General features: G+C 35.7%; 2 protein-coding genes across 6 annotated transcripts; both read right to left on the bottom strand.

Annotated features, from left to right (window-relative positions):
- Positions 1–23,209: 23,209 nt before the first annotated feature.
- On the bottom strand, positions 23,210–45,921 carry tnk2a (tyrosine kinase, non-receptor, 2a). 4 transcript variants are annotated; one of them, XM_009297483.5, is made up of 18 exons: positions 45,836–45,921; positions 42,779–42,929; positions 39,450–39,873; positions 39,144–39,312; positions 38,353–38,423; positions 37,702–37,929; positions 36,832–36,984; positions 35,810–36,087; positions 35,602–35,728; positions 35,368–35,514; positions 35,138–35,232; positions 32,691–32,885; positions 32,343–32,434; positions 32,164–32,208; positions 30,711–32,080; positions 28,950–29,045; positions 28,722–28,849; positions 23,210–26,519 (listed from the first exon to the last, which is right to left on the bottom strand). In XM_009297483.5, exons 3-18 carry the CDS (start codon positions 39,495–39,497, stop codon positions 26,513–26,515), a joined length of 3,249 nt encoding a protein of 1,082 aa, XP_009295758.2. In that variant the 5' UTR covers positions 39,498–39,873; positions 42,779–42,929; positions 45,836–45,921; the 3' UTR covers positions 23,210–26,512. The 4 variants fall into 4 exon arrangements, with proteins under 4 accessions (XP_009295758.2, XP_009295759.2, XP_009295760.2 ...); XM_009297484.5 differs by having other exon boundaries at positions 37,702–37,908; XM_009297485.5 differs by lacking the exon at positions 39,450–39,873.
- Positions 45,922–47,044: 1,123 nt separating this feature from the next.
- tfr1b (transferrin receptor 1b) lies at positions 47,045–63,740 on the bottom strand. Of its 2 annotated transcripts, NM_001009918.2 has the most exon segments (18): positions 48,064–48,982; positions 50,097–50,246; positions 50,347–50,583; positions 50,721–50,811; positions 50,897–51,008; positions 52,664–52,727; positions 52,811–52,896; positions 52,975–53,091; positions 53,666–53,826; positions 53,919–54,058; positions 54,607–54,699; positions 54,790–54,912; positions 55,006–55,093; positions 58,412–58,549; positions 58,668–58,866; positions 60,043–60,271; positions 60,353–60,402; positions 63,589–63,740. In NM_001009918.2, coding segments are annotated over 17 exon segments (2,316 nt in total). In that variant the 5' UTR covers positions 60,398–60,402; positions 63,589–63,740; the 3' UTR covers positions 48,064–48,739.
- Positions 63,741–72,089: the final 8,349 nt, after the last annotated feature.

The raw sequence follows: 72,089 nt of genomic DNA, 5'->3' as shown, positions 1-72,089 counted from the left end.
TGGACAGGCATAAGACTAAAAGTAAGACTAGAGCGACTAGACTAGAGACTACAGATTTCATCACAATGCCAAAAGATAAAGCCTTCCCGTATCTAATAAATAACTCAACCCTAGTCTTCAGTGCGCCCACATGCAGCTCAGCGGCTATTCCGCCTACCCGCGTCCGACACACCAAAAACAACAAACCAAAATAACAAACTAAAATAATAAACAGCATTAAGCGCTCTACAACCTAACACAGGAGTTCACATGGCTTTGACGATCAAATCCGCCTTAAACAACACTTTATTGGCATTATAATGAAATCATTCACTCACCTCTAGTCTTTTGCAGAAACATCCTTTCCTCTTCAGTTCAAAAAAAACTTCTCAATGCACGAGAAATATCACCAAGCCTCTCTCAGTGACATCTCGGCCGAGCCCCCATTTTTTACAACCTCCTGGCTCAAGAAAGTAGCAACAAAACCAAATAAAGATCCAAACCAGAAAATCAAATCAACTTAAATATATTTAATCAAAAATTAAGTGAAATGATACATGAATTTAAAGAAAAGAAAACAAAAAAAAAACTCCAAAACTGAAGAGGGAAGGATGAACACCCGCAGTCCTGTTCTCTTGGTTTTTATCCAAACGCACATCACAGGTAACACTTCACACCTGGTTCAAACGTCAATCACGGCAAAACACCGCACCTGTTCAAAACTCCAGAAGAATACCAGATCATGGAACACCTCCATCTAGTGGAAACTGGTTAACAAAACCTTACGACCGTCACAACATTAAAAATAATTCTTAAAGTTTACTATTCAGTCAAATTTACAAAAATCTAACTTGCACTGCTTTTAGAAAATACAGATCAATCATCATAACACTTGAAAAAACCACAAATCTTTGATAAAATTACTTTTTAAAGTGGATGCATGCATGGAAATTATATTCTATGACTAAAATTAACACATTTACCAAGCAATTATTATATAATTTGAGTCAAATGTACAACAATCTCAATTTAGCTTGTATTAATATGCTCATATCAATCATTATATAACTATGAGATAAAACGGAAGAAGAATCTTAGACTTTATTCACATTAACACACTCATAATAACATGACTTGGAATAGTAATGAGCCTGGTCCCCTCTCTTCGCAAGGGTGTCAGTCTTGAGTCTGTTTTTTTTAAAGGTAAATGAAGATTCTACAGTGAGTCTTTAAATGCAAAGCTCCTCTATTACAAAAAAAGGAAAAATATAAAGTTCTGAAAGAGATCAAGCCTCAGGCAGATGTAAAAAGTGTGTAGTGCCTGCTGGGTCAGTTGGCATTTCTGTGTGAAATTTGCATGTTCTCGTGTGTTGACGTGGGTTTCCTCCGGGTGCTCAGGTTTCCCCCCACAGCCCAAAGACATGCAATATAGGTGAATTTAATAAGCTTAATTGGCCATAGTGTATGTGTGTGAATGCAGGAGTGTATGGGTGTTTCCTAAGAAGGGCATCCACTGTGTAAAACATATGCTGGATAAGTTGGCGGTTAATTTTCTGTGGCGACCCCTGATTAATGAAGCGACTAAGCCGAAGGAAAATTAATGAATAAATAACTAATATACACAGTACAAACATACAATGTTAATACCAACTTTCATTTTGGTTGTGATTAATGATTACTCTGCATATTGTTGAAAAAATGACTAATATATGAAAATTGTTTTTGAAGATTGTGTTGGATTAAATCCCAAAACGTGCTTGCAGCCAATCAGTGGTGAGAGGCATGTCTAGTAATGATAGCAGAGACCTCAAAACAGGGTGTGGTCTTTTTGGATAATGGGAGTGTTTGTTTTCCTGCTTTCCAATATCAAAACTGTTTGGCTCAAAAACGAAAGTAATGTATTTAATTTAAAATATTTAAGTCAGTTTCAGAAAGCTATTTTGCTAACACTATACATTTTATAAGTCTATCATATGTCAGTTTTTCACTAATAAAGACTAAACTCATTTCAACATTCTCCTTAGTTTTAATTAGGCTTTGTGATGTAAATCATGGGTTTATGCGCGGTGCACTCCGGCAGAGTCATTCAACTAGATTAAAGTTGCGTACCTTTCATATCATATGTGACTCACTAAGGAGAAATCTGCCATGCTGTCAGCTGGTGATTGCCCATTCCACACCGCCATCTGCAAATGAATGCAAATCTCACTTTTTAAAGGACACCGGAGTCTGTTTCCTAGTCAAGAAGAACAAACTACCGTTCTGCTGGAGCGCCTTGCCTTCTTTTCCAAAGCCATTCATCACATTGTCAATTACTGTAGGAGAAAAGAGAAAGTGCATACATAAATCACCATTATGAGTAGGGTCGGCAAAGAGGCGGGCAAGGTGAGGTGACACAGACTCACAAAAGTGTGAGTCACAAAATGTCTAAGTCTGATCTACTTCAAATTCCTCTCTCGCTGCTGATAATGTGGCGGAAATCCTTCCCAGTCTGCTGACTTGAACTTTTATAATAAAAAAAAGTGATAAAAAAGGAGATTGAGATCTTCAACTCTTACAGTGGCACACAGAATGAAATATTTTGAATATGTACTTACTGTTCTATGCAATGATTACAGGCTGTCAAACCATACCTAAAACGTTTTTTCAGTATTTAAAACATCAACATTTGAAACATTTTTTATATTTTATTTTATTATATTCTGGGTCAGTTTGACCTGTAAAAGAATGAGTTACTGAAAAGGTTAACCTTGACAATTTTTTAAATATTCATATTTTCTGGACTTCTATACACTCTCAGAAATAAAGGTACAGAAGCTATCATTGGGGCTGTACCTCTTGTACCTGTAGGGCAGGGATGTCCAGACTTGGTCCTGGAGGGCCGGTGTCCTGCAAAGTTTAGTTCCAACTCCAATCAGATACACCTGGGCTAATCAAGATCTTAGGCATTCTAGAAACATCCTTACAGGTGTGTTGAAGCAAGTTGGAGCTAAAATCTGCAGGATGCCGGCCCTCCAGGACAGAGTTTGGACAACCCTGCTGTAGGGTATACTTTGGTACTTTTAAGGTACCATGAAATACACAATTGTACTTTTTAGATATACTTATGTACCTTTATGGTACAAAAGTAGACCTGTAAGGTATAAAAGTGCACCTTTAGAAAAGGCCCCAGTGACAGCTTTTGTAAGTTTTATTTGTGAGAAGTTGAAATCATTTTTAGTATTTTACCAGTTCTTCTTTTTCAAAAAGCATGTCTAGCTAATATGAAATGACAAAATGTTAAATTCAAAAGTAATTAGATTAAAAGTTTACCAAAATTTTAATATCCCTATGAAATAAGCTTTACTTTTCTCAATTTTAGTTTTATTCCTGTTAAACTTAAAACATGGAAGAATAATTGTGTAATTATTATTCCTTAAATATAAGGTCTTCCTAATACTGATATGTTAAATTAATACTTCTCTCTGCACAGTATAATAATAATAATAATAATAATAATAATAATAATAATAATAATAATTCTAAGCATATAATTCTCTCCTAGTGGTGTCACATTATACTGGTATTGGTGATAATCATGATATTCAAAGTATGAGTTATTTTTGGTAAAATTGTTAATTTTGGGTGTGACAATATTCTGTTATTGATAATAATCACAATATTCAAAATGAATAGGACTCTGAGTGACAGTCCTACCCCAATCACATATTCATTTTTGTTGGAATATATAAAAAATGATTGGTCTGGGGAAAGGACTAAGGACTCAAATGCAAACTAAGAAATGGGTTCATTACTTATAAAACAAAACAAACAGCAGCAAAAACTACCCCAAGGGGGAAAAACATAACTAAAACACAAATAAACAAACAACTGGCAGGCATAAAGGCTGGAACAAGACTAGACAGGATAAACGGTCAATAGACAATAGATAGGAGAGCACATGACACAAAGAAAGCAACACAGGCCATGTGCTCACATAAAATGGGGCTAGAACGTGCAGCCAATGAGAAAACTCATTAACCGTGTGTTCATATGAAACAACACTAAAGCACGCAGCCACAATGTAAACACAGAGCCACAGTACGCAAGACAAGAGCACATGATGAATGAAGAAACTTCAATGCATGTTTCAATCTCACTGCCAACTGAAACCAACTAGACTGGAGCACTGAAAATGAAAACACCATGCCACGAACAAAACAGCAAACAACAAACACACCATTCCTCCTCCGGTAACATGTTGGATCCGATTAATTTAATTTAATTTTATTTTATTTTATTTTATTTTATTTTATTTTATTTTATTTATTTAATAAAATTCACCTTTATTTCTATAGCACTTTTACAATGTAGATTGTGTCAAGCTTCACATAGAAGATTATAGTAAATGGAAGAGTGTCAGTTCAGTTTTCAGTGTTGAAGATCAGGTTAGTTCAGTTAAGGGTGGCTTAATATTCACTGCTCAGAGTTTAAACACTAAAGAGCAAATCCATTGATACGCAGCTCTATAGGTCCCAAACCATGCAAGCCAGTGGCGACATCGGAGAGGAAAATTTTTCACCAATTGGCGCAAGAGAATAATAAAAAACCTTAAGAGAAATATGTTACCTCAATCATTTCTGGGACCTCGCAATTTACAAAGTAAGCACTGGCACTCATACAATGACGAGAAATATGAATGCTTAACTGGACTATAAGTGCTGGAGCAGAGCACAACATACAAGACAAGACAGGACTAGTGTGTGCCACCAAAACAAATATTAACAAAACAGAAGTAGCAGAATCCTGACAGAATGTCTCAAATAAAAGTGAGCAATACACATTCCTTTTGAACTCGTTGTAAAATTTCACATATGATTTAATCTATTTTTTCCTGATTTATTATTTATTTATTTATTTTGTTGATATTTATTTAGTTAGTATTTTTCAGTTAAGGCTGTATTAGTTGATGTTAGTCCATGCACAGTATGTACGAACACAAACAATGAACAAAACATTTAGTACAGTATTTACTTATCTTTGAGAACATTCATGTTCATAATACATGTTAAATCACAGTGCATTAACTAATGTTAACAAAGCATGAACTTGGATTTTAATTATATATTAGTAAAATGTTGAACCATAATAAATAAATGCTGAATAAATATTAGTTATTAGTTTATGATAACAAACACATTTACAAATTGTTGTAAAGTGTGAACAGCACTCAGTGTACTTGAATTTAGGCTGCAGGACTTACATTTCATCCAAAAATTGTTAAGATAAGTTGAATTATTCCTGTGTAATGTCTCACATGGTAACCGCCTCTCAAAGGGCAATAAAATCAATGTAGAAAAATGCATTTTATAGCTAAAATTCAAGTGACAGAAAATCAATATGTATATAGTGCCTATCACTGTTACTTCCTTGATGGGACATAAAGAGCTTTTGAGGAGTCGCTCTCATTGTACAGCTGAGCAAAGTGAAAATGGAGCTGGTGTGTGTGGCAAAACGGTAAAGTCAACGACAAAGCGTTTCACCCTGGCAAGGTCTGTCTAAGTCTCTGAATCATGAATCATCAGTTCACCCTGAGCCCGGAGGCCCCCCGCAACGAACACACATCCCACCCTTGCCTAGTCACCTTCTCAAGAACTCTAATGCCTAATAATGACTAAGTGGGGAGTCAGGGAACAAGGTGGACACACTGTATTTGCAACGTGTCCTCAGTGGAATTACGGAAACCGGAGGTCAGAAAAAGAGAAAGGGAGATTGGACGTGCTCAGGAGTCATTATTCACATTTAAAAGAAGTCCCTCTGTGCTTTGTTTCATGACCATACCAGTCGCTGATGTGCAACTTTTTGTTTAGTGATGCATCTGTGTCCATTTCCACAGCCCATTACAGGCATCTGTCTCCATTAAAGAGCAGGGTAAGATAGAATCCCCATAGTGAGAAAATAATACTCTGAGTTATCCATCACTGAGGCGAACTTTTCTATTGTTTCATAGTCAGCTAATTATATTATATATCTGTCTGTCAGCATTTCATTGGCGTTTAAATGGAAGGACGTACTTTATATTTAAAATGAAATGAAAAGGCAAAGAAATTGAGATGAATACATTTTAAACACAAAGCTTAGTTTGCATTGAAATATAAAAAGCATGTTCTTTGGGCAAGATGTTAGAAAGAATGTATGGGTTAATGGGCAGGACATTAAAAATAGAGAGAACATGACTGAACATTACAAAGAGAATGAATTAATACAAGAATGGCCAGAGAAACGAGTACGATGTGAGAAAGAAAGAAAAAAAACAAGCATTAGGGAGGAGGTATACGGATGGACGAATAATCAGTCAACGAATTACATAAACAAATTAAATAAGTATAAACGTTCCACCAAAGAAGGATGGATAGATGGATGGATGACAATTTAAAAATGAAAACGACACTTTAAAAAGGAATGTGGCTGCATAGATGGATGGTCAGATAACGGACAAGATATTTGAAAAAAGAAAAATAAATGTTAAAATAAACACATGGATGGATGAATGTTTAACAGAAAAAAATGAATGAACATTACACACAACATAGATGGATGGATGGGTGACAGATAAATGGAACGGCAGACTTTTAAAAGAAGAAAGATGAATAAAAACCATGGATGGAAAGTGGATATATGCAAAAAAGTTACTAAAGAAGACAAAAAAGTTACAAAGGTTAAATATACTGATGAATGATCAGCCAACTTAGAACATAAACAAATAAAATACAAATAAACAATACAATAAAGATGGATGGATAAATAACATGACAGGGCACTTAAAAAAAGAAAAAAAAATGTTAAAGGAAACATGGCTGGGTCGATAAATGGACAGATAACTAAGACATTTGAAAAAATAAATCCAAAATAAATGTCAAAATTATCATCGATGGATGGATGGATGTAAAAAAGAAAAAAAAAAACAACATGGTTGGATTGCTGACAGATTTATGGAAGGGCCAAATTTTAGAAGAAAAAAAAAGAGTAAATAAAAAGCATGGATGGATGGATGGATGGATGGATGGATGGAAAAGTGGAGAAATGCTAAGAAATTAGAATAGAAAGCAAAAATATTTGAATACATAAATGGCCAGACAAATGAGCAAGATATCAGAAAGGAAGAGGAAAAAATCAAGCATTATAAAGACATGAACATTACAAACAACATAGATGGATGGATGAATGGATGGATGGCAGGGCAGGATGTTAGAAAAAAGAATGAACAAAAAGCTTGGATGGATGGAAAAGTGGATAGATGCAAAGAAAGGAAAAAAGAAAAAAATGTTACAAAGAGGGTGCTTGAATCTAGGGATGGCCGGACAAATTAGCAGGACGTCAGAAAAACAAACAAGCATTGAGGCAAAGAAAGCATGGATGGATGTGCAAGACATAAAATAATTATATGAAAATTAACATTACAATGCAGATGGATGGACAGATAGATAACATGACAGGACACTTACAAAAACTTTCAAAGAAACATGGTGAGGTGGATGGATGGGCGGATAACAAGACATTTAAAAAAAAAAGTCAAATAAATGTTAAAATAAACACCTGGATGGATGGATGGATGGATGGATGGATGGATGGATGGATGGATGGATGGATGGATGGATGGATGGATGGATGGATGGATGGATGGAAAAAATTAATGAAAAATTACAAACAGAATGGATGGCTAGATGGGCAAGATGTTAGAAAAAAAGAATATAGAAAAGCAAAAAAAAAAAAAAAGTTAGGATAGAAAGCAAAAAATGGTTGAATACAGTTGAAGTCAAAATTTTTTGACACCCTTTGATTATTTTTTTTTATATTTCCCAAATGATGTGTAAAAAGTGCAAGGAAATAAAACCATTTTAAGGTAAAAAAAATTTTAAGCCCCTTTAAGCCATATATTTTTTCAATAGTCTACAGAACAAACCATCATTTTACAATAACTTGCCTAATTACCCTAACTTGCCTAGTTAACCTAATTAACCTAGTTAAGCCTTAAATGTCACTTTAAGCTGTATAGAAATAAAAAAAATCTAGTAAAATATTATTTACTCTCATCATGGCAAAGATAAAATAAATCAGTTATTAGAAATGAGTTATAAAAACTATTATGTTTGGAAATGTGTTGAAAAAATCTTCTCTGTTAAACAGAAATTGGGGAAAAAATAAACAGAAGGCTAATGATTCAGGGGACTAATAATTCTATTACGGATGACCAGACAAATGAGCAGGAAGAAAAGAAAGAGACGAATCAGAAAGAAAGAAAAAACATGCGTTATAAAGAACATATATGGATTGATTAATAGATAACATGGCAGGACACAGAAAAAAGAAAAATAAACTGAAAGAAACAGGATGAATGAATGTTCAGATAACCAAGACATTAGAAAAATAAATGATAAATAAATTGATGGATTTTAAAAAGAAAAAAAAAGAATGAACATTACAAAAGACATGGAAGGTTGGATAGACGGATGGATGGACATGAAAAAAATGAACAAATAAAAAGCAAAGGTGGATGGAAGAGTGGATAGATGCAAAGAAGTTAGAAAAAAGTTACAAAGACCATGCTTGAATACATAAATGGTCAGACAAATGAGCAGCATCAGTCATGGATAAACGATCAGTCAACTATACAGGACATAAAAAAAAGAAAATAAATGTTAAAATAAAGATTAAAGGATGGATGGTTGGATAGATGGATAACATGGCAGAACACTTGAAAAAAGTCAATTAAACCTTAAATAGAATATGGATTGATGGATGGATGGATGGATGGATGGATGGATGGATGGATGGATGAATGGATGGATGGATGGATGGATGGATGAATGGTCAGATATCTGACAAGACATTTAAAATAGAAAAATAAACATTACAATGATCATGAATAAATGAATAGATAGAAAAAAATGTTGAAAGGGAAAAAATGAATGAACATTACAAAAAACATGGAGGATTGATTGGGGGATAGATAAAAGGAAGGGCAGGATGTTAGGAAGTAAGAAAAAGGACAAATATTACAAAGATAGTGGATGGATGGGAAGGATTTTAAAGATTATAAAAAGGGAAAGTGAATGGATGGCAGACAAATGGACTGGATGTTAGAAATAAGATTGAATGTTACAAAAAGCAATATGGACAGAGAGATGGATGGCTAGAGAGATGCACTCATGTACCGATACAGTGTATAAGAAAAAAAAAAAGTAGGTTATTTGGCAACATTGTATTAACCTAAGTGAAACGACGGGTGTGAACACACTGAACTGTCTTTGGCTCATAAATCAGCACAGCATAAAACCCTTTTCACACTTTGGCTACACAAAATCACACTTATAGGGAACAGAGCATAATTATTATGACATGAATTTTTGAAAAAGCCCAGTGGGTGAGGATTAGCAGAGGTGAAAAGAAAAAAGTACTTCAATTTTCACACCACGGAGGCAAGAAGGAAGAAAACAAACACGTTCGACCCCAAAGTCAGCGCTTGGGCCAAAGGCTTCCGCTTAATGAGAGGTGAAAGAGGACCAGAAAGACTGAGTAAGAGAGCGAGACTGAATGATAAGCATGCGTTACGCCACACGTTTCCAAGATAACCAAGAACTTTGATGGCTGCCTTTGTATCCATTAGTCATCGAGGTGTAAATTAATTTGCTGTTTGCTTTTCATCAGAGTGGGAAAAGGGTCACAGGTGTTTTATGATGGCAGGGAAGTGCATTTGGTGCCCATAGTTATCTGGCGCTGTGTAAATGAATTTTGGGGAATTGATAGGTGCAAAGCTGTTTGAACTATAGCCATGGTCTTATCTTAAGAAGAGCCACCTGCACCTTCACATTTGTCCCTGCCCCCCTTACATTACCGTCTGACCGTCAGACATTAAAGTTAAAAGCAAATGTCACTCAAGACCTTCTTTCTCTGTTTATTCCTCAGACCTTTCACAGTATAGACAGACAAAAATATTTTTGATCTTCAGAAGAAACGTTACGCCAAAAGCCCATAAAATGGTATGACTCATTCTGTTTATTCATACGCTGCATATTAGGATTAAAATACACCCTATCATCTAAGTTTAATATGCAAAGCCAGAAACAGTTCAGTTTATATTTGAACCAATCCTTCGCAATAAGATATTACAAAGAAATGAAAATGTTTCTATTTTCATTTTATGGCAACTCTCATGTATTAAGGGGAAAGTTTTCCCAAAAATGAAAATTCTACCATCATTTACTCAGTTTCTCTCTTCTGTTGAACACAAAATATTCAGAATAACGTGGGAAACTAGTAGCCATAAAAAGGCATCTGTGGTGAAAAATCTACTTTTTTCATCTGTTTGGACAGACATGCGTGTAAGTATAGTGTATACAGTAGACCATCATATTGGGGCGGTATAAACACACACAGTCCTTTTTTTTTCAATTTAACAACATAAAAATGGTGGACCAATTGGAGCGTTTTTTAGATCAACCTCAACTTGACGTAGGAGTGCAGTCCCACCGCCCAAGAAATATTGATTGACAGGCATGCGTCACCTAATCCTCAGTTTGTCGTTTCACGTCCGCCATTTTCAGCGTGTGACTCAAAGCGATGTCACTAAAGGAACACCATTGCTCTATTTTTAGATGCTTATAGGGCTCAACACAAGATCAGCATTCACCACATAATCGGTCTAATCGGAATTATTGTTTGTAACTTAGTTTGTTTGTAGGTAGGTTTGGAAACTAGTGTACTTTTCATTGCGTCTACCTTAAACTTCAGCTGTTTCCATTTCTCGAAGTCACAGAAGCTCCCTGTGAGTGTGATCTTTACTAGGTGCAGCTGAAAGTGCGAGCGCCTTTGCCTCACGTGAGTGTCGCTCCATTGGAAATAAAATAACAAACGTGCCTCTAGTTCGCACACCAGAAGTGCCGCTCGACGACGCGCAGCATCGCGCCACACAGCGCCATGCATTTTAGAATTCTAAACATAGGTTTCTATCAGGGCACACACAATGGCGCTTCAAGTCGGCAGCTTTCCGTGGCGCCCAGCCAGGATACGGGACACTTCATGTTTCAGCCGCGCCACAGAGCTCTATTCAAATAGCTTCATTTTAAATAACATGCCAATGTGCGTGTCTGGTGTGCCGTGTCGCAGCTCTAAGTGTAAGTCTACATGTACGGCTGAATGTTGATCCTCTCATTCATGCTGCTTGCTTCTCTCTGTCTGCCTTTCTGTTGCCAAACACTGAGCGAGGGAGCTCTTGGATCTGCCCCATTGTTACATTGGGCGGGAATTTAAACTAATTTGCATGTGAAGCAACACGCCAAATATCTTCTCTTGTGTTTAACGGAAAGAACTCAAAGTTTCAGAACAATTGTAGTAAGTGATTTTTTGGTGATCTATCCCTTTAAAATGTGTTTTTGTCAATCCAAATATAAGTGGACAAAAACAAAGTTTTTTTTTTATTATTGGTCTAGTTTATATCTGTTTGCTATCATCAACAGTAAATGTTTATATGGTCGAATGCTCTCAAACAGCCACAAAACACCAGCTACCCTCTGTCTATCAACCGAACGTGATTATTATGAGACATTTTGTGGGAAAGTGCACACAAAAAATACAATATTTGTTTATACCTAACTGCATTGTACCTAAAGATGATGAATGAAATTATAGTTCCAGCCACATTGATTTCATTCGCTTTAATGCTTGCTCATGAACCTCTTAGCATGGGTTCATTCATTCTTATGGATAAAGGGAAGGGTCTCGGATAAATCGGAACACATATGGTCAGAAGATGAGATATCACTCAGTGCATGTTAATAAAAGACTGAAAGAGTAATGCATCTCAGTTGTCCACTTATGACTGGATCACTGAAAGTGTACATTAAACCCAAGTGGAAACAGCTACAGTGCTCATTTTTAGCCATATTCATGTTATACAATACTCTTCTAATGACATTTACATATAAATAATGATTGCTTATAAATGACATTCAAGTTTATTTTTTTATTTGTTTTTGGCCTTATTTGTTTAGATTTTATTACAAAAAGAAGAATTACAAACAGACAAACAATGGGTCTGGTTGGGATGTTGAACAGTACTGGCTTGGGATGGCCATCATTATGCATCTCAACCAAAGAGAACATTTGTTAGGTTTATACAAAAACCTAGCTATAATAAATTTACTCATGCAATGTTTTCCACTTCAAGCTAATTTTCTGCTTGAAATGAATTGGTGCAGAAGATAAGAATAAGGAGTATTTTGTGCATTTAAGGCAAACTTCATGCATTCCGCATCAATCTGCCAGGCCGAAATTTGAATATCCGCCTGTTTGCATTGACTTTATATATATATTATATTTATATTTATATATATTCATTGAATGAATCATTCATTTTCTTGTCGGAAAACAGGAACTGAAAACCACTGATGTAATGATCACTTAATTATCACTCAATGCCCTGGCAGTGGCAAACAGCTTTGGTTTTGGATTTAAAAAATATTTTTTAAAGCCCCTATTTTGCATTATCAAAGGTCATATTTTGGTTTTGGGGGTCTCCAACAGCAGGCTGTTTACGTGCAAAGTCAAAAACACTTTCATTGTCTTATAATATGCATTTATTGTTACTTAATGATCCCAACGACTCCCATATGATTTGTTCAGCGATTCATTTGTTCTGTCATCGATGGCCAACAGACATCAATATGTTGAGCAGGCATCGCAATCCTCCGCAATCCCCATCGAAGCAGCAACTAGCTCATGAAAAATACTCAATTAGGCCCCGTTTACACTGATACAACTTAGCTTTAAAATGGCATTTTAGAACAAAAATTATTCTTGTTTCATCACATGACCACACAAACACACACACAAACACACACACACTTAGTCATGTGCTGCAGCGTACACGCACGTCTGAACTCCAGCCGTCAGCAGGTGCTTTGAGCAAAAAACCCAGAAAGCAGTGCATGTTGGACAGTTTATCAAGGATTTACCGCTGGATCATGTCTCTCTACAGTTGTTAAATGTGACATTTGATTAATCTTGTCTCTATCTAACAACTCTTCTGTCTTTTGAATCTATCAGGTAAAGTGTCACAGCATCAGTACACTGCTTTAATCTTTCGCTTTCACATTTGTACTTTTAGTACTTTTAGTACTTTTGTAATTTTAGTGGAAACCTTCAAAGCAATCTCACGACAATTCGTAACTTTTTGATTTAGTGGCTAATTCGTATTAATTTGTATGATCTAACTCGTACAATTTAGTACGATTTGCTCATCACCCAATCACGGTTGGGGTTAGGGGTGGGGTTGGGTGCCACGCCTCCTTTTTAAAATCGTACGACTAAACTCGTACAAATTCCTACAAATTAGCCACTAAACTGACAAAACGTAAAATACTTGCGTTTCCTCGTGAGATCAGGCTAAAACCTTAGATACTGTTGGTGGGTTCCTGTTGGTTGTGCACCTTTTTTACCAACCAAGTTTGTCAACGCCATTATAACGACACAAATCACTCTGCCTATTCATGCCAGAGCCCCGTGGAAAAAGTGACTGACAGGTGGTAACTTGTATGTAACTTATCTTTATTTATTTATAATATGGTTATGGGTAAAACAAAGACCACACAAGTCAGGTAATTAAAACAGTAGGCTAAAAATTATTAATTCTATGTAAATTAATTAATTAGTTATTCATAAATAATTAATTTACCGCCACCTACGACGACGATTCTATCGTCCATCATGATGTTTCACATTAGACATCGTACGATGCCAAATTGGTCAACATCGCCCAACCCTAGTCTAACTCTGAGTCGACTCAAAATAATCAATAGTTTTAAACACGGTGCACTGTCAGATTTAAACCTCAGCTGGATGTTTCTATTCACTTAGAGCTGTTTTACACACTGCATGGATGATAATTTTCAAAAAAAAACATAATAGGAGCTCTTTAATGTTCAGGTTAAGATTTATGTTTAAAATGAAAGAAAATACTGTAATTAAAACACCTCAGTTGTTTAAACTGTTATTGCAATTTTAATATAATAAAAAAATTTATTCATTGTTGGATTTTGCATATAAGAATGTAATAAACTGCAGGGCAATCATGCAATTAATTGTGATTTTAAAAAATATCTAATTTATTTTACTCAAGAACGTTTATTTCAATGCACTACTCAGTTGACGCAATTCACCTGGATTACTGCTTTGAACATCACATTTTGCATCTTGTTGCATCTGGTTTTAAAACCTTCGACAATTTTTTAGGACTTAAAAAGAGCCAGACATCATTGGAGGGTGAGGGGATCAATATACTCCAACTCAGCAATGAGTCACAGAACTTTCAGCCTTTAATGCTCCAGCAAACACAATAAGACTGGGAATACGCTATTCCTGTCTGAACAAACAACCACCGCAGACAGCACTTTCGTATCTCTTGGTAATAACGAACACACACTCTTTGCAGATGCACACCTTTTAGTTTATCCAACTGTGTCATCTTCCTCCTGAGGTTTCGAGGATGATGAAAAAGCCTGTATATATAAAGGTATGAAGTACCACTGGCTGCCTTGATATACCAGGGCAACTGACGGGCCATGGGAAGCGCAGCAGCTTTGTTTACAACAGGAGTGTTATCGATCTGAATCTCAGCTGTCTGAGATGTTTCTGTGATAGCGGTTTCGCAGAAGCCGGACTGCAGCAGACACAGATCTGACCTGTGGCATCACTTCTAATGTCCAATCTCAGCAGGAACAAGAGTCATCGGATATTACATGAACGCAGTGGGGCTTTTTCAATAGGAGTTTAGAGAAATGTCTTTGGTGTCCTGTAGCGCTAAAATTCCCATTTCTGAATTACTGCAGTAATATGCATCAGGGCCTGTTCTCATTCTTAGTTTTATGCGTCACAGGGTTTTAATAAATAGAGGGAAATTTTTTATTTAACGTTTTACTCTGGTGATTTGTAGAGTATTCTAGATCAGTGGTTCTCAATTGGTTTTGCCTTTTCAGTTCTTTACATTGGACATCAAGTATAGCATTTCAATACAGAAACTAAAACTTTGCTAATGTAAATATGTTTGAAAAGATGTTACAAATAACAAATAAAAACATTGATAAAAAAATTAAACATAAAAAAGTAAATTGATAAAATTACAAGTTAAAGTACTTGAAATGTAGCTATATTATCTTCAAAAAATGTAAGATGATTAAAAAGTGTTACAACATTAACATTATATAAAATTCCATCATATTTTCAGATATTTAAAAAAAAATAAAATAGACAGACATTTGTTGTGGGCTGCAGGCTTTACACTTTCATGTGTCAAGAGTAAGTAGCAATTTATTAAGTTTTACATTTAGAGTGGATTTTCTTTATTATAGTTTGCCTAAACTGTAAAAAAATAAATAAATAAATAAAATCTGTTATTTTATGGGTTTATTTCTGGTAGCTGTGTTGCCTGAAGAAAAAAAATAATAATATAATGGCCATTAAATTTAAGAAATTTACCATAAATTAATGATCGTTAAATTACAGAAATTTGATTAAATTTGAATTCCTGGTAAATTTCTGCAATTTAAAGTCTGTTATTTTATGGTAAATTTCTGCAATTTAACGGACGTTATTTTACGTTTTATTTTCAAGCACCACAGCTTTTTTTTTTACAGTATTCAAGTTTCTTAACTATGTGGCATAAGGCATAACTGACTGTTTAAAACAATTTCGCATCAAAAAAGCATTTTGATATTGGTAAAAGTGTGCGCAATTTGTGCAAAGCATCAAATGGGCTCTGTGCACAGCTAGAATTTGAAAGCCAACAATAAACTTCCAGCGAAAGCTTAATGTGACTATTTTCAATTTCACAAGGTTGTTTTTACAGCATCGATGTTGTAATGTGATACATTCAACTAAACAAACTTAAGCGTTATTTTAGTTGTTCAAGCATAAAACACGATGAAAGACCATTGTAACTACAAGCTCCATAAGTAGCAACAGGCTAGTGCAGAAATTCCATAAAAAATACTGGGGTAACATAAACTGTCATATTTTAAAGACATGGTGGGTGAAATGGAATTTAATGCAGTGCTTCTTGTCCAATCTGAGACCCACTTCATATCATATATCTAACAGGCAGTAAAGATCTCTGATTTGTAAAGAAATCAGATCTTAAACGTGACAATTTTGTATTGAAAAGACAGCCCTTGGGCTGTAAGATTTGGCTGAAAATTAAAAGTCTGTGTGCATATAGCTCATCACCGGCATATTAGCTGTCAAAATGTGTGCATGACTGCATAAAAAATTATTAATTTCCTTTAAAAAAACAAAAACGAGAACATTGGCCATATTTATCAGTATATTCCAATTGTACTAAAGCTGAATTAATACCTTAAAATAGTACGCATTTGTATCTAAAAAGTCCATTAATGTTCTTTTTGAACCTCTTGGGGAGAGAAATTTGTACCTCCAATTTTTTACTTTTATTTCAAAGTGTATTGCATAACAATTATATATAATTTTTAAAAACTATTTTACTGTTTCCCCAGTTTATATAATCTAGCTACTACTGTAAGAAAATAGCAGCATTTGGGATACTTTCAGTATTACCTTCACTTGGAATTACTCAATCTAATCCTGTTTATATGAAATAAGCCTGCTCCCGAGCAGGTTTAAGCTACCAGAACTGTTCCTATGACAACAACTCTTGGATGATTTTTGAAAAACAAATGATCCTGGATGAAGTCAAATCATCAATAATCAAATCCAGCTAATTGGGTAATCCACATACAACGAACAGACCCCAGGCATGCACAATTCAGCAGTTTTAGTGTTTTGTTTTCACAACAATCTCATCCACACGTAAAAACTTTTTAAAAAACACAAGGTGCTTCCCAAATCGCATACTTATGCACTATTCTATACCAATTTGGTGTTTTAACAGTGTAAGTAGTGCGTTTACACTGAAAACTCTAAAAATAATAAGTGCACTTCAATTATCCGGATGATGCACTTATTTAACTGTTAAAATGAAGTGTGGAATGTTGGACACTTCACTCACTCAACGGCCGCTGCTTTGCCCACGTGGAAACGGCGGAGCTATCGGCTGCTCATGTTGGATTACGGTATCTATTTTGGATTGTGAAAGCAAAATTCTCCTACAAGAGTGATTATAAGCCTTCTGATGGTGAATGCGGTTATACTAATGGCAGGCATTATTTGGTAGTTTTGTCATTTATTTCACTAATTTGGCAACCGTCAACATCATCAGGGAAACGGTTTACATTTCTGCTTAGTAAAAAAACTGTAGTGTTCCTTTTGGGACGACACAACATACATGTACTATGCTGGTGAATGTGTAAGTGCATAAGTAAATAGTGCATAAGTGCATATGCATAGTGTGCCATTTGGGACGCAGCTTTAGAAAAACTAGGTGCTTTTATCATATTAATTATAGAGTAAGCAGGCTTTTAATCAGTTTGACGCCATGCTGATTGTAACACACATGCACATTTTTCATAAAGGTTTTAAAAAGTTCATGTCTATTAAAGATATTGTTATTGTTTGTTAAACCCTTTTCTAATCAATCACCAGTCTGTAAAATTAGTTTTTTCATAATATCTTTTTGCAAAGTACAACAAAATAGAAAATGCTGAAAATAATAAGATCAGACATGTATTCATATTCAGCAGCACAGATGTCTTTGCCAAACTGTCCACCTCAACTAAACACACACACACACACCAGCACCTGCTGAGTCTCTGGCACCTTCTAATTAAGTGACTCTGTCGCATTACTGGCACCTGCATGACAAGTTTCTAAGCCTCTCTCTCTCTCACACTCTCTCTCTCACACACACACACACACACACTCACGCACGCACACAAGCACGCACACACACACACAAGGCCTTATTGCTATTAGCATATACATATCAAAATAAGACTGGGGAAGAGCCTTATCTAAAAGTGATCTATCTAAAGTAATAATAATAACACATTTGTTTGTTTAGCAAAATGAAATGGCAAGTCTAAATAATTCTAGGTCTAATTAGTGTTGTGCTTGCCTTGCAGCAGTATCTAAAATATTTAAATACCATATTTGATTAATCAATAGTCACTGAAACAGAAAAAAACAGCAAGAGAAAAAAGCTTTCAACACCAGTCTATGGGATTTTAAGACCTGTCTAATCAATTACTGATTAAGCTGAGAGCCAGCACAATTTGACAGTCACTATTGATTGAGTATTGATTTTGCTGACCAACATACAAGTGTAATCTATAATTTATTGCTTATTAGTTATTGGAATGAAATACATAACATGACTACATGTTTTAAATATGTTTTATGGCCACTTTTGTGTTGAAGGTTTCATGGCTAAGCTTGACCAGCCTGGTGGCCAATCTTTATTGATTGCACATTGCAGAAGCAGAGTATGAAGGTTTAATTACTAGAGTAATGCCGCGGTCACTCTAGAGTTTGAGCATGCGTACGGCGCTGTGAAAAGGTGCGGCATTAAACAAGATGATTTGACAATAAAAATAGCAAGCGATTGCTCCATATTTTTTAAATTTCTGTCCAAAGAGGTCATGTTTTGATCCTCAATTAGTCTCACACAGTCAGGTGACACAATTTCACAGGTCAGAATTCAGCAAGCTTGAACTTTGCAACACAGCAAGCTGCGAAACTTGACGCACAGATTTGCATTTCCGGTCTGACGCATTCACGTGCATATGAATGGAAGTCTAAGGGGAGAAAAGTCCAGTGTGACCGCAGCTTAATGTCGCAGTCACACTAAGGGTTTGAGCACGTGAAAATCTGTTGTACAGTACTGCAAAAAGGGAAGGGATTAAACAAGATGATTAGACATTAAAAAATGAGTAATTGTTCCATATTTCACCAAGCTTGAACTTTGCAATGCAGCGAACAGTGAAACGCAAGCTCGTGCAACAAGTTTCACAGTTGATTGCATTGGAAAGTTCAAGCTTGGTGATCTCTGACCTGCGAAATTGCATCAAGTGGCTTCGTGAGACCAATCAAAGTTCAAAACATGACCTCTCTGTACAGAAATTTCAAATATGGACCAATCGCTCGCTTTTTTAATGTCTTATCTTGTTAATTTACACTGCTTTTCGTAGCGTCGTATGACAGAATTTCGCATGCTGAAAGTGATGTCTGGGAGTTAACTCAGATTGGATGCAAATAACATAAAACCACAGCTGCCGAATTCACTACAGAATTAAATGTGCACCTCAAAGTCTCCTGCCCACAGGGTCAATATAGATGGCTGGGCTGCTGTGGCCAAACATTTGGTCTCTTGTGCCAATGACAAATGACAGTTTCGATTGTGCCAGCAGTGACAGTCTTGGGCTGTGGACAATTTAAAACATGTAATGCTCAAGATGAGCCCCCCTTCACTGTCTTTCCCACATCCAGGAGAGTTACGAGTTAAGCATGGGGGTGGATCAGTGATGGTTTGGGCTGCCATAACAATGCAATATCTATTCCCTAGGGCCAAATACTTGTGCTAGATGGGCGCATCACTGCCAAAGACAACCGAACCATTCTGGATGATCCCACTATCCTGAAGGCGGTGCCATGTATCAGTATTATAATGCAGCAATACAAGGCAAGACTGGTGGTGACAGAGTGGTTTGATGTACATGACAGTTCAAGAAAGAAAATTCTCTATTGCCTACTCAGTCACCAGATCTAAATATTATTGAGCCACTTTGGGGTGTTTTGGAGGAGCTAGTGAGAATTTTTTTTTTCTCCACCAGCATCACTTAGTGACCTGGCCAGTGGCCACTATTCTGCAAGAAGAATGGTTCAAAATCCCTCTGGCCACTGTGCAGGTATCTCTCATTCCCAAGACAAATCGATGCTGTATTATCCACAAAAAAGGAGGCCCTACATCATACTAATGATTTAGTGTGGTCTAAAACCAGGCGTTTCAGTTTTCAGTTTCATTGTCTAACCCCTGTCTATTTATAAAATACATAATCTCATACCATTGAACAGTTAAATATATATTACCTACAATAACCACAGCATACATTCCCAACTGAATAACATAAATACAATCAATGCTTTACAAGGTGAAAATATCAGGTTGATTTATTTGAACATTTAGGCTGAATGTCTTAAGGCTTTAAAGTAATAAGTGTATTGAAGTGTCCATTAATTTATGTACAACATAAATAAATGCTTACAGTGCAGGATTTGGACTTCATAAATTACTAAGAGTAAACTGATCTATACCTTGTTTCCCTAACCACAGCAGTTTAAAGGAACCCTTGCTTTTTTTTAAAAGAGGCTCATTTTGCAAGTCCCCTAGAGTTTAACAGTTTTACCATTTTTTAAATCTATACAGCTGATCTCTGGGCCTGGCAGGAGTACTTTTGAGCTAAGCTTAGCAAAAACTATTGAATCGGATTAGACCATTAGCATCTCACTCAAAAATTAGCAAACAATTTTGATATTTTTCCTATCTAAAACTAGACTTTCCGTAGTAACATTGAATACTAACACAGATGGAAAATTAAATGCTGTTATTTGCTTAGTCTATATGGCTAGGAACTAGGGGAGCACGGGGGCACAATGTAATGCAGGGTTGAATGTAACCGAGTTTTAAGGTATTTGCTCAGGGTTAACGATGGCCTGCTTCTGCGAATTTTGGATGAGAAACAGGAGAAAACATTTTTGCAGCATAAAAATATGTTTTAATATAGTCAATATTTTTTTATTTAAATTGGATTTTATTAAATTTTTGGATGTAAAAATTTGTATTGTTGTGATCACCGTCTTCTAGGCTAAAAGACTAAACCAAATTGACAGATGTAAAAAACACACAGTGACTGCTAGCCAGTTTAGAAGAAAACACGACACAGCGGGGTTGGTTGTAACAGGGTGTTACAATTAAGCCACACACTGTTGGACACCAATTAAACTAACAAAATATATATTTCTTAATTTTGAGTGTAATGTTGAGAACTTTTTAAATAAAAATATTTTTAACAAAAAATATTTTAATATAAAACAATTATTGCAAATAATTGCATTGTATAATAATGGATAAATGGATAACAATGCAAATAGATTCAAATGTGTTTATCCAATAAAATTAACTGTGTGAAATCTGCCTTTTTAGGCATGTGTTACAACTATCCCTCTGTCTGTTACATCTTGCCCCACAAGTGAGGTAAATAGTAAAATTTTTACTCCTGGCACTTTTGGCAATACTGCACAGAAACCATAGGTCTGGCGATAATAATTTTAGTGCTCATTTGTAGGAGAGGCTTGTGTGTTATTAATAAAAATTTTGGTTTGTCTAACTCTACTACTTTGTTCATTATTTGAACAAAACTAAAAAGTGTTACTTTGTTCCCCGCTCCCCCATATGCTCCCATTCCGTTGTAAAACTCAAGGAAATTTGCTGCAGTACCAAAGTTGCAACAGGCGTAATCCTATTACACAATGCTTGACAATATATTTGAATCCTCTTACAAATGTCTGAAAGATATTCCAGAGCTGTGTTTTATCTTTGGATTTAAAAATGGTAAAACTCTACTGTTTGACTCTAAGGGACTTACTGTATCTTCAAAAAAGTGAAGTGTTCCTTTAATTCTGCCTGGAAATATCCTTGCTTCCATTTTTGTTGCAATTATAAGTTTGCTAATCTGTTGTAAAGGTTCTTTTTTGTTCAACAGAGTAAAAAACTTACAAAAGCTTGAAAAAAAAACTTGAGGGTAGATAATTATAATTTCTGGGTGAACTATGCATAATGGAAAGAACTTTTAACACAATGTAATTTAAAAATGGAGATATAAAACTTGAAAAGGCCATAAAAGGTTGTTGGTTGTTGTATACACAGATTCCATGTTTATGGGACCAGGCAAAGCTAGCCTTTGAGCTTGCTGCTAATCTCTGGTGGAATTGTGTTTGGGGGACAAATTCTGCAATTTAGACATGTTTGTTTAATATGACAGACTTTCTTAAAGTCAAAAAATAACAAATGGGTTCAACATATGCATATTAAATCAATTAACTTTTCAGGTTTGGCTTAGAAAGTATATATTTTTAATTTTCATTTCATTTCAAATCTCAATTTCCCATAAGCATACAATGAAGCCTTTAACCCAACTAATGATTAATATTTGTAGCATACAAAATGTACTGAATGGTTATTCATTTAGGAAAAGCGAAGTAGATGGTGTGGTAAAAAACAATAAAAAAAAACTGATCAGATCACAACTGCAACTTCATTTGATACATGTTAATACATTTTACAGTCCATGGTAAAGACAGATAAAAAAGCTTCCGCTAAGAAAAATAGTCCTCGACAACCCTGAAGATATGTAGCTCATTGTAGGCATAAATAAGAAAACTCCTCTACATAAACAGTTCACATTCATAAAACACATTTTTCCTTCGGTTCATCGTCACCCTTATTGGCTGGTTTGTTCAAGCGATATTTTATTGTTAACTAGACTACTGTTATCTTTTAGAGATAAATAAAAGCTCACCTATAAAACGCTGATATCCGTTTGGCAACAAACAAGCCTGCCGACAACGCGGATTGATATATGAAATCAGTTAGACCTACTCAGAAAAACAAAGAGTCTGACCATTTCCGCCTTGCTTTTATGGTAAATTATTTAAAAAATAGTCAAATATAATAATAAGCACCCAGTTGTTATGCTTCATTGTAAAATTGTGGAACAAGGGGCCACAAAAATGCTTTGATAAGTAATTTTATCAAATTATAACATCATCAACATCATGACATGCTACATCATATAGTCAAATTTAAATTAATCACAAATACATAGCATACAGTATGCCAAAATAATGGCAAGTTTATGAGTTAAAAATAAATTATATATTTTTAATCAAATCTTTATTAATTTCCCCCTCAAATTTCAAGTTTTATAATTATTTTATTTTAATTTTTTTCTTGTGGCAGAAATGGGTTTCAATGGACAATATGATTTCATTAGTATCATGGAGAATAAATTCATGATTTAAGAGTCTTGTGAATATCAAATATGAATCAAGCAGATTTGAAAGTCCTTTATTATTTAGCATAACACTGACATCTAACGGTGGATTGAAGTAATACAGGTTAAAGAAACTGATATTGGGCTCAGTGGGCCCCCTTGGGCAGCTCCACATGCAGACTTAGTGGCCCCTTTGGTGCAGCTCCGCCTCTACATTCAGTAAATCCATGATCACAACGGATTTAAATATTTATTTCATTACAAAAATACAGATACATATTTATACAATACACATTTATAAAGCTTTTACACATAGCCCAGCATTCCGCCATGAACTTCAGAAAAAGTAAGCTGTGACATACATGAGGCGAACATTGACGGAGGCTATATTCCAAAAAACGCTTTGCAATAACAATTGCATATACATGAACACAAAACAGTGCAGGAACAACATAAACTAGAATACTGAGCATCTGGACAAAAGGCAGATGAAAATTACAGAGCGCACAAGCACAGTGCAGAAGCCTCAATTAGCTCAGACAGACATCTGTGTGCTATGTGAAAAATGTGATTTACAGTTGACGTGTTCAGACAGAAGAGAAAAATGTACATATAACAAAAAAGATCATTTATATGGAGCAAAATTAATGCCAAAATTACTGAAATAAAAACTTGTTGAATAGCAGTAACTGAAAAAATAATACATTAAATTAACAACTGCTTGCATTTTAGTGACTTGAAAAGCCAGGGTTTTTAATTTTAGCACCTGAAATTTAATACAGCTGTTTTTTTAAGCTGTGAATATTTCAATTCAAACCACACTGGTGGAGTTACTGTTGTTCTAAAAAACAACAACAAAAAAATGTAAATAAAAAATGTTACACATACCTTAGGATTGGTATTACAGAAAATTTTGGCGGTTTTAAAACCTTGACTTTTCCAACCCACGGTACACCTTGAAAACGATTATCATCCCATCCCTATATCCAACCTCCAGATTTCACTTCCAAAATATTCAGTTCTGTTTAAAACACATGAAGTATAATATTCAAAAGGCAATTTTCAGTTCACTTTATTTCAGTTAAAAAATTTGCTTCCATAAATTTAGTGGCTGAAATTCAGCTGTTAAAATTCAACATTATGGCTGTTTCTCAATATGCGTTCTTCAGCGATCTTGCCTCCTTGTGTTCTCATGTAACGTCATCATTAACTGCCAGATCAGTTCTAATACTCAAGACTGCAAGACCGGAGAACGTGTGAAACTTCCTGGATGTGTTCTTAATATCGAGGACGGATGGATGCAGACTTGAGCACCGAACTTGCTCGGAAAATTCCAGAAGTGATTGTGACTGAAGGTGGGAGCGCAGCATATTATATAGATTAATTATTAAAGTTCTGAGATATCACTTAATTATCTCTAATTTCCCCAAATGAAACGGTGAATATAAACATCATCATAAAAAGGCATAAACACATTAAGGGTTTTGAATTGAATATTCACAGCTTAAATAAACAGCTGTGTTAAATTTCAGGAGCTAAAATTACAAACCCTAGCAATTCAAGTCACTAAAATGCAAGCAGTTGTTAATACAATGTATTGTTTTTTTTCAGTTAGTGCTATTCTACAAGCTTATTATTTCAATACTTTTGTCATTGATTGTGTTCCATATATTTCATTAACACAAACTTTCCTTAATCCTCACACAGAGACTAAATGCAGTTTCTGGGTTTGATGAACCTGAGCAAAATCGCAAAATGCATAACGGAGTTCACATTCTACTTACTTTAAAAATAATTTGTCCCATTCTCATAACAGCTAAATATGTAAATAAGTAGGTAACCACGTCTTTAGTGCTCAAAACAACAAAAACTAGCAAGAAAATAAATGCATTAATATTGTACTTGCAATTATACAGTATACTATCTGTTGTTTGCAGTCATCATAGCACATGAAAATTCTTTTACTTGAATATATTCCCATGCAGCTTGATGTCTAACATAAGAAAACTCAAGAAAATGGCCCAAGAGGAGACCATCTGAGGATCTGACTGACATGTGAAGGTAACCAACAAAGTTTTTCATATTATCCGTGGAAGTTTAAAGTGTGGAGTTAAAATAGATGATATTACAGTAACAGAAACGGGCGAGGTAGTGGCGCAGTAGGTAGTGCTGTCGCCTCACAGCAAGAAGGTCGCTGGTTCGAACCTCGGCTCAGTTGGCGTTTCTGTGTGGAGTTTGCATGTTCTCCCTGCCTTCGCGTGGGTTTCGTCCGGGTGCTCCGGTTTCCCCACAGTCCAAAGACATGCGGTACAGGTGAATTGGGTAGGCTAAATTGTACGTAGTGTATGAGTGTGTGTGTGGATGTTTCCCAGAGATGGTTTGCGGCTGGAAGGGCATCCGCTGTGTAAAAACTTGCTGGATAAGTTAGTGGTTCATTCCGCTGTGGTGACCCCAGATTAATAAAGGGACTAAGTCGACAAGAAAATGAATGAAAATATAAAAACAGTAACAGAAGAACTATAGTTGAATTGTCAGCTGATTTAAATGTCATCACTCGATTGAATGGGAGTTATTAGTGGTTATCAGTTGATAGATATGGGCTAGTAGGGGCTTTCTGGGGCTCAGAAGACTGTTATCATCCATCCACATGGTTAATCAGGTATGGATTACTATATTTATTTGGAATTATTTTTTATTATTCATTAAATTTCTCATTTATTGTGTTTTATTAACGTCTACCCCTACCCCAACCCTCAACCCAGCTGAGGCTCAGACTAATTTTTAATTTGGCCTAAAAAGAATAAACCTATTAAAAAGCTAGTAAACGTAGCAACAACAAGGCCTGTGATCTGCATGCAGCATTGTCAATGTGTTAGCAAACGTTTGGAAAAGTAAAAAGGTGCAGTCAATTTGGTGAAATTTTACATACAAAAAGTCCATTGTGTGTGGTCAGTAGTGTAGCAATGTAATGTAAAGCTCACACAGAAGCCATTTTCACACCAAACAACTTTCTATTTAGTATGTGAACAACCTGTGTGGAGAAACGTCCGCACCCTGTACATTGATTCCAATATTCACTTAATGTGACTGCACCATAATGTTCTATACTGTATATTCATTCCAAAGCGCACGTTTCTATACATTATACCCTGCATTGTCTTAAGTAAAATACAAAATAATAACCATTACACTGCACTCAATAAATATTCATTAGCTGTGCTGATAAGACTCACAGATTAGTCACCACTGTTCAGATCATCATTATGCCCCTGCATTAAATATACTAAATAAATAATCTACAAACATTTCCCAGGCTGAATGCTGTGAAGTCACATTTGAATCAGTGATGTTCATGGTTCACACTGCTCACACTATTGTACTTCAAGTAAGTGAGGTTTGCATTTGTGTTGCATTGATTTCAAGCAGTAAAGCAATGAATATTCACATGACCTGCTAAATATCTACTATATATCTGGTCCACAGTCGGTGCGTTGCCTCCAGTGGAATGGAGATCAGCTTGGTTCTTCATCTTCCTGCCATTAGAACCTGACACAAATCAGAGAAATATCAGCGAGATTATGAACAAAGGTTTAGAATAACATTTGGGTCAGGGTGTCGCTGGAGGAAAGAGTGCACAGGCTTTGAATCCTGGGCAAGATTTCTACCCAAGGAGCAAAAATCTGTGCACATATGACCTAAAATACCTAGTGGAGGGCTGCAAGGGGTTTGGGCTCCCGAGGACCCAACGCAAATTATGCTGAAGGAGTTGCTTTTACTTTGCTGCAAATGAGAGTTGGCAGTCGGAAAATTCGGCAGGGCCCAGTTTTTTTTAAAGGTAATCCAATGGGATTTTGGATCACAGATTGGATCAAATCTTGGAAATGGGTTTTTCAAAAGTAACAGAGGGATTTTTTAAATTAAAATCAGACCACATAATCCAATCTTATACTTATTTGGATCAAACTTGCCCTTTGCGTTATTCAAAACTTTAAACTCAGGTTGAGATCTATTTGATCCAAAAAAAAAAAAAAAAACAGCATTATCCTGATCCTATCAAAAGGGTGGATTTAGTTGTGATTTTATTTAACCAAGTAAAATAAAAAAGTTTACATTTTTCAAGTGAATAATGACAAATCTAATGGTTACTGATGATCTTTAAATTCCTTTATATTTGAAGCCTATATGAAGTATGTCACATCTACTGAGATATGGTAAACAACAACAAAATTAATATCAAAGCAGTATTTCATTAGAACAAACAAACAAAAAATGTTAAATGTTTGTTGATTGCAGTGTTTCTACTTTTTACCATTAAACAAACAATGGCTGTTTGTGGCCACTGGTGTTTTGCCTACCTGTTGTTCTTTGCTACTCCAGTAGGCTAAACTGTTAAAATAGGATTTAGTAATCCTAAATTTGCCATTTAGATCACAGTGATCCAACCCAAAAAAAAACTGTTATAAAAAGTAAGATAGATTAGTTAATCCGTGATAGCAAAACATGGGATTTCCAAATCTGAACCGATTTGATCCAAATTAAATATAAAAAAAAAAAAATGGGACCCCGAGACCAATAGGGGAACAGTGGGATTTGGAGTGCAAAAGAAATTGAGTTCAAAACTTGAGCGTTTTATTTTGAGCATTCCTGTGTGACATCAGTGTGTGTGGGCTGATCTTGGAAGAAAGATGCATAAGTCAGCAATTTACTTTTAGTCCAGAGTAATATGAAGTGAGCAAGTCAAGTTCCAGTGATCACATTAATTTGTCTGTAAAACTGGCTACTTTATTTTGTAACTTTATTTATTTATTTTAGTAGGCTATAATATATTTTAAAGTTTGCAATGACTTGTGAATTAAGTTAGCCTATTGTATGAGAAATCTCTGAGATTTTTGAGAAATTATATTTATTTATTTATAAATTTATTTATTTATTATTTAGCATATTTCAAGAGTTCACACTTAGATATTGCTTGATAATAATAGGTTTGGCATGCTGTCCCTGGAGAGAACCCTAAGCTTGAAGATAATTGAGGCTAGGCCTCCCACCAGGTTAATTATATGTAAGCTTTCCCTGGTAAAAGAGGAAAAGGGGGAGATGGGGTGGATGGGGGGATTCTTCAAAAACGAAGATAAGGAAGTAAGGTGAAACGGGCTTTTTATTTTAGGTTTGGATGAATCAGATGGGTTTATCAATGATTGCAGATGAGACCAGTTGTGATGAATCATATGACTTGCTCCTCTCGAAATTAATTTTTAAAACCTCACTTAAATTTGTTTCAATATTATCTAACCAAAGTTCAATGTGCGTATTTATTTAATAAATTATAGCAACTTTGTATTGTGCTTTGGCTTATTTAATTAAACAGTTTGTTAACAGTTTGTTTGTCAATAGTTTGCTGTGTGTACCATGCAGTACGTTTAAACTGAGGGTCCGGAACAATATTTTTGTCACATGTGACGGTTTGGTTTTCTATTAGCCTTCACCTTATTGTTATTCTGGATGTTAACATGAAGAAATATTTAGTCCAAGTATTTGTGTACATTTTTCATAAGCTCTGAGAGACAGTCGATTGGCAGCGAGTGGTCCTGGACAGAAATGTAATGGGAACAAGTAGATGTGGATATGAAAAAAAAAAAAAACAGCCCTGCACAATACTCTAATCGAGGCTCCTCTGATAAGGGTTGAAAAAATGGTGAGAGAATTTTGATTTTGGGGACACCTATCCTATTTTCTATAATCATTTTGTACCTATGCCTGGATGGACCATAGGAATCCAGCATTTGGGTGCTGGCCTGTTCCAGATTCCAGCCACATCTCTGCAGAGTTTCCATGCATTCAGGCCGAGTCTTCAAACCCAGTCGGAATAACTGTTCTACCTATATAAAAAAAAACAGTTGTGTGGGTGTGAATATTTCAAATATGTTTCATCATCCACAAGTGCCTCTCTTTTTTGTGTCTGCAATCATGCACCGATACCTTTAGATACTTCACGGCCTCCTGAGCATTCCAGTTGTGTGCCTGCAAGGCTGTTTGACACTCCTCTACAGTAACCCCATGTACTGCTTCCTGTACCTGAAACAACCAATTAGCCATTTCAGAATACTATGACATCATTAAGTGGCAAATAGTTAGAATATCTGATAGGGATAGGTGATATGGACTTTAAGTAATATCACAATGTTTTCTGATATTTCTTATGATTTGTTGATAATAATTCATGTTTATCAACTGAGAGACACAATAAATCTTGTATATTTAGAGCAGTGGTCTCAAATTCAATTCCTAAAGGGCCGCAGCTCTGCATAGTTTAGCTCCAACTACGTCCAACTCACACCTGCTTAATAGTCTCTAGTAGCTTTGGACACCTTGAGATGGATCAGCTGTGTTTGATTAGGGTCGGAGCAGAACTGCGCCTATCCAGGAATCTAGTTTGAGACCTATGCCTTAGAGCAAAATATTAATTTTCATTTTTATATTTATATTTTATATAATTGTTACATTTTCACTGAAGCAGAAGGTTACGCTTTTCAAGGTCATATAAAATAAACAAGCAGATATGCTGAACCAGGTTAGAAATAAACTTTTCATGGCTGTGGGCAGAATTCAAGAGCTAAAGAATACATTGAAATGTTATTTCATTCATACTGGACTCTAGAGGGCACCCACACACATAATCAAATATGTTGGTGAGGAATATATGTCAGTCCTGTCAGCAATCATTGCAGGACTGCAAAGCGAATAAAGATGACAGAAATAAATGGATCAGACTTGTTCTTCAAGCCATCCTTGGTGTTTAATAAGCATTACAATGTATAATGCCAATGCTAGTCTTCATCACCGTATTTAAAAACTATGAAATAGTATGATTTCTTCTTCATTCTGTGATATTAAACCATGTCTGGTCACAAAAATTTGTTATTTCAAACATTTGACCAGTGTTATGAAGTAAATTTAGTATAAAATATGCCAGTAAATATATTTTATATCAACAGGCTCAAACACGCAAAACTATCACACATGTACTACTATAATAATAGTAAACCCTGGTTTATACTTCTGCGTCTAGAGATCACCGTGAGCCATGGCGCATGCCTTGCGTGTTGCCCTGCATTTATACTTCTGCCTGCTGTTTGTGTTGCTCTGCAATAACAATCCAAAATGCAAGCTGGCAGTCAGTTTTTATGTTCTTCTGTGTTGCGTTTTTTTGCAGGTATTTTGTTTTTTCTGGGCGCTACCATAATGAACAAGTGGCTCATACTCGTTGATTTTGAGGCAGGAACTGGCAGACGTGCAACAACTTCAATCATAAGGTAAACACAAAACATAACTTTCCACCTGGAGCTCTTTCACGCAACTCGACACTTTTAAAAACTTGCTCCATATGCGCGGCTCTCTGTCCCGCCCACAATCGTCAAGTGCTACCAAGCTGACCAATCACTTAGCTTGCGCTACGCATCGTTGCAACATGTAGTAAAATTTATTGAGAGGTGCGCGTTGGCCACAGCAAGGGCTATGCCACCACACGAAGGCCGCGCCGGAGCATACTACTGTGTGGAGCATGGCTGTGTGCGCTTGATGCAGAAGTATAAATCAACCTTAACTTGGTCATTGCACAGACCAGTTATAGTTTTGATCATTATTATTATAATAAGTAATACATTGTTGTTGTGGTTTTAATTGTATACTGCAAACAATATGATATTACCCATCCCATATGTCTGGTAACAGATTGCTCACTTGTTGCAGCGTGACACGGCTGTAAGAACCTGCTTGGGAGCTGCTTGGCCAAGCCAGACTGCTGGAGGTCCCACTGTTACTGGTGTGGCTAGGGGAAGCATTGGATTTGTTGCCTTGCTGCTGAACCATGGGTCTCACAGTAGCCATATTTGTAGTCCTTTTCTCATCGTTTCCCTCCGAATTAAAGAACTTCTCATACTTGTCCAAGTATGCCGGTTTCTCAGGTAGCAAGTAGTAATGAGTGCTGCTGGCCTTTACACCACCGTGAACAATTGGCAGGATGCAAGGACTCTTGGCTGGATTTTGGCTCACTTCAGTAGATCCATATTGAGAACTAGTAGTGGTGGATGTGGAAGATGTGGTGGACGAGCTGGATGGTGCAGAAGAATATGATGATGGAGACAAGCAGGAGCCCAATGATCCAACACAGCACAGGCTGGATCTTTGTTGAGGAGAGCCGCTTTGAGGCACCATAGGACTTGGTGCCCGAGAATTGGGCTGAGATAGAGCATGATCCCGCGGGGGTATTTGGGGTGGACAACGGCTCCCATCTTCATTTTCTCCAAGAGAAACAGACAGTCTGCTGCCATATATTCCTGTCCTCTTTGAAGGCCGCATAGGTGGAATAGGGATTCTTGGAGGGATCTGAGGCTTGTCCTCATAAGAGGATGGAAGGATTATCTGACGGTGTGGGGTGAGAACTGAAGGAGTCGGGAGGGGTGAAGAAGGTAGAGAACGCCCACTTGGAGGGACCCGAAGCTTTACCATCACCTCTCTTTGAAGTTCCTTGAAGATATCTGCTGATTGTGAAAACGAGTGGGATTCCTCAGGACGCTTTGATGGAAGAAAGAGGTTATCCTCCACGTTCCGTTTACCATCATTATTAATGTCTTCTTCTGATGGGGTCTGTTCATATACAGCGTCTTCCTGGGCTGCAGATGCATTTATGGAGCTCACTTCTATGTCTTCCTGCTCTGCACACTCAATGGCCACCTCATCATATGCCGGGAGAGGAGGCAGGGGCCGCATGTCCCAGTCTACCACAGGAGTAGGGTGCATGGGGTTGGGTAAGGCTTGATTTGGGCTCTGGGGTGGTGCCATATCCAAGATGGAAGCGGCATAGGACAAAGGTGGTTTCGCTGTGCTAGGATTGGGAATCTCGGTAATGGGAGAGGGCGATGTTGAGCTGAAACTATCATCCCCAAAGTCAATAAGGGAGACTTCACAAAGGCGGTCACTCGGACTAGTGCTTTCCCATGGGCGAAGGCGTAAACCCAGGTATGTAGGAGTCTTAAGTGAGAGCTTCTTCACACCTGTCACTATCAGATCATCATCATCATCATCATCCAGGACAGAGTCATAAAATGGTTCTGTGAATAAGCCATTAGGCAACATTTTAGAAAAATTGTTCTTGTTATGCAGTGATTCACAAAAGAATAGAAACTGATCTTACTCTTAAGAAGAACAGCTGGTTTAGGAGGTCTAGGAGGAGGTTGTTCTGATGCAAAAGTTAAAGCAGGTAAAGATCAGAAATAAAAGACAGTAACGGAGTGAATGAATTTGAAGAACAGAACAAATCGGAATAAGAGCGTCTGAAGAAGTCCAGCTCAAAAACTTCAAGTATTTGCTTACTTTTAGCCCGGTTTGGTAGCTTAGTGGGCTTGGCTGTATTTGAATCCAACCCAAGAACATCTGGAGGATCCATGGGATTACCAAGGTACAGACTGCACACAAAGTATAAGAGGTGCATAATCAAATAAATATAATTTCTAGAATACAAGAAATATCCTATTTTGCAATAGACAGCCTTAGAATACAGAGTTGTGTAGGACAACAGTGTTGTGTAGGACAAGAGAGTAAAAAACAGTGGAGAACTATTGGTTTAGAACAATACATTGCTTCTCTCTAGTGGTAAACACATGTTAAGAAAAAATCCATGGGGCCTTCTAGCAAAAGATGTGTATGATTATTGCATCTTACTCATCAATCTTATCAGGGGCACCCCAGCTACGGTGTGGGTCAGTGTCTCCATGGCCTGTGTGGATGAAACTGTGCTTGAGAGGTCGGCTGATGTCCTGAGCAGATAGACCGGCCACAGAGGTCACTACATTCCTGGGGAACTGTCCCACCTTCATGGTCTGTCTGTTCTGACCCCTCCACCAGTAGTTCTCTGCTCTGCAGCACAGAAAATAAGCTTTAATAATAGTGCAAACGTTTATAGAACATGTAGTAAAGATTGATAGATTGTGCTGTTCTGTTTTTATATCTGTTGCATAAACTTAAAGATTGCTTTGACCCCCTCGCTAACATATAAAGGCACTCAGCACTCATTAACATAAATGTATAATCAGCCAATCACATGGCAGCAACTCAATGCATTTCAGCATATAGACGTGAGCAAGAAAATCTGCTGAAGATTAAAGCAAGCCTTGGAGAGGTGAAGAAAGGTGATTTTAGTGACTCTGAACATCATTGTTGTTGATGCCAGACAGGCTGGCCTGAGTATTTAAAAAAATGCTGAAGTACTTCAGGCTCATTCTGAAAATGTACTACTATATAGATTTCAGGAGAGCACCAATTAGATCCTGGGAGCTATGTTTTTTTGCAGATTTTGTTTTCACGAGTCCACCAGAAGCCACTGTGTATGATTTTTGAGATCCCGAAATTCTCTCACGAGTGCCATTCGTGCCTGCTGTTCTCGCGTAAATCCACAAGAGGCCACTGTCGACTGACTGAATGACTAACTGCATCTGAAGTCCGCCGATGTATATGGCGAGCTAACTGCAAAAACTGGTAACAGTGGGAAAGCCATTCATCCAGAGGTAATCTTTCAGTAGGTAAGCGGGAAAAGGAACATCGTCATACCACGCCATATTGTTCGTTTTAAAGACAAAATGCAGCCATACGAACGTGTGGCTACATAATTCGCAATCTCCAGAAATGAATATAGGGCTATGTTTTTACAATGAGGCTAAGTTGGATTTTCATGTACTGCCATCTCTAATGTTTACAAAATTGGTCCAAAGAAGACAAAATTTTCAGTGGCCATCTGTTATGTGAGCAAAATGTCTTAGTGATGTCATAACCTGGTCGAGCTGATAGAAAGGCAACATTAACTCAAATAACCACTTGTTACAAGTAAGGCCTGTAGAAAAGCATCTTAGAACATACAGAACATGTAACCTTGAAACAAATAAGCTACAGCAGCATAACAGACATCGGTGACACTCTTGTCAGAAAATAACAGCAAAATGAGGCTACTATTTACATGGGCACACCTGGGGCCTCATGTACTAAGACTTGCGTGGAAATCATACTAAAACATTGCGTACGCACAGAAAAAAAATCAGATGTATGAAACACTGCGTACGCCGAATCTCACGCATATTCTTTTGTACATCCGAATGAACGTGAAACTGAGCCCAACATGCACGAGCACAAAACCCCTCCCTGTCTCCTCCCCCGTATGAATATGCTAATGACTCTACTTTGGCAAAACCCAATGAAAAAGCAATGGCAAAAGCAAGCAAAAAGAGAAACTTTGAACAGAATGTGAATTTGAGGTGCTGCTTTCGGAGGTAGACCGGAGAAAAACGATGTTATTTGCAAGTTTGTTCTCCGGAATTAACAACAAAAGAAAAAAATAGAGTGGGAGAGTTTAGCTGATGGGGTTAACACAGTTGGGTCTGAACATCGCACTGAGTGGATTAAAAAAGAAATAGTGTGGTTTGTAGGTGTAAAATGTTGAAGTGCTCTTAACAGTATCAGTGGCGCAGCTCGTAAGACGCATGTCAACATGTTTTGACACGTTCAAGCATGAACTCGGTTCGAATCCAGCGTCTGATGAACTCTTTCTTCTTTTTTCCCCCGCTACATATTAGATTTTGCCAACTATTTATCATGAGAAAGACAAGTAGGAATCATCAATAAGTTTGTGCATCATATTTTATTTGCACATTTATTGAATGGAAATGTTTCTGATTCACATATGCAAATTCATCTTTAGATAGTGTCTTTATAGCAATGTGTGTGCAGTAGATAGCTCAGATTACACTGGGAAAACAGGCGACCGCTGCAAATTGTGCTTTAATGTTTAGCTGGTCAAATGTATGGTATGGAAACCTTATATACCTGCTAGATGAACCCGTCTCATACAGCTGCCATTGCAAGGCTCAGACACTTTGTAGAGAGGAATTTAACACAACTGCCTCTAGGAGTCGCTAATGGAAATAAAACAGACACGCACAAAAAAATGTGCGTACGCCAGGCATAAAGCTGCCGTGGAGCTGCGCACATTCCCACGTTCAGTTCATTGTTAGTAAATCCAAACGTGAGCGATTCTGAGCGTGAAACCTGGCGTACGCAAAGTTTTTGTGCGTACGCAGCGTTGATACATGAGGCCCCTGATGTCCAAAAAAAGTCCTTACCTGCCCTCAATGATGGTGATGATGTCATTGGCGTGGATTTTAAGTTTGTCTGGCTCATCAAAGTCCTGCAGTGCCCTCATATCTGTTGGCATTGTCTGTTAGCAAACAAGACATTAATTAAAATTCAATACATATTTTGACTGTCTGATGTATGTGCAATACATTTATTAATACAAAGACATTTTAATCAGTATAACTGCTCTCTGATGTTACTATTAGCACTACCATACCTCCACAAGGAAGTCCCTAAGGGACACAAATGTCGGCCTGTCCTCAGGTTTGGGTGACCAGCACTGCAGCATGACGTTATAAATGTCCTGAGGACAGTCCTCTGGTTTGATAAGCCTTTCTCCCTCTCTATCGATCTTATGGAGGATCTATACAGAAGAGAACATAGACAAATGTCACACCAATTTTAATTACAGAAAAATATGTTTAAGGTCAGGTACTGTATGTGCGTGTACCTGACTACCATTGAGTCCAACCCATGGTTCCTGCCCGTGAGTGAACATTTCCCACAATGTTACTCCAAACATCCAGGTATCACTGGCATGGGAGAAGGTACGGGTCTTCAGGCTCTCTGGAGCACACCTGCAAAGACCACAGAATACAGTATTAACATAGTTCAGGGTAATTAATACAAATTAGACAGTGGTAAATATTACTTCTCACCATGCAAAAGGGACTTTGTGATGCTCCTGCATAACGTAATGATCATCATTTTTAGGCAAGGCCCTCATCAGGCCGAAGTCACCGATCTTGATGAGGTCATTGGAGGCTAAAAGGATGTTGCGTGCAGCCAGGTCTCTGTGAATGAAGCGTCGAGACTCCAGGTATGCCATCCCACAGGCGATCTGAACAGTGTAGTGGCACAGCACTGATATCAGTATATGACCCTGACGTTTCCTCAGGCGGTCCAACAGAGAACCCAATGGAGCAAGTTCTGTCACCTGAAATGCAAAAAAGACTAAATGATTTGAAAGAAACAGAAATCATCTACAATAGTATGCTAGAAATTCTGATATGCTCACCAAGACTACATTTATCTAAAATATAGTAAAAACAGTAATATTGTATTACTAATATTGGACATAATACAGTAGTACTGTGAAATATTTTTACAATTTAAAATATTAATACATATTAAAAATAAGCTAAAGGTTTAGTAGACATTACTTTATTCTTCAGTGTCACATGACCCTTCAGAAAAGGCTAGCTGTTCAAGAAATATATCAGTGTTTAAAACGTAGCTTAAAGTATTATTTAATGATTATAGCACATTAAAAATAAACATCACTCATTTGAAATATTTTTTTCTAAATGAACAATTTTATCAAGTCGATGCAGAGAAAAGTATTATAAAACATATCGCAAAAGCTGAGAAAATAAAATTTCTTACTCTAATTTTACAAACATTTGAACAGATCAAACGCAGTTCATTACACCAAAATAACCTAAAATAAAAGTAACAGAAACTATATAGACGGAAAAAAACATCTTGTGATAACAAAGACAAACAAAACAATTCAAACTTTGCCTTTAATTGAAAGCAGACAATATAAAAACATTAAACACATTAGATTTAGTTAATATTACCAATTAAAATACTACTAATCAATAAAAGTAAGTTATTTAAGAACATATATGTGTTATTGAAGACACAGAATGGCCTTCTAGTGCTTCTTGGTCCTCACCATCTTCATGGGGTGTGTGAGGACGCACCCATACAGACGAATGAGATTGTGGTGGTTCAAGGAGTGCATGGCATTAACTTCTCGTATGAAGTCATCTAGACCTTCACCCTGGTCCAACAGGTCCGTCTTCAGGCACTTCACAGCCACGCTTAGCTACAGCACAGGAAGAAACACTACGCTTTATCTTATTTTGGAAATGGATTATAGATGTTAAGTTCCATGAGTCAATGATGAATGATTTAATAGAGTCATTTATTGATCTAATGCGATGAATAATATAGTCATTTAAGACAGCAAAAAATTATTTTCTTTAAAATGTTTTACTATTTTTGGTAGGTGGAGGGGGTAGTAGAATAGTAGAAAGTAGAATATTCATTCATTCATTCATTCATTTTCTTGTCGGTTTAGTCCCTATATTAATCCGGGGTCGGCACAGCAGAATGAATTAACTTTTTTTTTACGCAGCGGATGCCCTTCCAGCCGCAACCCATCTCTGGGAAACATCCACACACACTCATTCACACACACACACACTCATACACTACGGACAATTTAACCTACCCAATTCACCTGTACCGCATGTCTTTGGACTGTGGGGGAAACCGGAGCACCCGGAGGAAACCCACATAAACGCAGCGAGAACATGCAAACTCCACACAGAACTGCCAACTGAGCCGAGGTCTGAACCAGCGACCCAGCAACCTTCTTGCTATGAGGCGACAGCACTACCTACTTCGCCACTACCTCGTCTATACTTAACAACAGTATCACATATTTTTCTAGCATCATGCAGCTCTGATTAAAATCTTTGACTTCTCTAATATTGAAAGATCAACACTACTATTGCTGCTTATTTCTATTCATTCTTACCACTCTTCCAGAGGGGGCCTGCCATTCTCCACGCTTCACCACTCCGAAAGATCCGTCCCCCAGTTTTTCATAGAGAGTGAGGTCTCGTTCGCTGATGAGGCAGGTGAGATCCGTCGGCTGGCCATCCGGAGGAGCCGATGAAGGGGACGAGCTGCGGAAAACCTCTGGAGTCTGCGAATCGGAGTCAGGGCGCTTCCCGGTAAACACCTGCTGACCCAAACACAGAGACTACGGCTGAGGGTGATTCCACCTGCCTCTGCTTTACAGATACACCAGATCCTCATACACCCAAAAACTCCATCCTTAAACTACGGTTATCAAAAAGAAACTCAAATTCAGTTGGAAATTGTTTTGCAGTGATATGCTGATAATAATAATAAACATCCAGATGCCATTCATTATGCTGAGAGCAGTTTTGATGAACATCTAAATATAATGTGAGCACGTTTCTCTTAATAACTAAATAAAAGGTAGGAAAAAAAACAGCAGCTGAGAAAGCATCAGATCATAGTTATGTGGATATGTTACTGTTATTTTGTATACCATTACGCCTCTATAAGTGTTCTCGTCAAGCTTTAGAACTCTCAGAATTGCAGTAACAGGAAATCATACATTTTTGCACTTTTTTTATTTTTAAGATGCGCATTATACCTTGCTCATCCATGACTTCCGTTTGCACATTGCCCTCCTTCTTTTGACTGCCTCCCACAGCCGCCTTTGACCTGTAGAGCCATAATAAAACAAAAAAGGGTCTAAATAATATAACACAATTAGTTAGAAGAATTATATTACAGCTTTGGAAAAAATATGACATTGGTATGTATAAATACAATGTTAAGAAGTACAAGCACTATGAACTCTTAACTCAAAATGCTTAAATAAAATACTTACTTCTTTTTTAATTCAAATTTTGAATGAACACGCACACACATATACAGTTGAAGTCAGAAATATTAGCCCCCCCCCCCTCCCTTTTATTTTTTTTTCCGTAAAAATATTATCAGACATACTGTGAAAATTTTCTTGCTCTGTTAAACATCGCTTGAAAAACATTTTTAAAAAAAATCAAAGGGGGGCTAATAATTCAGACCAACTGTTTATACATACACTACCAAACAAATGTCTTGTTGCCTATCCAAGTTTTAGGAAAAACAAATAATAACTTGACTTCTAGTTGATCATTTGGGCTTGTATGAAAGGCAAAGGCCTCTAGATTACACTTATTTTACCAAAAAGAAAAATATGTTCAATAACTGAAAATAATTTTTTCCAGTACTTTATATTATATTGCAGTCTATTATATAGAGTGCAGTCAAAAAAAAAAATGAAAACATGACAAAAAGTTTTTGAAATATTTAATAAAAATAACTTTTTAATATAAAAGGTAATATTTGAATAAACAAATCTTCTTAAGCACTTGCTACCCATGCTACCCCCTTTACCTGGTCGGCCCATGCCAATCTTTTCGAGGTCCTCTGTTTTGACATAGTCAAAGTGTGAGAGACGCGTGACATTGAGCTCATCACGGATACGCTGGAAATATTGCTGAAGCTGCACATCTGTGAGCAGCTCCAAGAGCCACTCTGTACCTTCATCAGACTGCATGTCCGGCTGCACACACATAACACAACACAACACATCTTTGCTTTTTAAAACACAAACAATCTTATTTTCCTCAATATATTCAGATAAGGCAAATAAGACAAAATACAGCATTTTTCTGTGTAGAGAAAACACTTATCCTTTACCTCGTCTTTTACATTATAGTGTCGTTGGTAATCTGAGAGCGCCGCCATTTCTACATGGAAAGCAATGCGTTCAGAGAGTGTGTGTGAAACGCACTCCCTCGGGGTGTGTCCTGTTTTCACAGTAAACTGTGGAGCGTCTCCTCTAATCTGTAAGATATATTTGTCTGATTCTTCGTCCTTCCCATCAGAAGCTCTCTTCTGAAGTCAAGAATGGAGTGTGTAATCTGATTCCTCGCCAAACAATAGTTGCAGTCTCATGTGAAACCGTGTCTTCTGTTGCAAAACCTCTGCCCAGCCTCCAGAGAATTAGTGTGAAAGATTATTCCTGCCCTACTGGATGAACGAATCAGTGCAAACAGTGCCTTCAATCCAGTTAATTGCAGTCCTGTCCTGTCTTCCAAACATGTCAGCATCCATCCTCAGTCTAAGTCAAATGAATAAAAAAAGTCACAGCTTGTTAGCGGTATGGAATTTCCGTCTATTATAAGCGTTTTTTTGTTTTGTTTTCCAGAAGCAGCATCTTTCTTTCTCTTGCTGAGTCACTGTGAGCTGCAGTATGAGTGCGGCAGAACTCAAAACGCAATCCTTAAAAGCAGTATTGCTGTACAATACAGAATGTGCTTTAATTGCTGGTCACACACACACACATTCATTGGGTTTAGGATGTCTTCACATAGATTAGGTAATTTTTATGCAGTTCAAACTGTATATTCTATTCTCTTTCACCAATGGTAACAGAAAACTAGCAGTTTTATATATTTAAAATAATTAATTCTATATTGTTTATGAGTTATTTTCCTTATGGGACCCAAAGAAATATCCCAACAAGGTTCAAAACTGTTAGTCCCCACAATGTAAGGAATACCAGGACCACACACACAATGTAATGTAAGTGTTAGATTGATGTATGTCAATATATTACTACTAATTATTTATACTAATCAGATTGACCTTCTGGTTTTATTTGTGGCCACTGACAGGAAATGAATGGAATGAGAGATAAGATACAAACTTTTCATCTATATAGCCCACTCATCCTATAATATCATAATTATTAATAAAAACAAAAGCTATAAAATTATAAATGATTAAAATTATGTATATATATATATATATATATATATATATATATATATATATATATATATATATATATATATATATACATACATATATATATATATACATACATATATATATATATATATATATATATATATATATATATATATATATATATATATATATATATATATATATATATACATACATATATATATATATATATATATATATATATATATATATATATATATATATATATATATATATATATACATATATATATATATATATATATATATATATATATATATATATATATACATATATATATATATATTTATTTATTTATTTTTGAGCCTTCCCCTAAGCTCAAATGTCAAGCTATGTCTAAGTATATTATATTACTATTAATATTATTAATTATTAATATTATTATTTTTTATAAAGACACTCAGTCTAATATGGATCTTTAGGTGTTCTAAAATAGTTATTGGCTAGATTAATTGTTCACAGTATTACACCAGTGAAAATGGTATAAATGCTGTATTGGGTCCTGCAAGGGTTGGAAATAAAGCTATATATGGATGGATGGATGGATGGATGGATGGATGGATGGATGGATGGATGGATGGATGGATGGATGGATGGATGGATGGATGGATGGATGGATGGATGGATGGATGGATGGTTGGTTGGATGGATAGTTGGATGGATGGATGGTTACTTATAGATTAAAATATCGTTCATAATAGACAGGCAGACGGATGGATGGATGTATGGATGAATGGATATATGGATGGATGGATGGATGGATGGGTGGGTGGGTTTGTGGGTGGACGGATAGATGGATGGATAGATAGATGGATAGATAGATAGACAGACAGACAGACGGACGGACGGAGAGGTGGGTGGTTACTTATAGATTAAAATACCATTCATAATAGACAGACGGACAGACAGACAGACAGACAGACAGACAGACAGACAGACAGACAGACAGACAGACAGACAGACAGACAGACAGACAGACAGACAGACAGACAGACAGACAGACAGATAGATAGATAGATAGATAGATAGATAGATAGATAGATAGATAGATAGATAGATAGATAGATAGATAGATAGATAGATAGATAGATAGATAGATAGATAGATAGATAGATAGACTCTTCATCCATTTTTTTTCGGCTAAGTCCCTTTATTAATCAGGCGTTGCCACAGTGGAATGAATCACCAACTTTTCCAGCATATCTTTTACGCAGCGGATGCCCTTCCAGCCATAACCCAACACTGGGAAACACTCATATGCACTCTTTCACACACATACACTACGGCCAATTTAGCATATTCAAATCACCTGTAGTGCATGTATTTGGACTATGAGGGAAACCAGAGCACCCAAATAAACCCACATCAACACGGTGAGAACATGCAAACTCCACACAGAAATGCCAACTGACCCAGCCGGGGCTCGAACCAGCAACCTTTTTGCTGTGAAGCGATTGTGCTATCCACTGCGCCACCGTGACACCCTGGATGAACACTTATAGACAAGTATACTAGAGACTGATAAAGAGATGGATAGACAATCATAAAGACAGACGTATGGATGGATGGGTGGTTGAACAGAGAATTATAGACTAATATACAGCAGACTGATAGATTGATGATGTCAGAATGTCATTGATTCTGCTGTACATCCATGTACATCCACTAACAGGTCTGTAAATCAGGCCATGTTGCTCCATTCACTGATGAATTATGCAGGCTCCCACACCAGTAAGTGTGACAGAAACCATGTGAGCTGTCCGAGCACCATGAACTAAAACAGTCCACTGACGTGCTCAAACATATTTATCCACGCTTTCTCTGTAAACAGCATCCAAAACCATCAGAAACCCCCCGCCGAGTGCGATGGTAGCACATCGTAACTATGACGATGACGCAGTAACCGTTGGCAACTAGAGCATGACTAAATGGAGCACACACACATGCCACATGGCATCTCTGTCCCTTCTGGAGATCCTCAACACAGTAAGAAAACTCTATTATAGGACATCTATATATGAGGCAGGGGTGCAAATGTACACCTTCTGACACAATGATGACGAGGTACAGCATATATAGAAACAATACCCTAATAGTTTTTGACCCATTTAAACAATCCAGTATATTACTGAGGACATTTGTAGTTTAGCAATCTAATTATAGCCATTCTTGCTTATTCATCCAGCTAGTCATTCCTGGTAAAGTGGTCTTACCAAGCTTTAGGTTGTTCCTGAGGCCTTCAGAAAATGTCCACTAAATGGCGTCTGATGTCAGAGATGGTCCTCCGGTGGTCCAGTGTTTGACAGGGCCATGACAGGCACATATGAGCCAAATCAATGCTGCTTCTGGCTAGTTAACGTCAAGCTGAAAAACAGAGTGGGATAAAAGGAGATGAGTTATTGTGGATGGATGTGAGCGTTATAACCTTGTTACAAACACTTCTGCACATATATTTTAAAGGATGTGTGGAGAGTGATTAGTGATCAACACACTACATAAACAAATAGACTGTTTTGAGCTGGCAAATCAGCTATATAATGTATGATGTTTGGATAAGTACAAGACAGTAGTTATATATTCAATTCAATTCAATTCAGCTTTATTTGTATAGCGCTTTTACAATGTAGATTGTGTCAAAGCAGCTGCACATAAATGGTCATAGTAACTAGAACAGTGTGGTTCAGGTTTTAGTGTTTAAGTTCAGTTCAGTTCAGTTTAGCTCAGTTCAGTGTGATTTAATCATTACTGAGAGTTCAAACACTGAAGAGCCAATTCATCGATGCGTAGCTCTAACAATCCTGAACAATGCGAGGCAGTGGCGACAGCGGAGAGGGAAAAAAAAACTTCACCTGATGGGAGTGAAGAAAAAAAACCTTGAGGGAACTAGAAGGTTATATATAATATACAGTCACTGGCCACTTTATTAGGAACACCTCATTAGTACCGGTTTGGACCCCTTTATGCCTTCAGAACTGCCTTAAACCTTCGTGGCATAGATTCTGAAAATATTCCTGAGATCTTGATCCATATTGACATGATAGCATCACGCAGTTGCTTCTCAAAGGTGCTCTATTGGATTGGGTCAGTTGACTATGGAGGCCATTTGAATACAGTGAACTCATTGTCATGTTCAAGAAACCAGTCTGAGATGATTTGCACTTTATGACATGGTGTTATCCTGATAGAAGTAGGCATCAGAAGATGGGTACACTGTGGTCATAAAGGGATGGACATGGACAACAATAATACTCAGGTAGGCTGTGGCATTGACACGATGCTCAATTGGTACTAATGGGGCCAGAGTATGCCAAGAAAATATCCTCCACACCATTACACCACCACCGACACAACCACCATTCTGAACCATTAATACAAGGCAGGATGGATCCATGCTTTCATGTTGTTGATGCCAAATTCTGACCCTACCATTCGTCACAGAACCCTTCGTGACTCATCAGACCAGGCGACATTTTTCAGTCTTCTATTGTCTAATTTTGGTAAGCCTGTACAAATTGTAGCCTCAGTGTCCTGTTCTTAGCTTACAGGAGTGGCACCTAGTCTTCTGCTGCTGTAGCCCCTCAGCCTCAAGGTTGGATGCATTCAGAGATGCTCTTCTGCATACTTCAGTTATTGTGAGTGGTCATTTGAGTTACTGTTGCCTTTCTATCAGCTCGAACCAGTCTGGCCATTCTCCTCTGACCTCTGGCATCAACAAGGCATTTGCTGCCACAGAACTGCTGCTCACTGGATATTTTCTCTTTATTGGACCATTCTCTGTAAAGCCTAGAGATGGTTGTGCATGAAAATCCTAGTAGATATGTAGTTTCTGAAATACTCAGACCAGCCCGTCCTGCACCAACAACCATGCCATGTTCAAAGTCACTTAAATCACCTTTCTTCTCCATTCTGATGCTCGGTTTGAACTGCAGCAGATCATCTTGAACATGTCTACATGCCTAAATGCTATGAGTTGCTGCAATGTGATTGGCTGATTATAAATTTCCTTTAACCAGTAGTTGGACAGGTGTACCTAATGAAGTGGGCGGTGAGTGTATACATATATATTATTACTACTACCTGCTGGACTGACATCCATAAGCTCATCCATCTTTTTTGTGGATCTGTGTTTGTTTAAAGTATTTTTTTTTTTTTTAAGTAAATCATATTTTGTTTTTGTGTAAACATAAGTCTTAAGTTATTGTGTGTGTGTGTGTGTGTATATATATATATATATATATATATATATATATATATATATGTGTGTGTGTGTGTGTGCGTGTGTGTGTGTATGTATTTTTCAATTTTAGTTTTTTTTTTTCTTTAAATTTACTTAAAATTTACTTAACACACTCCATTTGTATTTAAACATAATCAGGAAAATAATTAATTTAAGTAAATTAAACATAAAACACGTAAGTTGTTGCAAAATAACCTCGATAACTAGTTTAAACAAACAGCAAACTGCTGTTTTGGTGTAAGAATCATATTAATTGGGAAATGTAAATAATAGTTTATTATTGGGCATCCACATTTAATCAAAAAATGTATATCACTTTTAAATATTTTATATTTTTTAGGTAACTTTAATTTTCTTTAAAGTAACACTGTTCTGTGGTTATTTTATTTTATTTTATTACTTAAATCCCCATCACACATCTCTGTTCACACCATATTTATGCACCTGGCAACCGCCTATAATTGGGATATTGACCAGGGGTATAGCAGTTTGTTGTTAGTGACCGAATTTTTAATGAATGACATTTTATTGAATATAATTCACCCGTGACGTCTGCGCTGCTCTATTATTTTTCTATAGGATTATTTTTTCTAGTATTATTAATAGACAGCAAGCTAATATAAACTAGTACCGGTCTTAAAGAAAACATGAAAACAGTGAGTTTCTCTGGACAGCATTTATAAAAGCATAAGCACGTTTGAAGTGAACTGAGGCCCATGAATGCCGCCTAGGTAGGCAGCGCGCTAGGTTTTAAAACACCGCCTCCATCTTCTTTATACTCTGTCACAGAGTCGGACATCAATAACAAGCTAATTCAAACAACCGTAGGTTACCTCTCTATATATAGACAGTAAGTTCAACCAAGCAGGCATTAAAGGCCGGTTTTATACCACCCGAACATACACAGGCTCTGTAGTGATGCAGTCATTGGGATGGATAGCGCAAAGCACAGTACCTGCACTGATTCCAAACGTCCACAACCTCACCTTTATCACAATTTAAAACAGACGACAGTGTAAAACGATTAACTTACCTATTAAATGGGCATTTTAATAAAGAGAATTAGCTCCTCAGCGACTGTAATCCGTCTTCTGGCTCGGTAGAGTCAAGGATTGATCTGTTTCTTAAAGCGACAGTAACAGTTACGCTTTTATACAAACGAGCGCGTGGGGGCGTCTTTATTATTATAGGATTTTTGGAATGTGGGACTTCAAGGTAAGTATAGCTAGTATAGAACAAATAGTAATATGTTGCATTTGTACTTGTGAAATATGAAATTATTTAGAAGTTAACTATATTTAGATGGGGCTACATGTTATTGAAAGCCATTTCTGCCATAAAAGAAAGAAGGTAAAAAGGCGTCATTTTTTGACAGTTTTCACTTTGTGTGGGTTTGCGCCGATAAACGAATCGCAATCAAATTTACGTCAATAACAACGATAAGCGCTGGACCATTTTACTCTTACTGTTATATCTAAGAGCCAATCGCACAGCAGAAATGTGCAACAATAGGAACCTAAAAATGCTGATATTAGAGATGTACCAAATTTTCAGCCATCGAAAATTTTATGCCATAAAATGGACCCTCTAATTTGTTGCTTCAGTCATTGTTGGGGCAATGTTTTAAATCTGGAAGCTCTAACAACTTATTGAAATATATATTGTTATCATTCAATATGGATAATAATTATCAAGATTGCATTTTTGCCATATCGTCCAGAGCTACTTTGTTGTTGTGGGTACATATCTCACAAAAAAAAGTTTAATATTTTGTTCTAAAAAAAGTCATAATTACAAAATTACTCACAACTCTGAAGACAAATTACCAAAAAAGTGATACATAGGCCTACAATTCTTAGCATTCATCTCGCATGTTTTCTCAAATGATTTTTTTATTAAAATCTCAGTTTTAAAAATCCTACTTCAGAAAATTGTTACAAAATTAATAAATATGACAAACTTGGGAAAAAAAATTATAATAATGTGTTATAAAATTGACTTTTACAAATTTGAGGTATACGTTCTCATAGCAGTGTTTTATTTAAATTCTTGGGCTGCTGTATGTGATAAATATCAAGTCAAAAGTCACAGAGCACAAAACCTCACCATATTATTTGCTTTGAATCAATTATTTTTAAAGTTGAATAAACATATTTGTCCAGTTAAGTGCAACTTTAAATAATAAAGTAATTATCTTAAAACTACAAATCTGAGAGGAAAGAAAACAACGAGAATGACAATAAACATTTGCAATGTCAGAATTTATTACAGAGCAAAAGTAAGGTTGACAGATTTTGCACACCAAGGTCAGGTATAATGATCCCAAAAGATTCTAACCCCTTCACCAAACACATCTTCAACATTCTTGAATGATCATTCCTGCTATTTACGGATAAAGATTTGGAAAATCACCCTTGCTTGACTAAGTAACAGCTCATTCGCAAGTTGAAATATCTAAGCAGCTTTATTTACCCACCACACACTGCTTAAAGCTTAAAGATCCTTTGCTTTAATTTGATTAGCATTTCATGCACATTTTAACATGCTATGAAAGATGAAAAACTTTCTGTAACTTTCTGGTAAGTGCCCAAGGAAAACAGAGAGAGAAAAAAAGTTGCAGACTAGTATGCAATACACACTTGTTAAACATCAGAAGTGCCTTCAAACATGAAACCATAAATGTAAAATCAGCAGTACGCTAATCAGTCTTACATTACATTCTAACCATATGACCACATCCTCTTTTCAAACAAACACCTGCGTTATAAAAATAACAGGTAACAGAAATATGCAATTGTGTAAATTACACAAAAACCACATCAAGCTTTTAAAACAGAAACAAGCCAGAGAAGTGAAATCTGAGCTCAATGATACGTTGAAAAGAAACTTACTGTACTTCAACAACTGCCAAGATTATGCACCATAACAGAGCAAGAAAAAAAGCCACACAAAACCACGACAATGAAAAATAAATATGTACAAAAACTATGGGAAACACTGTCCCCGATAATTTGATCCACCCTATAGTGAAATATGAGGATCACTGCCCTCGATATAGACACGCTGGTAGGCAAAAACTACCTTCAAACACGCCACATTATGGAAGACACTGCTCCCGATAATGGTTTTAGAATAGAAATATAATTGTTACACAGAGATGCTTTTGTCACAAAAATGCTTGAGTCCTTGGATTTGGTCAAAATTGAAACTTGACTTGTCTGATTCATTATAATGTTTGCAGACATGACTTGCTCTTTCACATTTTTTTTTTTTATAAAAGAGGAAGTATTAAAACAGGTGCTTTTTAAGCGTACTCCCTCAAGCACTTGTAACAAGAGACATTTCTTTTGCCAGCTGTTGGTAACGTGTATTTCTGTTAGCAGATGCTGCTTTTAAGAACTGACAGTATAACCGTCACAATTATGGAAGGCACTGCTTCCGATAATTAAAAAAAAGAAGACACTTTTATAGTGAACACTGTCACTGATAAATAAATAAGAAATAAATAGAGTATGCCCCCAGTTGGTCACAGAGGCTGAGATTGGGGGTTTAGATGAAGTGCGAAAGGGACTAAATTCCCAAAGTATCAGCCGAGGACAAACTTTATACTTATGTGCAACTTTATAATTAGCCAAGGATGATTTTGAAATCATCATTTGAGATCTTTCTGGACCTGAAATAATGCACCTTGAAATGGGAGCAAAGATGAAGACTTTGTGCTTTGGTTGCATGTTGTAAAATGTAGTCCAGTAATAATACTAATAATATGTAATACAATATCCCATTATAGTCCCTAATATGATTGAATAACTTTAATTAAAGTCATTTTTGGATTATAGGCTTGGTCAAAACTTAGAAAAATTTAATCGGATGTACTTCCGGATTACGTTTGTGCACAAAAGCATTGTGATGTTGGGCGATGCAGCACTGAAAGGCTCTAGATTTCGTTGTCCAGGGACCAGATGTCTCCTGCCAGGTCATTGGCACAGCCCTGGATGCTCCAGGTGAGCAGAGCGAATTTGTTTAGCACCTGGTCGATGTCGAAGCTTGCCTTTTTGTCACGTACATCTTGTAGGTAATTCTCCAGGTCTGTGGCGGTTTGCCATCCATTCCCAAAGAAAATGTGGCGGAATGGGAAATCTCTTATTGAGACGTAAGGAGAGAGGAAATTATGCTCAACCTTAAAAGAGGGGGAGGAAAAACAAAAAGGAGACAAGGAATTGAGAACTTAGCTGAAGTCAATCTAGCAATGATACAAGACAGACCCAAGAATAAAGATGCACCGATCGAAACTAAAACACATTTGTTTGTGGTAGAGATGCAACGAAATGAAAATTCTGGGCTGAAACCAAAACCAAAAACTCTGAATCACTGATACTGAGAGATGAAATATTGCAAGTACAAAATAATAAATTGGGGAAGAAAGGTTCTATTAAACATTTTTAAAACAAAACTTTATAACTATCATTATTTCCCAATACATTAATATTATTAGCACTAAACAAAAACATCTTTTTTAATGCTGTTCTTTAAGTGCTACCTAGAGGCAGAGAGTGAATTTGCTACCTAGAGGCAGAGAGTGAATTTGCCTTTTCATCTAACCTGTCCACTGTTTTTATTTCGAACTGTTATGACACTTTTACTTTATCTTTTTTAATTATATAATTAGTTAAATCACTAGTTTGTTAAGTTGATGTACATTGATGTGACTACAGTGCAATGTCCTGTAATGATCCTATAATGGCCAGTTTCCACTGAGTGGAACTGATCATCTTTATCAGGCTTGCATTTCCACTGCCAAAAGTGTACCAATGGTCTGTTTCTGAAAGAATCGAAAGTCAGAAGCACTTTAATAATCATGCGCACGTTATTATCATGAGTTCAAGAAGTTCTTTATTACAAATACAAACGTGCGGTGAGCACACACAAGAAAGTGAAACCATTTTCGATTTAGACGACCATGTAAACAAATAAATTCTGCTCTTCTTCTTGGCTTTGTGGCTGTTCATCAAAATGATGACAAGTTTTGTGTATGTATATGTATGTGTGCGTTTATATATATTACAATGTAATGTCTCACTTGTGTATTTAAAAATGGCGCTTCCTTTATTTACATTCTTCTGGCTTATGCACGAGCTAGTGATGCAACTTTTGACAGTGGAAACGGCCATTAAAACGTACCAAACCATACCATACCACTCAGTAAAACGGGCCATTAGTTATTTCCTATAAAATCACAGAGCAAAAAAAGATCAGTGCATCACCTACAAAGAGAGAGAAAAAAAAAAAGTCACCTTCATAATACGGTTATTGATAATGCGACACATCTCCATGTCTTCCAGGTCACTATTCTTGATGTCATTGTTTAGTTTGGTTGCGGCACGACTGTAGGAGCTCTTTGCTGCGATCAGCCACTCAGTTGACAAAGTTTCAATTTTTTCAACCTGTTAAAAGAGAATTGAGAAGTGAGGATATTGTGCAGACAAAAAAACTGGTAAGGTTTAATTGTACGTCATTAAAAAAACCTAAATAAATAAAAATCACCTTTTCACTTTTAAGATCATTAACATGATTGATGATGTTTTTCACATGGCTTTCTATCACACCGCCATACTTGGTAACATCCAGTCTTAGGATTTGGTCATGAACGAGACGGAGGGCCATCTGACCAGCAACCTGAGCGGCAAGCATAGACAGCTTAACCACTTGCTGACCAGTGACAAAGTCCAGTCGCTCTTTAGTATCCATTTCGGTTCCAAAGTATTTATAGTCAGGAGTTGTCTGATAGGAGAAAAAATAAATAATAATAAATAAATAAGCATGCAAACATTTGAAGTTTTATTCTAATTTTAAAAGCAACAGAAATTGTCTTATAAATCACATTTGTAATCACAATGACAAGGCAATAAAATGATTACCCTAGAAGAAATGAAACTGAAAGACACTGATGGGATTCCAGAGAAGGTGAGAAAAGGATATGCACCATCATCCATCTGCATGTTCGTCAGACTGAAACGGATTCAGTCACAATTATATTAAGATTTACATTCATGATGGCAAAAAGACAAAACTAAAATGAAGTAGATTTACTCACATGGATGAAAAATCTGAGCCATAACTTGGCATGGGTGCTTTGACCTTTTCCAGGGTCTTCTGCAGAAGGGTGTGCAACAAGGGACTGGCAGATGCTCTCAAGGAATCCTTACCTGTCATTTAAAGAGAAACAGTTTTAAGGTTTTTAAAATCAGCATGAAGCAAGCATGTGATATTTCAAAAGTGCTGCAACAATTAGTGCCAAGAATTGGTGTCAGCCTGAGGTTTCTAAAATGGAACAATTTTTGAAAGGGACCAGGTAAGAGTTAGAGTTAGTTAATTTCCAAAAGTTACAGAATATAATTATAATGAGGTTATATTAATCATTACTGGGTATATCCCTGAGCATATTTACCTAACATTTCTGAACAAGGAAATTTTATGGTTGAAATATATTTACATAAGTTGCGTCTAGAATATTCCTTTTATGTTTCTGTATTTCATGTAACAGTTCATTGGTTAATTAATGGCACACGTCATTATGTCCCAATATGACACCATGCTATGTTCCCATCAGAATTTCATAGATCAACTTAGAGTTTGTCTTTTGTATTGCACCTCACAGCTTTGGGTGTTTCATTTGTAATTTTACAGAAGGTTCCAATGAAGTTAATTATTTGTTCGCTTGTATCCTACTATCCTTTCAGTAAAAAAAGTTTTACACAATGTTAATCAGACCCCCTAGTTTTTCACGATTCCTAGTGATGTTGTTGTGGTAATTCCCAGAAATTTGTTAACAATTTTTGCAATAAAAAAAATTATATATAATAAAATATTTTAAGATATATATATATATAAAAAAATATATATTTCTGACTAATTTGTGTCCTTGTCAGATTTCACACACACACACACACACATGTAAAACTTGTCGCAGGGGACCGTTTTGGTTTACTGCAGAGAAAGAGTTAAACAAAATCTCTTATCGATTTTATGAACACCATAATACCAGCCATATGTGTAAAGCACAAATCCTTTACTTCGCGTCACGTCCAGCGTCAGTCATCCTTGAACCAATCTCCATCATTGTAAGATGCTTGCTTTTCTGTCTAATCTGTTGCTCTATTTTTTTGATGTTTGCTCCAAATTATTTGCAGTCTGAAACGTGTCAAACACACAAAACACCCAATTTGGCCAAAGGAAGTCTTCACATGTAAATCACTTGCGCTTCACTCTTGTCTGCTTACTGCAGGCTGCAAAATACCAGTGCGATTATTTACATTTTTTGCAATTATTTTGCGCTTAATTAGAAATTTTGCACAATCTCAAACATTTGCAACTTTTTGTTGATTTTGCGTTGGATTTAGCTTGGGAGTCTGGTTAATACAGGGATTAAGGTGCATACATGTCTATAGTGCACTTTGATAATGAAACAAAAATACTAATATACTCCACATCTTAAATTTAATTTGTGTATACTGTGGGTATGACTTGGTATAAAGGTGGATTAATGTAATTAATTTCAGAATATTGTTGAGAATGTAACATTGACAGAGTATTAAGAGACTGAAATTTTAGCATTCCAGCACACATTCATGTTAAATTTATTTTTGACAAACTTATGTAAAAGAAATTCATCTACATATAAGATCTGAGGAAAAACATATAAGATCTGAGGAAAAGACAACCACTTTAAATGCAGTGTGTTAACACAGGGTATTCATTATTCAATTGTGTTGTTGCAGACTAAATTAGCAAATCCATTTTAACAAGCTATCAATTTTAGTTTTCAAATGCAATAAACATGACTCACGCATAGTAAACTTACCACTAACAACACCATCCAAACTGATGTAGGTAAAGGCTTTTCTGTCCAGTGATGCCCAGTATCCCTTTATTAAAACAAATAATGTGTAGCAATCACAAAGGCGTTTCAAAATACTTATAGCCCAACACAAATGACAGTGATACAAACCTCAAGCCATTCAGTTGCTCCAACTTTACCAAAATCCCCAGCAGTCCAACTGGCGAACACAATGCTTCTCTTGGGTTTGAAACCCTCTACAGTAAAGAGGACGAGGAGTTAAGTGCATTTGAACACAGTGGACTGTATTTGAACACCAGTAGATGATAACACACCTTTCTTCAGCTCGTTGAAAACCCTCGCAAGCTCCATTAGAAGAGTAGTGCCAACTGCAGACTTGGCATATCCTGAGGTCATAGAGTCCCGCTGTGCTCCAATAACAACATAACGATCTGCCAGATTCAGACAAGCACAATTAATCGTATAAAACTTCAAATAACATTATACATTATCAAAATGGTCAAGAATAGATTTTCAGAGGTTTTGATTTTGTTGAATAAACAATCACTAAATGTTAAAAATCAAAATGTGGCAATGTTTTTTAATGATAATGTGCCTTTTTTTTGACACTCCATAAGCGCCTCCCAATTCAAGATTGCTATGCAGTTTTTGCAAATAATCGTAAATGAAAAAAAGCACAGACAAAGCCTTCCTTTGTTTACATGAAGATATTTAATTAGTATAATTTATTTGATTTTGAGTTCATTTATTTAGTTTTCCTACATAAAACATACCACAATATCCTAATTAAAGGACACCTTTTGATTTACTGTTTAATATCACTTTGTACAAAAAAATATACAATCTCAGTTTGCAAAAAATATATAATTGTGAGAAAATGTCATTTTGAGATCAAAACTTTGAATTGGATCGAATCAGGAGGTCAATGAATCATTAAATGCCTAACATTATATTTCACATAAAAAATGTAAAAAGTTCAGATATAATCAAAATGCAAAAACTCACCAGGATCAACGTATCCTTTGATGACTCCAAACACATTATGAATCTTGGTGTCGACAAGCTTGTTATTGATGCTTAAAGCGACTTTGTTACTCTCATCTCCAAACTTGTAACTTGTGAAGCCACCCTTAAATTTACTTGGAACTTCGCTTCCTCCCATTTTGCTGTGAGAGATTTAAGAACACAAAAAAATCTTTAAATTTCATAAAACAGATAATAAAAAAATTATCAAGGTAAACTAAGACCTATGAAATACCTTAATATCTTGCGTGCCATGCTAGCAGGGATTGTCTGAGCAAGTATTTCTGGAAGACCGGAGGACTTGGCAGGAGCAAACTGTGTGTGATTAAACGATGGGAATCCTGGGGTGTAAGGATCACCTGATCCCAAGTGGACCTGTTATCAATGATGAGATACAAAAAAAAACATCAGAGCAACATTTACGTGACAATGTCTTCAGTTAAAAACAAAAACATGCATTTTAGCTATTTGTTTACATTCATTAAAATTGTTATATCTTTAGGCGGTTCAAAGTGACAATTTTTGCAAACTTACAATACACGATGTATTAAATTAAAAAAAAATTACTTTCTTAAAAATGCATTTTAAAGAGGTAATGTCATGCACATACATATTACTCATTTGCTCTATAAGGAAGCGTACATAAATCATAATCTTATTTTTTTAATATATATATATATATATATATATTAATATTTAGCATCTTAAAAAAAAATCTAGATATGCTGAATAATTTGAAAAAATATATATACTATAAAAGTTCATCTAAACAGTTTTTTGGCTTGGAAATGTGCTGGGTTCACACCAAATGTGAACTTAAAGTATTTGAGCAAATTGATTGCAAACAACGTCAATGCAAGGCTATGCAAATGACATGATGCTTTATGTCTCATGTGACCCCAAAACAAACTCAAAGTACTTACATGACCATAGAGCTCAGTATCCATTCCATCATAGTCAGCTGGGTCTGGGTAGATAAGAGCTGCTACAGCACCCAACTTAGCTACATTCATAACCTAAAAAGAAAAAAAGAAAACATTTCGATCAACATAGCCTTTTACTTTTTTTTTTACTCCTGTACTTCTAATCTGCTTCTCATAAGTTACCTTTTGTGCCATGCTGATTCTTCCAGCTCTCATCAGTACCACAGTCCCATTTAGACTCACTTCATTGGCCTGGACGGCTTGCAGGTCAGCAGGCTCACCATAATTGGCGTATACCACTCTGCCCTGTCAACATAATGTATAAGAAAACAATTGAGAATGCAAATGAAGGGACACCCAGTGACAAGGTGACCGAATAGTGGGATGTGAATCTCTCACCTCTCTTCGTCCTGTTTCACTGTAAGCCAGAAAACCCTTCGGACTTCCAATCTCCTCGTTCCCAAACCACACTTTGTTTGGATTGGAGCTTTTAGAGTTAAAACATTTCAAATGATTAATTAAACATCCAAAAACATTCATAGGAAAAAAAAACTAAATGCTGCTTTAGCATGTTGCTTGGTTGTTGTTTTTTTTTGTGTGCGTGTGTGTAAAAAAAAAATAGTAAGAATATGCTGTACATTTATTAGCATGTTGCTGTGATGTTTTACTGTGCTAAGAATGGTTTATAGACCATAAGGCACTTGTTAGCATGCTACTAATCTATTTTTTTTGTTAACATTTGCCAGCAGCTAGCTCTATGCAACTCTCACATGGTCACCGGTGAAGCTATGCGGTCAGTAAAGCCTGATTTATACTTCTGCGTCAAACACCGGCGTATGCTACGGCGCTGACGCATAGCCCTTCGCCGTGGCCATCGCCGTCACTGACGTGCACCTCTCAAAAAATGTAACTACACGTCGCAACGACGCGTAGCATAAGCTCTGTGATTGGTCGGCTTGGTAGCGCTGACGAGTCTGGGCGGGACCGAGAGGCGCGCGAATGGCGCGACGCCGCGCGAGCGATTGTTTACTAGTGTGGAGTCCCGTGAAGGAGCTCCGGATGGAAAGTTTTGTTTTGTGTTTACCTCATAGTTAAAGTTGTTGCACGTCCGCCGGTTCCTGCCTCAAAATGAGCGAGTTTGAGCCACTTGTACATCCCGGAAGTGTTCAGGAAATGCAAAAAAGTAGCGAAGAAACTTGACACAGAGGAACATTTACACCTCACTGCCAACTAGCGTTTCGGAAGTGTTAATGCAGACCGGCAGAGACAGCGCGCAGAAGTATAAATGCACAGCCACGCGCGTTGCCTGCGCCGTGGGTTACGCCGGTCACCTGACGCAGAAGTATAAACCAGGCTTAACTAGGTTGCTGTTGGAATCGGTGTTAGTGAGACCAGCAGAGGGCACTTAACCTGGGCACTGTGTGGGGGTCCTAACGCCCCAGTATAATGAAGGGGACTCTATAACTGTCTGTGAGCTCCATCTTTTGGATAAGACATTAAACTGAGGTCAATAAAAATCCTAGGATGTTTTTCAAAAAAAAAAAAAAAAAAAAAAAAACAGTAGGGGTTTAGCCCCGGCATCCTGGCCAAATTTGCCCACTGGCCATAATGGCTTCCTAACCATCTCCATACCATAATTGACTTCACTCTATCTCCGCTCCACCAATCAGCTGCTGTGTGGTGTGCGACCTGGTACAATATGGCTGTCATCGCATCATCCAGGTGGATGCTGCACACTGGCAGTGGATGAGGAGATTCCTCCCCCAGAAAACATGTAAAGCTCTTTAAATGTCCAGAAAAGTGCTATATATAATATAAATAATATTTATTATATATATATATATATATATATATATATATATATATATATATATATATATATATATATATATTAGGGATGTAACGGTATTGTAAATACCGTCATACCGCAATATTAATTTTTTTCGATATTACCGTAGTCGCATGACTCGGTAAAACTATAGGTCTTCTGAGAAAATTTGCTCAGGCGAATGAAGCGAACGGGAGGTAGCGGAAAACTACAATTCCCATAAGCCCAGGCTTGGCCATAATCCCTTGCGGTCTGTTGTCGCTACAGATCCAGTAATGCGGAAATGGAGTGTGCTGCTAGAAGCGGGGATCAAAAAGAGCTGTAAAACTCTAAAGCGGGTGTTGTCGCCGCGCGCGTCCTGAATGGTGGTGTTTTCGCGCGAGTTCTTATCAGCTGTGTTGTTGCGCGAGTTCTTATCAGCTGTGTTGTCGCGCGCGTACTGTAAAGCGGGGACGGAGGGTATGTCGCGTCGCGGGGGCACTTTTGATCATTTTGGAAGGGAACATTCTATCAAAGACTAAAAAGGACATGTGCACTGCACAGGTTGAGCACTGTGTGTGCACGTGCCTGCAAGTTGGGGAATACGACTAATAATCAGTCATGGGGACTGCAGAAACACAGCACACTGTTCAGATTGATGCAGACATGAGATCTCTATCTCACTCATGGTTTGTCCTCTTAAGTGGGGAAAAGACAATGCACAACGTTACCCACTGCTGTCAAACTGGGCCAAGTCATATCTCTCTGTCCCAGAAACCTCAGTCCCAAATGAGAGGGTTTTTTTTCTGTTGCAGGGGACATTGTAAATGCCCAGAGATACCAGCTTTTACCAGATTATATTTATATGATAATTTTCCTTTAAACCCATCTCTATCTAAGTGAGTGAGTGATTAAATGTTGAATGTGATTTTTCAACACTACTAAATTTAAACTTTATTTTTTTACATGGTTTAATATTTTTTTGTTATTAAAATTGAAGTTCCTGTTTCAAAGCTTACAGATAGATGGCTAATTTGTATGTCATTGACACTTTTGGCACTTTTTTGGAGTATTTTCATAAGTTTAGTTTTTTCCTGTAAATGATTCAATAAATACCGTACCGTGACATTCATACCGAGGTATTACCGTACCGTGAAATTCTGATACCGTTACATCCCTAATATATATATATATATATATATATATATATATATATATATATATATACACGTCACCTTGGATTTATAGGGTTCTAACTGCGTTCTGAATGATTGAAATATTGAGCTTCAAAGTTTTTGCATTCCATAGCAAACAGTATGTGTGTAGCATTTGTTTTTTAAATGAAAAATGTAAACAACTTACAAAAAACACCCCATAATGTAAATAAGATGTCATTTAAATTACTGACATTCCTAATGTCAGGAATTCATTTTTGACAAAAATGTCATATAGAACCTTATAATTCTAAGGTGACGATATATATATTTTTAATGGATTGTGTAATACAGTTATTTATTGTGCCTGAAAGGTCTTACCAAGCCATCCCCTTTAATTAACATCCCTGTGTTGCACTCTCTTTTGTTTATGTGACTGTGTAGCTTATATTTCTCAGAGTTTAACACTTTTTTTCTACCGAGTTTGAAGTTATACAATTACGTTTTATGATAATTTGTTTTGGCAGGTTTACTTAGCATACCGCTATATTTTTTGTACTGTGTTTACAAATGCTGGCAAGCTATGAATTTGTTTGCATGTTTCTGATAAGCTTACATTGTTCAAAGTTGTTTGTTTAGTGCATGCTCTAAAGCGGGGTTTGTTTTCAAAGGGTTTTAGCATGCTTTATGCACTTGTTAGCATTCTGTAGTTGTTTTTATTGAGATTAGAGTGTAATTAATACTATAAGCAATGTCATGTTAGTTTTGGTTTCTACATTTTTAATGTTACACTTAGAATGTCCAGGAAAGTTCATCGTACAGTGTTATTGGAGTGGCTACTGACCTGTCTGGATTCTGCAGCTTCACATAGTGCTCATCAACCCAGGGTTCCATGTTCAGTTTGGTGAAAGCATCATGGATTGTGTCACCTAACTTGTTATCTACAGATGATCCTGCTGAACGGCCAATCTGGGAATACACACTTTAAGAAAAGGGGAAAAGAAGTCAGAAACGTACAACAACAGATGCGTACAGTTAAAAAACGTTACTCATTCACAATTATGACAATGCTCACAGTTACAATCTAAAGATTTAGATACCTCAATTGTTCTTCAATGGATTTAGATGACAGTTTATCATTCAGAAGCTTAACAATGTCGCTCCAATCAATAGAAGGTACAATGGGCTCATATTGTGGAGGATCTGGTTCTTCAGCTTGAATTTCTTTACTGCAGGGAGTCTCCAAAGGCTCAGACTTATTGTCAGACTTACGGTGGACAGAGTATCCAATGAGGAGACCTGAAACAGAGATTAATAAAACAAAAACCATAAGAAGACTTGAAAGAAATCTTTTCTTTTGGCTCTCTGAAGCACTTTATTTTGATTGGTCCTCAGAGAATTTTGTATTTGTGACGATAAACTGGCAACAAACGTTTTTAACAATTTTTACAGTTGTTTAATAAGCTGGATTATGTATTGCATGAGCCAAACATCATAAAAGGTCACCTAATTAGGACACTGTGATTTCTGCAACCATGAAAATGTGGCAGAAACACAGAATTGTCAAAAAATATATAAAGCTTAATGCATAATAAAAAAATTATTCAGTAAATTGAATCAAATCCGACTATGGTCTAGTGTATGTGAAGATTAACCTGCAGAAAGACTTTAATTAGAAAGTTAGGTCCACGTGTCTGAGCAGATCAGCTTTGTCAATCAGTTTTTTTACTTATTATTTCAAGACTTTCAACACCAGATCTGCTCAGAGCTCCCTTAACCCTCTGGGGTCTGAAGTGAAAAAAAAAATATGTATGGTTAGTAGGTTTTGGAGAATAAATAGGTGACTGAAATAAGGTCCACAAATTCACACTGAATCGGCCTGAATACAACTTCTGAGTAACTAGTCTTGTAGGCTTGAATATTTAATTCACAATTATGTGAAAATTATTCTGTTCTCTCATTCAAAGAAAACATTACAATGATTTACATTTTGTAAAGTCTGTTTTGGGTCAGCACAGCTGCATGCTTGAGTGACAATGGTCATGAATAATGCACATCTGGAGAGACAAGACACTCCCCCACTGGCTAATGTTCACCCATCAAGGGCATTGTAGAGCATTCACTAATATAATTTGATATTTAAGAAAGAACGCTTGTTATACACAAAAACTTAGATCAAATATTTTAGGCTGTGAACACTGTAGGGAATCCATGATTACAATATATTTTAATAATACATCTTTATTAAATAATTACAAAGCGCTAAAAGATTTAACAAACAAAATATTTTTCAATAAAATTACACATTCAATAGGGTACTACTGTTAATGAAAGTAAAAATAAGACTTCAACTGATTAGACATGCATTGAACAAAATGGGAACTGATTTAAATTTTAAACTTTTTCCGCAATAATGATGGAACAAACTTTAATCTGGTATATAAAAAGTGAACTGAACTAACTAAAAAAACTCACCAACTAAAAAGACGAGCAGTGCTGCACCCACACAAACCAGAATCCTGTACTTGTTTAATGGTTCAGAACGACCTGTGGATCTTGTGTATGTCTCTTGTTGCATATTTCCAAGTTCTGTTCCATCCATTTCCTCCTCCTCCCCATCAACAGCCAGCTTCACCTCCACACGGCTGCCATCTCCATCAGGGTTCTGAGACTGGTTAAACCGCGAGTATGAGCGGCTGTTTACCTATTAACAGAGGGTAACAATAATCAGGCTTTATAATCCAGAGAAAAAATAAGATTTAAAAGGGTCAAAAACAAAACTTACCATTCTGGAAAACTTCATTTTGGCTTGACCAATTGTTCCTGCCATGGGATCTGAAATGCATGAAAGAAAAACGTCTTTAGTAACACAAAGTTTCTCACAAGACCCGGTTCAGACCAAGAGCTCTATTTGAAGTCTCTGAATTTATAAACACAGCCCTCCTTGTTCAAAGTCCAAAAAATGTTTTATCCACTGAAAAAAGGACTAGTCTTTTGATTCGTTGAATTCAGTCCAAAAGCCAGAGCCGCCCTCTAAAGTGGCTCCACGGCTAGTTAAGGCAGTGATAGGAATCAATAAGAAGATTATATAATGTTGATAATGTGACCAGCAAAAAAACAGCTCATGTTTGTGAAACAATGTGTACTTCCAATCTAGCTGGCACACTAACCGATTTAAACTAAGGAAAGCAATCAAATCAATTCAGGAAGAGGGGGGAACACATACAGTGCTTAGCATTATTAAGTACACCCCATTTCATACCTGTCAACATTGGGATATTTAAAAGTTTGATTAACATTAAATAACAGAGGTGTCACTTTAATAATGCACAGATCTATAATGAAAACATTTTGATTACTTTCCTAACTTTTTATGCTCATTTAGGACAAAATTAGTTTTGTTTGAAAAAAAAAAAAAGCCACCAAGATCGACATATTTAGATGTTATTATTATTAATTATGTGTATATCCCTGTTCAAACACACACCCCAAACCCAGATTTCCGCCTGGCTTCAAATCGAGTGTACAGAATCCGTTTGGGAAACAGTGTTTATCTATTACTATGGAGCACGTCAGCTGACAGTCACACACCGCAATATGACTGTTTTGAGTATTCCATAGGAGGTGCAATGGCACATGCAATGATAAGGAAGGGGATCTCACCGTTTTTATATTTATTTCAATAAATGTTTTCATGCCTAAATTATGTTTTCATGCCTAAATTAAACAAAATCACAGAACAGACTCACATTTTAGAGCAAGTGGTTTCCCCTGGTGGTTCAGTATAGGGAGGATTGGCTAATTATTCCCACCCTTCATAGAACGATAAAAAATACAAAAGAAAAACAAGAAGATAACTTTACAGGATGATAGCGGGATAGAACTGTAAAATTCAGGACAATCCCAAGAAAAATAGGAGGGTCAGCAGGTAAGACCCACTTTAAAAATTAATATATTTATCCATTTCTCAGTGAATATAGGCAATGTATTTTGGTGCATTTAAACAAAACAGATTTATATGTATAATATTTTAGTCATAAAACATATTTAGAAATTGAAAGATAATACAAAATAAATACAAGCAAAATATTGCAAAACAAAATTACAACCTACAAAATTTCATCTACATTTTTTATTTTTTTGCTTCTCTTTATTTTTATTTTTTTGCATTAAATATTTTTCTACAACATATAAATTTGGGTGTACTAGTTTTTGAACCATTATCATAAATTATTTTGTTAGATAAGCTCCAGATTTGGCTTCTGTACTGACTAATCTAATGTATATGCACAAATACAATATTGTAAAGGTTCCTATTAAAAATATAAATATTATATATGCTGAGCAAATTGTATGTGTGTGTGTGTGTGTGTGTGTGTGTGTGTGTGTGTGTGTGTGTGTGTATATATATATATATATATATATATATATATATATATATAAACAAACAAATAAACAAAAAAATAACAACACATTTTTACTTTTAACTACATTTTTTGATTTAGCACTTCTTGCAACATTTTGCTTTAGTGGTTTTTAATGTCTTTACCACAGACATTACAATCAGTACCACACACATACAAAGTGAGAAACTCTAATCTAAACTATAACACTAACCAAAAAAAAGTTTGTAAATAAAGAAAAATCCAAAACATAGCAGATGATTTTACCAAAATAAATTCATAAGACATTAAATACAATATACAAGTGCAAAAGAGGAACAGAAATTACAATATTAAATAGATTTTTACTCATTTCTGCATTACATAACCGTCTCAAGTACAAAAGAGGAAGCAGTTGAATGTGGTTATAAATGAAACTTCCTTCTAAAGTTACATAGTGCACAATAGGTGCCTGTTTTTACTACAACGGCAAGTAGTTTCACAGACTAGACTTCCAAAGTTTAAAAAAATAATGCTGAAGGGTTAATAAACGTCAGGACATCATTAAGTAAATAAAACCTTCCAACCAAATGAAAACCCTTAGTTAATGTTATGCTGCAGACGGCGCCTAAATTATCTGAGATTATACTTTAAGGTTCCTGACCTTAAAACTGCATCATGTTTCAACAAACTTGTGCAGGATTAGTTTTGCTATCTGATAGGACCTGATAATCCAGTGTACTCTATTCACATTTAGTGGTGATTTTTGTATGCTGCAAAGAAAGGAGCCTAATAATGCAGATACAACACACTTTGGCGGTTATGTGACACCAACATGCTGAGAACAAACACCAGCTTAATACTGAGCTCTCATAAAGGCAGTTCATGCTCCATTATAAATGAATGACTGAAATTGTTATCCCTGGAGACATGGTCAAACATCCCAGAGAACCCCACGGTTGAGAAACACACGTGATAGTCACAATCAGCTAGTCCAGACACTGGTTAATAATGATTTCCATTGTAAATGTTGATACATACAACTTCTTGAACTACTATGGGAACAAAACATTATTTTGCAAAACTCAAGCTTTCAAAAAAGTTACACGTTACATGAAGCAAGTATGACTATTAACACAATTAAATATTGTACTGTATGTTAAAAGCAGATAGTACAAACATAAATAAAATCCTAATTAGAACCCTTGAGGTTTGAAGGTCACTTCAGGAAAATCACTTCCTGTTCATGCGCACGTGGTCGCGCAGAATACTTTTTTTTTACTCAAATAATTTATAATAAACAATGTTTAGAAAAACAATAATTTAAATAATGTCACACTATGTCAGACCTTAATATTATTGTTAACGAAATGCACTTAAATTTGTTTAAAGTGAGTGTATTTCGGCGAAGGTTACTGTCTATGGGCGATTTGTTAACACACGTAATTTTAGTGCTGTGCATCATCAACATTCAAAAGAATTAAGCTTGTCTTATTAACGTTATACAACAATTAACTTTAGCAGCATTATTATCTGATAATAATGAAAAACATTCTGGTCGAGCTGTCACATTGCAGGCCACCCTGCACATTTCTGTAATAGTAAACGTTAGTAGCACATTAAAAATCAAAGCACTTACTTTCAATTAAGAAAACTGCTCCTTTGAGTGGTTGTTAGCTCTAGTGTCTGTGTTAAGTTGTCAAAAACTTATGACGGCGAATATGAAGGGCTTCAGTGATGCCCACGCGCTCGAGTACCACCGCCACAGAGCCGGGGAAGAACTGCACGTAGTAGATGCGCATGCGGAGATCTTCTCAACGTCACTTCCCCAAGGGGGTGTGTGCAGTACGTGTGAAGCGAAATAAGATGCAAGTGTGTGATAGACCATAGATAGACATTATAATATTTTATAATTGTTATAATGTCTTTGTAATAGACCATCAGTAGATGTAGTTTTCATGCACATAAAAATGCGTCTGACTAATTGTTTTGACGTATTTGTGACAAGTTATTATTGTTAATTCTCGTTGAATGTTACCTCTTTTTATGTATATTATTAGGCATTAGTATTATTATTATTATTATTATTATTATTATTATTATTATTATTATTATTATTATTAGTTGCAGAAGGGCATCCTCTGCGTAAAACATATTGGATAAGATGGTTCATTCTGCTGTGGTAACCCCTGATTAATAAAGGGACTAAGCCGAAAATGCGTGTTTTGTTGTTGTTGTTGTTGTTGTTGTTGTTTTTTATTGTTTGCATAAACATAAACATTAAAGGGACTAAGACGAAAATGCATGTTTTAGTTTTTTTATTGTTTGCATAAACATAAACATTAAATGGAATAAGCGGAAAATGCTTGTTATAGTTTTTATTTTATTTATTGCTTGCATAAACATTAAAGGCAATAACAAAAAAAGAAGTAGCCTACAGATATGAAAAAAATAATCCAAAAATAATCCATTAAATTTTAGTTGAACACAAATCGTTTAGGTAATGTTTTGTGTAAAAGGCAGTTACACAATTCTGTCTTAAAACATTTACAATGCACCATGTTGTTACCAAAAAGATAAGTCTTTTATTGTGGTGTTTATACTGTGTGCTTAAAAGAAGCAAAGTGCTAAATTGTGGAAGCATTATGCTAAGTATAAGTAAAAAGTGTTTGCAACACCCAAGCAATGATTCACAGCACTGTAGCAACTGCTTAGCAACTGCTTGTTGGTTTATTAAAAGACAATATTCAGTTAAACACTTTTAAAAGATTACCTTTAAACAAAATTAGCAGAATTTAATGCTTTGTATCTTGTTTTACCAAAGTGTGAAAAAAATGATTTAAAAATAGTTGCTACTGGTAATAGCCTCCTGTAAAACTATATATATATATATATATATATATATATATATATATATATATATATATATATATATATATATATATATATATATATATATATATATATATATATATATATAAATTTATTGATGTTTTTATTATTAACATTATGAACTGTTATGTATTATTATTATTTGTCATTTTGTCAAAGGAATTAATTGCATTGTTTTCAATCATTTTTGTCAGTTATTTGCTCTCCTCTCTCCACTTCTCTTAAAGACTGGCATCAGGAGCAAAATGTTTGTACACCCTGAAATACATAAAAAAAAGTACCTGAACATTAAAAGATGATGCTTCTGAAAAAAAAAAGAGTTGTGGAAAATCATGGCAGTTGCACTGCAATCCGTTTATGTATTTACATGGCAGCTTTATTTATTTATTGTTTAACAAAAAGTTTATCCCACTCCTCTCAAACCTCTTCATTTTGGTCATTTTCATCCCAACTGAGGTGTTTATATGGATCTATACTATTCTGACTTGACTATACGAATTTGCAATAAGCTCATTTAACATGTTTGAACATCATTTCAATACAGTGATTGAATTGAGAAATAGTTTTGTTCTGAACTCTAGACGGAAAAGAGACATTTAGTGGATGAAGATTCAAAATGTGAAAGTAAATAAGCATTGGTTACCTGTATCCAGAGTAGATTGTGACTCCATAAGATCTGTGGAGATACAACAGATATTTTTTTGTACCTGTGGTACAAATATTTCTGTTGAGGTGAAATTATTCTGTACTTATTTGTAAAGTTGAATATTAATATAAATAATATAATACTATTTCAATCAATAGTGGGATGTCAGCACATTGAAAGAAAAAAATACTTATAGTGATGGGTGGTCTTAAATGAGAATATATCTCTGAAATGATCAAATAAAATGTGAGCACTTGTTTAAAACTCAAAAAATAAAAAAAACTATTACAAAAAGTATCACAATTATGCTGATTTGTATATTTCTGGATAATTTAGTCTTACTCTAGAATTCCATGTTGTAGATGTTTTTTTTTTTTTTGGGGGGGGGGGGGGGGGGGAATTAAAAGGAATAATGAATACTAATGTGTTACCATTTAATGACTAATTTATTAACATTTAATGAAATTACAATATTTTAACTTCAGAGGAATTAAGAAATCAATATTTGGATGAATAATCAATTTGCAATCAAACATAACAAATGAAAACAATTGTTATTCGGACCATTTTATTATTTATTTATTTCTGGGAAAATGTTTGAATGTTTAAAATGTAAAGAAGTTTGATCACACCTTTAGAGAATAAAATAAATATTAGCATTTCACTCAAACAATTATACTGTGCCAAGAAACAGAAAACTTTCAATAGTCTTAATGTGATCATGTGAGTGCGGATGATAATGTGTATATAGTATTATTCAGCTGATTTAAATTTAGTCTTTTAAGAATTTGAAACTGCAGGTTTTTGAGGATATATTGCTCAACAAAAAGTTTCAAAGTACAGCACAATGTCTTTGATGTCACAATATCAGTTTCCAAAAAGCAGCATTTCTTGACTAATGGCTGCTGAAAATTTAGCTTTGCATCACAGTACTGAAATAAATGTTAAAATATACTCAAATAGAAAGTTTTTTAATATATTTTGCTTTTTTATAGTACGCTATCAAAGTAGTATCATAGTAAATCAAATAATTGCAGGCTTGTTGAGCATAGAAAGCTTCAAAAACATATACATTTTGACCACTGCTATAGAAGTGACAGAAAAAACCTGTGTAATATACACAATGCTTGATCTATATATTCCTAACTCATTTCTAAGTCACATTCAGGTGCAAACTTTTGCTATCTGTGTTGAAGGTACAGACTGAAATGAAAGATTACATTTGGTGGTGTAACAAAATAAGTGGCTAGGCAGGAAATGGTGAATAAAACCCCCTTGTTTTTGTTCTCTTTTAGTCATGTGTGTGCACTGCACGATCCTCCATTTTACAGTGTTTCAGATTACAAGAAGTTTTGTGCATGTTTGTGCACTTTCGATATATTTTTTCAATTTGCAGTAAGAAATATTTTTTTTAAAAACTGAAAATTATGCATCCACATGAGTTTACATTAATAAAGTATTTCTTTTCACCTGGCTGTAAATACACTGTTAGACCTTACCAGGCTTTTTTACAGTAGAACACTGGCAACACTGTTGCCAGATACTCACTGTAAAAGTTTGGTTACAGTAAGTAACTGGCAACAGTGTTGCCAGTTAATTACTGAAACTGAACCATTACAGTGAGTGGCTGGCAACAGTGTTGCCAGTTGTTTACTGTAACCGAACCATTGCAGTGAATAGCTGGCAACAGTGTTGCCAGTTAATCACTGTAATAGAGCAGTAGTGGTAACTAACTGGAAACTGTGTACAGTTAATTACTGTACTGTAGTGTTACAACTCACAGCATTATACTGCATACACAATAGTATGTCAAGGTGTTACTAAAATTAATTCGTATTCTTGCCTTTTATTAATTCGTTAAATTAATTAAGTTGTAAATTCTGACAAATTTATTTTATTGTTTTGGCAGCAAACAAATATAAAACAGAAAACGTATCACAAAATTAAGAAATCAGCAGATATAAATATCATCTTACATATTACTGAGCCACAGGTCTGCACAGCAAAGCTGCAGTCAAACTAACGTTTAAGCATGCAAAATTCTGTCATATGGCTCTGCGAAAAGGAGTGGGATTAAACAAAATATTTAGAGATTGAAAAAGCAAGCAACTGGTCCATAATTATTGTTCAGAGAGGTCATGGTTTGATCTTTGATTAGTCTCAAGCAATCACATGATGTGATTTCACAGTTCAGAGTTCTCCAAACTTGAACTTTCCAATGCTGCAAACTGTAAAATTTGTCGCATGAGCATGCATTCCAGGTCTGCAGCATTCACATGTGTATGAATGGAAGTCTAAAGAGAGAAAAATGCAGTGTGACTGGGACTTTAAGCTGTAACTCTAATTAAACACACCTGATAAAACGAATTAAGGCTCGTTAGAAATCTACAGGTAATGTTGAAGCAGGGTGGGAACTAAACTCTGCTGCCCTGCAGTTCTCCAGTAACTTGGAGTTTGACCCCCATGGTATATAGCAGGGGTGCTTAATCCTGTTCCTGGAGATCTACGTTCCTGCAGATTTCAGTTGCTACCCATATCAAACACACCTGCCTGTAATTATCACGTGGTGTTCAGATCGTAATTAATTGGTTTAGGTGTGTTTGATATGGGTAGCAACTGAAATCTGCAGGAAGGTAGATCTCCAAGAACAGGATTAAGCACCCCTGGTATATAGCATACTTTTAAAGCAACTGCTAACATTTATCACAATCACATATCCAATAAACATACACACACACATACAAAGTGCTGCAGTGAAATGTGTTACTCTCTCCTCAATGCTGACCATGCGAAAAAAAAAAAAAAAACTGAACAGCAAAAAACAAAATAATTATTTTAAATTTTAAAGTTTTAAATAATTAAAAACTGTGTCAAATCTCAAGTTTAAAATAATTATAGAAAACAAAAATAAAGTTGGTAACACCGAAAAACCAAAGGATCCAATCTTTTATTGTTATAATTATCTCATGACAACAAACTTTTTTATTGTTTCAAATATAAATTCATAGATGGAAACACAGCTCTGAAAAATACTTAGCAACAAACTCACAACCTGGGACCTGACAGGGGAGCTTTTGTGTGTGGATGGTTATGTGTATCATGTTTTCGTGATTCCCTGTGATGATGTGCACATGTTACCTTACTGAGATGATGGAATTTAATTTTGGCTTAGTTGCCAGAAAGATACACACAACTGTTAGCATCTGTACATTATGGCAGTGTGCAATATCCAATAAATACATATACTTAAACAAAAGTAATGTAAGAAGTTATATGAGGAGAGGCTAACTAGCTAACAATGTAGCTTTCAAGTACACAGTTCAAGATAACAACAATATAACTTAAAACACAGCCTTATTTTATAAACCCTCAAAAACATTTGAACACATTTTACTTACTCATTTAAGATTCTTATTTAAGCCTAAAACAAATCAGACTCTACATCTGAGTTGATAGACAGAGAATAGAGCACACTCAGCAGTAAACAAATCAAACACCTGGCTCTCTTAAAGGGCCAGCATTTTCTGAAAACTCTTTCTAACACCTTTGTGTTTAGAAAAAGACGGACAGCCTGTGGGAGTGTGTGGTGATGCCTAAATCATTATTTGTTTACAGTTATTTACTGCACAATCTACAGAGTAACAGTGCAGTTATACTAATTAAACACACCTGATCAAACTAAATCTAAAGGTAGTGTGTTGAAGCAGGGCTGGAACTAAATTCTACTAGGCTGTGGCCTTCCAGGAGGACACCTCTGGTACAAAGCATATTTTCAAAGCAACTGCCTACATTTATCACAGTTATGCAAATATCGTTTAATAAAAACAATAAAAATATACAATAATATAAACTTCATCCATAGAAAAAAATAAATAAATAAATAATCTGATTCTCATGTCGTTCCAAATCTGTAGTAAAAATAATAAAAAACACAACAAATATCATGATTTATACATTTATTTAGGAAAGCCTTTATACTGTTAATGGCACTTTTACTTGCCAGTTTTCCAGACAAATTCATTGAGTCTCTGCAAAAATGTATGTGCGTGTTGTTTAAGATATATATATATATATATATATATATATATATATATATATATATATATATATATATATATATATATATATATATATATATTTTTTTTTTTTTTTTTTTTTTTTTTAATAACACATTTTTACTAGTTATTTGGCAAAATACTAATATTCAGTTGAAAGTGCAATTTAAAATCTTAACTATAGGTCAAACTAGGCAATTAAATTAGATTAATTATAGAAAAAGTAAACAAAGTTATAAAAATTATTGTGACAATTTCTTTGCTCTGTGTGAATATTTTTGCCTTTAAATGCATTTCGTCCATATCTTACAATTACCTTTTAATAAGCTCTGTGGCATTGGTTGACTCCTGATACTCAATGTTAAAAACATAAAAGGAACCAAAGAAAACACAGAGATAAAATAAATATAAAATAGGAACATAAAGCATTAGAGTAGATGGGGCAGTAATGGTTGAACAGTAATTTACCATTTATTATCACAGTAAATATCTGTAATGGTACATAGAGTAAATTACTGTAATTTATTCTTTGGACTACAGAATTTCATACAAATCCTGCTCCTTTTACAGTAAAATACTGTTTCCTTTCATTACAGCTAAACGCTGGCTATTTTACAGTTATTTACTGCATAATCTACAGTAAGGGTTAACAGTGTACCCTGTTGAGCATATCTGACAGTTCATTACACCAGCAATGAATTTTAACACAAGTACACAGCAGTTCGAGGTGCCGTAGGTTAAGTTGGTAATACTTGTTACGTGTTCAATGCCCTTCATAGTAATTACAATCGATTCTGCATAATTAAGTACAACCTCTAAACCTTATTCACATTCAAAACCAAACTATATTAGAAGTACATGTAATTAATTAATACTCTTAGTAGTTTATTTAACCCTGTAACAAGAATTCCTTAAAATAAAGTGCAACCATGGGGTTTACAAAACTAATGCTAGACTTGCTAAAATATACCCCTCTGTCAGCGATGCATGTAGAAGGTGCAAGCAATCACCAGCGGATCTCTTGTTGTGGGAATGCACAAAATTATTGGATTATTGGACTAAAATATTTCAAACTTTGAAAGATGCATTTGACATAGATATAGCGCTTTTGGGTTTTAGAAAAGCGCCATATAAATAAAATGCATTATTATTATTATTACTATATGGACACAAATCCACTTCTGGCCAGTTTTGGATTGGCAGTAGATGTTAACCTTTCAGTAATAGTCTAAAAGGCTTTAGCTATACTTTACCATCCTGTTAAAGTGGAAACATGTTTCTCCACCCTCTTTGATGCATGGATAAAAGAAGTGTTTACTTGTATTAAATTGGAAAAAAAAAAAAACTAGACTATCACTTACTCGTTCTTTAAAGACATTTGACAAGTTGTGGCACTCCTTTTTAGAGTATCTGCTGACAAACTCTCTTGATTCTTAAGCTGAGCAATAATATATAAATACATAATTATTTTTAAATTTATTAATCTTTATTATGTATTTATTTATTATTATTATTATTATTATTATTATTATTATTATAAGCTTAATTATTCTTATTTAGTTTTATTAATGGTTAGAGGCTGCTGAGGGAAGGAAGTATTTATTTGGGGTAGTGTTAACATCAATATGGAAGGATAATTATAAAATTAAAGTTGTAATTAAGATTCCATGTAAAAGAAAATCTAATAAAAGAAACTTGAAATAAAATAAAGTGTAACTAAAAGTTAATGACCAACTAATTGGATTTTTGATTAAAGCTAAAAAACTTGTGTTCAAAAGATGAAAGAAACTCTTAAAAGTTTGAAACAATGAAATGATGAGTAAATGATGACAGAGTTTTCATTTTTATGTGAACTATCCCTTTAACAACTGAACTATGTCAATTATTGTGAAGAGGTTATAAATATTTGAATAAAAACTGCAGGTCAGTGAAGTTTTCATTTTATAAAAAACACAGAAATGTTGTTGGGGAATCAGTAAGTTGAAAAATTCCATGTATTCTTTTCACACACATGCACTGACTGCATGATGATAAAAATACAAAAATATTTGTCAATGCACAGTTCTCAGGAGCTCACAGGTGTTTTCCAGCATTTGCTTTCAAATATGAAATTATGACGTTTGCTGTGGCCACATTTGATGACAAAAAGTGACTTTAGCTGACGTTTTTAGTCATTTGAAATGATATACTGTATTGTCTGCTTTGGTATTGTATACAGAACTTATACAATCACAATTAAGCTCTGGCCCTCAGTTCTGATTCAGTTTGAATATTCATACTTGAATAAATGTAGACTGTTAAATCAGATTCCTCATCACAGTATATGATCACTGTCATACAGAACTAGTGAGGCCAGACTGTTAATACTGTATCATTATATGTATTCTGATGTGTTTGAGAAGCCAGAGATGGGAATATCTGACAAATTACTGCATTTCTGCACTTCTGCCAACTCTAGCAAAATGGTAAAGTAATGAAGTGATTTGTAATGAAGAAGTTGTACACTCATGTCAAATATAATGCTGTTACCAAACCACACATTAGTAA

The sequence above is a fragment of the Danio rerio genome, chromosome 24 (assembly GCF_049306965.1).
Source record: "Danio rerio strain Tuebingen ecotype United States chromosome 24, GRCz12tu, whole genome shotgun sequence".
Lineage (NCBI taxonomy): Eukaryota > Metazoa > Chordata > Actinopteri > Cypriniformes > Danionidae > Danio > Danio rerio.
The sequence above is the reverse complement of the archived record's forward strand: the minus strand, read 5'-3'. Positions and strand labels throughout refer to the sequence as shown.

Bases quoted from the DNA above. Each gene is read 5' to 3' on its own strand.
- tfr1b (XM_068217060.2), bottom strand. From the start codon at position 60,397: ATGGCAGGAACAATTGGTCAAGCCAAAATGAAGTTTTCCAGAATG. The intron at 52,728-52,810 runs GTTTGTATCACT...GTTTTAATAAAG, and splicing joins GAGCAACTGAATGGCTTGAG to GGATACTGGGCATCACTGGA. The intron at 50,584-50,720 runs GTAATCATTTTA...TTCTCCTATCAG, and splicing joins TCAGTTTCATTTCTTCTAGG to ACAACTCCTGACTATAAATA.
- tnk2a (XM_009297483.5), bottom strand. From the start codon at position 39,497: ATGGCGGCGCTCTCAGATTACCAACGACACTATAATGTAAAAGACGAG. The intron at 32,209-32,342 runs GTAAGCAAATAC...CTTTTGCATCAG, and splicing joins GCTACCAAACCGGGCTAAAA to AACAACCTCCTCCTAGACCT. The intron at 28,850-28,949 runs GTATCGGTGCAT...TTTTTTATATAG, and splicing joins AGGCCGTGAAGTATCTAAAG to GTAGAACAGTTATTCCGACT.